Here is a 72,089-nt window from a genome sequence, read left to right as displayed (position 1 = left end):
GTCTCAAAGCCATGAGTGCAGCCATCTCAGTAGCAGGTCTGACAATATTCAAAGAAGTCTCTAGTGATGTAGAAAATTGTTGGACTTGAGTTCTATCCACGCAAGGACAAAAGGTCTCTGCTTCTATAACCAGACTTGTGTGACTTTTGCAAGGAATGATCCTTTTGCAAGGAACCATGGTATGCTGTTTAGAAAATCAGGATCACATAAAACACATTAATATTGGGAGAAATTTAAGAGAGCCTCAGATTTCATTATCTGCCCAGCATTCCCATTGTTAGTGAACGGAATTTAGGAGGAGAAATAGATAGCTGCAGTTTTGGTTGACCCTTAGAGAAAGCTGCAGTATAATGACCCCACTAGCTTAGATTTGCATCCACTCCTCTTCCAAAGACCTGAAAGCGGACTTGAAAAGTCTAGTTTCCCAGTGCTGCACACAAGGTTGCCCCAAACAAATTCACTTTTGGCCAGAGCAACACCCTGATTGGCTGCCTATTAGAGGAACTTTTCAGAGACAGAATTCACATACATACTTAGAAACCCTCCTCCTGACATTGAGCATGTTGCAATATACAGTAATTTCCCCTTATGTATGGCGGATTTGTTCTAAGATCCCCAGTAGCTGCCTGAAACCATGGATAATATTGAATCCTACATATACTATGCTTTTTCCTATACTAAGGGATCGAATCAACACATATACAGCGTGGACCCTAGAAAAAGGGGTGATTCCCATCCTGGGAAGGACAAGAAGGATGACGTGCGATTTCACCATGATACTCAGAATGGCATGTGATTTAAAATTTCTGAATTGTTTATTTCTGGAATGTTCCATTTAATATTTTCAGATCGTGGTTAACTGCATGTAAACGAAACCACGGATCATGAAACTGTGGATGTGAGGGGTGGGGTACTGTATGTCAGTTTCAGGGGGAAAGGGGGACTTCTTGAGGACTGGTGAGCCTGAAGCACCCATTCTCTTGCTTAAGTTGCTGCAAGATGGAAGTCAATGACAGACTTCATTCACCCTCAAGAATCCATGCTAGTCCTCCAGAAACTGATGTTGTACACACATGGAAGAAAAAAAAGGCTCATGAGGCCTAATCTTCCTTCGCTTTATGGGACACCAAGCAGGAAGTCTAAGCAGGCAGATCCCCTCTCCTATGATTGGAAATCAGAGGCCCTGGTCTCAGCTCACGCTGAAGACAGGAATAAGGCAGGAAACACAACCTAAAGAGTCTACTACTTCCCTGGACATACTTAAAATTTTACAATACTCCCTGGTCCTAAGGATCTGAGCAAAGTTGGGATTTGTTTGGGAGGACAAGGAATTTTCCATATTAAAAACAGCCAGGCTGAACCAAGAGACAGTATTCGCAAAGGACTCTTTATAAAGGATGCTGTTTATCTGAACTATGGTGGGGAAAAGGCAGGATGAAGAAGAAAGAACTGTTACGTTGGCACAGGTTAAATTTTTCTTATCTTTCACTCTTCCCTTCTTAAAGAAAAAAAAAATTTCCATGTTAGATGTTAATGTGAGTTTTAGAACTTCCCAAAGTTGGAGTTAAAATTATTAGTCAATTTTCTTACAGTATAAATTCAAAATCATAAGTTTTCACAAACCATTAACTTATAAATAATGATATACATATATAAAACTAAATATTTTACATAAAATTCACTTTTTCGTGTTCTTTATTAAGTGGTTGACTAATATATTGAACATATTAAATTTCACTAAAGAATATAACCTCATTCTTTTAAACTCTTTCAGTTGTGTGTTAAAATGTATTTAATTTTTAAGCATTTTAAATGTGTGACTTGAAAAATCTTTCTAATATCATATCCCGTAATGCTAAAATATTGCCTCATATAAGATGAATTTTATTTCCTTAAACACTTAAATATGGTTTATAAACTTAATGTCTCCTATACTTGCAACATTAAATCCCACATCTGAAAATTCATTTACGTTTCAAATCTAAGTAACAAGGCTGTTCTTTCAGATGATCTCACATGCCAGATTCTCATAAAAATTAGACACTGGCACAATTCATATAATTTAGCAGAAAATAAATGGTGTCGGGGCTGATTATTATTGCATTAAATTTGAAACATTCCCATCTTATATTGGGTTAATGCGAAGCAAAGCCTGAGATGGGGATCCTTGTGGCAACACTTTGTTGAGGACCTGCCTCCCTGAGACAGCCGTGAGGCATGAAGGAAGCAGGACAGGGAAGGGAGAGTTGCTGAGCAGACGTGGTTTCAGCTGAAGTCTGGCCTCAGCCAGATCCTACAGAGCCACACTGCCCAGCCTGGTAGCCACCAGCCTTATGGAGCCAGTGAGCGTCTGAAATGTAGTCAGTCAAACCGACGTGCTCCACCGATGTAAAATACACACCAGAAATCAAAATCTTGAATGAACGAAACATTGTCCATTGTCCAGAGCTCATTAATTTTTTACAAATGTTACATACTGCGATGATGACATTTTGGATATTTGGGGATAAATATATATTATTAATTCCATTTCACCTGTTTTTCACTTATGTAGCCACTAGAAATTTTAAAGTACGTAAATGGCTCACAGTATATTTTGATTAGACGGTACTGCTAGAGTAGGAAAAATACAAAACGTTCCCAAGCAGTGGCCTTAGGAATGGACTTTTGTACCTTTTATCAGTTAATCAACGACTGGGGGCTGCCTCTGAGGGGAGAAAGTAAACTTGTAGGTTTTTCTAAGCAAGCCAGCTTACGCATCCCTGCCGAGCCACCCAAGGCCAAGGGCAAATCTCAGGAGAAGGGGTCAGCTCTGGGGAGCCAGCAGCCGTTGCTCCCTGAAGCTGGAGGAGGGGAGCATCTGCCTGCCGTGTTACAGAGTCATTGCTCACACCGGGCTCAGGGGCACTCTCCGGTGACTGAAGCTGCCGGGGGGAGATGCCAGCGCACACAGTCACTTACACTGCCCAGACTCCAGACAGAACATGGGATCCGAGCACCTCAGGTCGCATTTGCACAAACTGGTTCCATCACCCTATTGTTATGGTAATAGGGGACCCCGAGAACTCACAAGTCACCTAACATTGATTTCATATCACCGTTTCCTGATTTCTTCCCAATCTGAATTTGGGTGGACAGACTCTTCTACATGGCTTACAACAAATTTCCTTCACCACTTGAGTAGATTCAAGCAATCTCTTGATTACCTAATGGGCTCTGAATTGTTTTCCTCTTATTATTTCATTCATATTCCATAAGATGAATTCCATTCACACTTAAACCTAGGTAAAGAAAAGCTTGCTTGGGAGAGTAAGGGAGAGAAAGGAAATTCCTCAGAGGTCCGTTTGCTTGAGGGAAAGAGATAACGAGAGAAACACTACTTCTGAAAAAGGGGGAAACATATCTCAGGTGGGATGAAGAGACAGGCTACATACTAAACAGTCTTTAACAACTGTACATTTTTTATTTGCACAAATATCTGAACCGGTAATCTTCGTTGCCAACTGCAAAGCCTGTTTCCCAAGATCCAACAACTAGTGAGAGTTAGGGCCAGGTTCAAGCCCCGAGCCCTCTAGCTCCAGAACCTATGTTCTTAACTACTTCCCTGAACTGCCTTTTTAAGAAAAACAGTATGAAGTCTAGGAATTTTGAGATAATATGCCAATTTCCAGAATTCACTGTTGTTGTGGTATCTCCTCCCCTGAGATAAGGCCCCTGCAATTGACAAAAACTGACATTGTTAGGTGATTTGAGCTCATCCCTGCTATTGGTTTGAAAACGTTATTATGTATCAAAGCTCAAAGATTTTCCCAACTGAGGCCTTCTATCCAGGAAGTTGGGATTAAGTGTCAAAATGGACTCTGCACCTTCTGTCCAAGAAACCCATCACCCCAAGGTCCAAGAGATCTAGCTACACCCAGGCTGGAGGGCGCTGTGGTCACTGTCAGGTGTCAAACTAAACGCTTTCAAATCCTTCCCTCACCACTTGGGACCTTGGGTGAGTCTCTTAACGTCTCTGAGACCCTGCAGTTTCCTCTGTGTTTGAAATGCAGACACAGCCCAGTATGTCCTTAGCGCCATGGCGGGTATTCAGTACCACACTGTGGAAGCCTCTGTGACAGGCAGAGACATAAAAGTGCTCACAAAAAGCTGCTGCGGTTAGGTGGGGGAGGGAGTTGTTTTCCTTCTGCGCCTACTGTTCCCTTTGCATAGAAGGCTCCCTACTGAGATCTTCAAGTATCTCCCTCCCTCCCTTCCCTTTGGTCTTCCCTCAAATGTCATTTCTCATGTTTCATGTAATGCAAACTTTCTCCCCTGCTCTGCTCTCACCTCTGTTTCATTTCTTTCTCTCTTTTATTGAGGCATAGTTGATTTACAATATTGTAGAAGTTTCAGGTGTACAACAGAATGATTCATGGGTTTTAAAGGTTATACTCTATTTATAGTTATAAAATATTGGCTACATTCCGTGTGCTGTACAACATATCCTTATAGCTCATCATTCTGTACACAGTAGCTTGTACTATATAGTCTTTTCCATCACTGTAAACCCATAATCGTGAAATGACTGGGATAATTGGATTTTCAGTATAAGATGGTGAGAAATCCAAGCTTTCAGGCAAAACTTGCACAGGACCAACGTAGAAACAGTCAAGCAGATGAGGAAACAACAGATATATGAGTACTACTTTTTCATACATTTTATCACAAAGTCTTCAAAAGTCTCATAATATGTCCCTTTCTGATGAGTTTATTTGTGTTTCTTAGGAGAGATAAAAAATCCTGGTAAGAACATTCCCAAATCTCTGATCACTGGCATTCCCATGGTGGCCGCGGTTTACTTACTGGCTAACGTATCCTACCTGGCAGTTTTGACTCCCAAGGAAATCGTCTCTGCAGGTATGAATGTATCTAGACAAAGAGGAAATAGTCACTACTGTCTGTTCTGAATAAACAAGGACTCCCATACACTACTGATCTGTTCAGTACTCCCGTAAGAGCACAAATGCGATGGGTTCCTGCTTTGGTTTTTATGAGGAAAGGAAAAAGAGTCATCTAAAAATCTATAAAAGATGAGTACATGCTAAAAGACCAAAATCAAAGGCTGGAAGACTGTGAAACAGCAAGAAAGACTGTGAAACAGACAGAGAAAGAGGAGAAGGAGGCGGAAAAAGAGGAGTGGGACACAGAGGACAGAGGGGAAAGAGAAACAGAAGCCAGCAAGGCGAGAGGGCAAAGAGGCAACACTCTGTTCGGAGACGCTCCACTCTGTAGGGCGCACCCAGATAGCCACCCTCAGAACAGTCATTTGGAACAAGCAGTATCGTCTTCTTTTTTCAGATGAGGAAACTGCAGTGCCTGGGAGTTAAGCAATAAGCAAACTTAATAAGATTCAAAAGTAGGTTTCAGTCATACTCTTCTTATGATAAAAGATCGCTTCTTGTCCAGGTTATTGCTAGCAATGGGTTGTAAATCTGGACAGCAGTTTATAAGATTGGACCTTCAAAAAATGTATTCTTCCCAATTCTACCAAGTATGGTGTTCAAAGCTGCCCAGCTCGTAATTGAAACAGACAGACTCAAATCCATGTTAACTCCAAAACCTATGTTCTCAATCACCATACTAAAGTATGTCAGTATAAACATATGAAATCAAAGCAAAGCAAGCAATCGTATGAATACATATTAATATACATCAGGTGATAAATTTTATTAATACATATTATTTTATAACATATACATATAGACATGACTAAATGGAAATATAATAAAAAGTTAATAGTAAATGGTGCCATCTGAATGGTAAGATTATAAGAAATTTTTATTTCTTTTTTTATACTGTTCATATTTTCCACAATTAGCATCTTATACTTATGATCAGAAAAAAATCATTTTTCTAATACTAGATAATTATATTTCCACAGAATTAACTGATGATTTTTAATGACAACATTGGGTCTTTTTCCCAAAAAAATGTTAAATTATGTTCATTGTACTTTAAAAAGGCAGAGTAGTGTTTGAAATATATTGGAAAAATTCCCCCAAATTTTAATTTTTAAAAAATAGTTATTCCTGAAAGAAGTTTGGTTATCTAGAAAATTCACTTATTGAGAGTGACTAGCTCTTCAAGTATTCTGGATAAAGGCCAAATAACACATCAAAAAAAAACGTAGACTACAAAAATGCTGTACATACAGACAGGCACAGGGGCTTATGACCACGTGCGGTGTGTGTGGTCGTGGAGGGGCTGACGATGCCACTCCTGTGACCTGAATCCCCTGCCCTGGGTGTGCCCTCGAGGCAGAGGTCACAAAGGCTCAGTCTGCTGTCATCTGCGCTCAAAGCCTTCTCCAAAACCAGAAGCTTTGAAATTCATTTTTAAAAAAACAAAAGCTCTACGTGGCTCAAAAACACCAAAAGATGTATTTCTGCATCTTCTCTGAGACTAGTCTAAAAATGGTGTGTTGATTCTAAAAGAAAAAGAGAAATATAAATTTTTAAAAGTAAACAAAAACGTGCTCCTTGCCACAATTTGGTCTCACAGAAATACAGTAACACGCTGAAGAAGAATTTTTTTACTATTAAACTGAAGGGGAGAGCTATAATTTGCCTTTCACCCCACTTCCAAGCCAGGCTGCCAGTTCTGTGAAGACCCACCTCACTCACATCTCTTCAGGTGTTCTTTCCTCTTCCTTCCCAGGCCCCTGTTTTCCTTACTTCATTCGCAGCAACAACCTCCAAATTTCCACCCTCACCTCTAATTTTCTTCTTCTATCCAGCCTCCACTCAATCTCAAGAAATAATTCTATGAGGGGCTTCCCTCGTGGCTCAGACAGTGAAGAATCTGCTTGCAGTGCCGAAGACCTGGGTTCAATCCTGGGTTGGGAAGATCCCCCAGAGAAGGGAATGGCTACCCACTCCGGTACTCTTGCCTGGAGAATCCCATGGAGAGTGGAGCCTGGAGGGCTACAGTCCATGGGGCTGCAAAGAGTGGGGCTCTATAAAACACAAATATAATCCTGTCACCTCCCTGCCCAAGTGTTCCGCCATCTGTTTTCTTACGTCTCCTCCTAAGCGCACTCTCACTCCATCATCACCTTCCTTCAGACCAAGTGTCAGCTCCTCAGCTGACCGTGGCAGGTTCTCCAAGATCTAACTTAGGCCTAACTTTCCATTCTCACCTCCTGTCTCTGTGCAGACATACACTCTCACCACACAACAGCCTTTCTAAACAGCTTACTGTTTCCACAACAGATACTCTCTGCCTCCCCCACAATGTCATCTCACCCCCTTCAGCCTGATTGAGATGCCTATCTCCTGCCTGATGTCCCACTGATAAGATTGTTTCTAAGTTCAATACACTTGGGCTTCTCTGGTGTCTCAAATGGTAAAGAATCTGCCTGCAGTGCAGGAGACCTGGATTCAATCCCTGGGTTGGGAAGATCTCTTGGAGAAGGGAATGGCTACCCACTCCAGTATTCTTGCCTAGAGAATCTCATGGACAGAGGAGCCTGGCCAGCTACCATCCATTGGGTCACAGAGTCAGACACAACTGAGCGACTAACACTCACTTTACTTTCACTTCAACACACTTTGAGCCCTGAAAAGTCCTGAAAAGTGCCTCCCAAATCTTACGCACAAGCTAGTCTTAGAAAGTTTGAAATGCAGGGGCAAACTACCCCTTCCGATGTGCATTCTACTGGCCAAAACAGACCACAGGGTCAAACTGTATTCAAGAATAAGTAAAGAGACTCCCTTTCTTAGAATAAGCTACAAGATTTATTACAAAGGGTATAGATGCAGGAGGAAGTGAAGAATTGTTGCTATAATTTCAATCAAAGTCAAAATTGACTATTTTGAAACTTTTCTAAAATTTTTGTAGATGCCGTTGCTCTCACATGGACGGACAAAATAATCCCTTCTATGCAATGGGTCGTTTCTTTTGGAATTTCGACTTCAGTGTTTAGCACCATGTGCTGCACGGTGCTGTCAGCATCAAGGATGATCTACAGGGCAAGCCAAGAAGGACAACTGCCTTTCATCTTCTCCATGCTCAATAACCACTCCTGTCCAACCATGGCTGTTAGCCAGCTAATCATCTTAACTTCCATCGTTATTATAACCTCAGATTTAATCAATTTAATAAGATATTCAGGATTAGCATTATGGTTTTTAAGAGGGCTACATATGATAGGTTTACTTAAACTAAGGTACCAGGAACCCAATCTACCTAGACCTTACAAGGTAAATCAAGTCTAAAAACTTAATATTAAACTTCTATTCTCTTTTTAAGAATATAATTTTTATTCTATGTTAAGTGTTAGTCACTGAGTCGTGTCCGACTCTTTGCAACCACACAGACTGCAGTCTGCCAGGCTCTTCTGTCCGTGGGATTTCCCAGGCAAGAATACTGGAGTGGGTTGCCATTTCCTTCTCCAGGGGATCTTCGTAACCCAGGAATCGAACCCAGGTCTCCAGCAGTGCAGGTAGATTCTTTACCATCTGAGAGACCAGAGAAGCCTTTTTTTATTCTATATGGGATGCTTCTAACCAATCATGAGTCAAACTTTGAAACATCTGAACCAAACCTCCATTGCCCAGCTTACTATGCTGGGAAAGATTGAAGGCGGGAGGAGAAGGGGACGAGAGAAGATGAGATGGTTGGATGGCATCACCAACTCAATGAACATGAGTTTGAGTAAACTCCGGGAGTTGGTGATGGACAGGGAGGCCTGGCATGCTGAGATTCATGGGGTCACGAAGAGTCAGACACGACTGAGTAACTGAGCTGAACTGAATGTGTAATTGGCCGTATGGGGTGCAATTGGTTTGATTTTTTTAGAGTATAATGTCAAAACTGATACTCTATGAGGAAGATAAATGTTATCCTTTTCATCATCTTTCAGGAGTTAGGCAATAACACTTTTGGGGGAAGAATCCTGGCCCTGTTCAAAAGCATCCCCTCAGTCCATGACCCAATGTCAGCCCTTGTCGACCCATGACCCATGACATGGCATTCTCTTCTTGAATATGTCCTTGGAAGGTCTTCATTTTATCCAAGAAGATGATAATCTAAGCCTCAGTTTAGTTGATTCTAAAAATTTAGAACCTGAACTTAACTAACAAAATGGAACCACCATCCTCTAGGTAATGTCGGCAGGGCTACTGTAGGTTCCTAAAGTGTCTTTGTGCAAAAAGTAATAAAGCACCCCTGCTTCTAGGCAGACACAGCTCCATGTCCAGACACAGAGCCTGGTGAGCAGAGCACGAGCTAGAATCAGCTCCCTGTTGCCCCCTCAGAGGGGTATGCCTGGATGAGTAATGAACTACCTAAGCCACCATACGCTTCCCAGGTGGCACAGTGGTAAAGAGTCCGCCTGCCAATGCAGCAGATGTGGGTTAGATCCCTGGGTCAGGGAGATCCCTGGAGTAGGAAATGGCTACTCACCCCAGTATTCTTGGCTGGAGAATTCCACGGACAGAGAAGCCTGGCTGGTCACAAAGAGCTGGACACGACTGAGCGACTGAGCATGCATGCAAGCAACTATATGCAAAAGAAACAAAATCAAACTCTCATTTGAAAAAAAAGACCATTCTGACAATAGTGTAGGAGGTGTATTAGAAGGAGGCGTGAGCATGACCTATTCAGGTCAAACAACTGGCATAGATTTTCTTAGTTTTCCTCCACTTAACTTCAGGAAAATCGTGGAGCTCAGAGACTAGGTAAAATTACCCTAGTGGAAAGGATCAGGGATCAGGTTTAAACCACACATTGTAATTTCAGAAACCAAAATTTTGTTATATTTACTGAAAAGATAGTGATGAAATCTTTATTCTATAAAAGATCCACTGAGGAAATTTTCTCTGATTTTAGCATCAGGAACACTTGGGCCTCTTCTAAACAACGGTTTAGCCTATGCCTTTTGGTGGCCTGCTTCCAGAATCTATATGGGGCTACATGGCAAGAAAAAATTCCTTCTTTACCCATATTTATTTCCCTCATTTCTCTTTCTTATTTTCATTTATTTTGCCTTGGTATAAAATAAGCCATACCTTGCTATAATGTAAATCCTAAAAGGCACCAAACAGTCTTTGTAATATTTTGTTTTGTTTTGTTTTGTTTCTTGACTGTGCTGTGTCTTCATTGCCGTGCATGGGCTTTCTCTAGTTGCCACGTGCCGGCTTACATCCCCTGGCATGTGGGATCTTAATTCCCTGACCAGTGACCAAACCCACATGCCCTGCATTGGAAAGTGGATTCTTAACCACTGGACTGCCAGGGAGGCCCCCAAGTAGTCTCTGTCTTACTCTTTAATTGTGTTCTAATTATAATCCAGTGGTCAATATAGTTAAGATACTTCCTGGTTGTAGAGATTGTGTGGAAAATAAAATGATAGTCCCTTATGTCATGCCACTGACCGTAAAACCACTTGAGTATGTTTACTGAAATCCAAATTCCCAGACTCACTCCAGGGGTTCTAATTTACTAGATCTTAGTCAGGCCTTAGGAATCTGTGTATTTATCAATTATCTTGGGGATTCTTATGCAGAGAGGTTGACTGATCCTATTTTACGAAACACTAGTTTAGACAATCTTGACTTTCTTCTGCCCCAAAATGGATGCCTCTTGGCCACACTTCATGTGGAAAAGAGTGAACAATATCTTGGATTTCAGTCATCCATTTATTCAACAAATATGCAGTGACTACCTGCTGTGTTTCAGTTACTTTCCTAGGCAGTTCAGAAAAATAAAGATGAATCTTTTTGTTAAGAATCTTCTTAGTCCCATAGAAGAGTAAGAAGTGTATATAAATTATTTTTATAAGGTTAATTAAGAAATGCTATTTTGTTGAGCACATTCTACTGAAGTACACTGTATGCAGTTCTGACAAAGACTTTAGAAGACCAGAAAAAACTCATTTTGCAAATGGGTCTAAGAGCAACATTTTTTTTTTTTTGAAACTCAGACTTTAAATGGTGTGTGTTTAGTTACTCAGTCGTGTCTGACTCTACAACCTCATGGACTGTAGCCCACCAGCCTCCTCTGTCCATGGGATGTTTGAGGCAAGACTACTGGAGTAAGTTGCCATTTCCTTCTCCACACAAAACACACATATTTCACAAATATTTGATTGAAAACCCCGAACGTATTTATCCCTTAGCACCAGCTGACCCACCACATCCTTCTGTCAGGGGCTGGGGGTGCGTGGGGCCCTGAAGATCTCGCTATGCAGTGTTTGGGGTCTCCTTGGGGAGACCACCAAAGAGACTTGGGGAGCCACCTGCTGGCTTTCTCTGCAAATGGGCCTGAAGATCAGATTAAGTAGGTAGACCAGTTACACTGCTAGATTCTGGCACTGAGTTCCATGGAAAAGAATCTTCTTCATCCATTTTAAGTATCTCTGGAGAAGGAAATGGCAACCCACTCCAGTATTCTTGCCTGGGAAATGCCATAATGGACAGAGGGGCCCAGCGGGCTATAGCCCCATGAAGTTACAAAGAGTCAAACACAACTTAGCAACTAAACAACAATAACAATAATCCATAGCACAGCTTGTGCCATTTAGAATTTCAGTGAATACTTCTCAAAAGAATGAGCAATTAAAATACCAGAGGTTACATTTCTAACCAAACTTTTCTGATTCCAGCGTTCCTGCTATTTCTATTACTTGATGCTCCACTAAGAAAGACTGGCACATACCCCATTAAAGAAGCATTATAAACAAATATTACAGTTATGATTTGACTGGGTTTCCATATTCCCAAAAGTAGAAGTGCTTCAGTGACTAATACTGGGATGACACAGATAATTTTTATCTATGATGATGATGCCTAAATGTATTTTTTATATGCTTGAAAATAAAGCACTACTCTTAGAAAATAAATAACAATATCTTATGGCTAGGGTAGGCATTCTTGATAAGTACAAAATGAATAAAATTAAATAGTTTTACTTTTTTCCATTCAATCTGCCTTTGATTTACTTTTTACAATGTAATACTGACATTCTCCCTCTAAATATATTTGAAAATATATTTGTAGTTTTCTCTCTGGTGTTTGGAAACACTTGCTCCAAAAGAAAGAGATTTTTCTCATGTTGTTTATAGAAACTTTTAGACAATGTCATCACTAATCTTAATTTTTTGTTTGTTTTTTTAACTTTCAGGTGCCTTTGCCATTTATATTTGGATCCATAGCTATATCTTTGTTTCTGATTTTGACGCCGTTGATTAAAACTCCTAAAATGGAGCATGTCTATGGGCTTATCTTTATATTCAGTGGACTCCTGTGTTACTGGATTCATGTTCATCTTAATCAACATTCTGTGAGTTTTGTCAAAGTCACCTGTTATTTACAATTACTGTTTAATGTTTCACCACCTGAAGACCACAATGAAGGCAATTCAACAGAAAAAAGTGATCTTAAAGAAATATTTTTGTAAATAAGAAATTTTGCGATGTAAAATTTTTAGTGAATGAATACATTTTTAAAGGTAAACTCTGTTTTAAACTATGCATTCGTAAACACAAAGCCTTCTACCTCCTGCCCAGTTCCCAGCTACACATATCAGATTACCTCCCACTCAGTTATGTGCTCAGATTCTTTACAGTTCAAATTATTTCCATTGTAATTGAAGCTTTAGCTCCCTAGTGTCCGATATGTTTCTCACCACTTTTTTCCTGGTCAGAAATTTTAAATGAATGCATGCACACACAAACACACACAAAGTTAAAAGGGCATACTATGACTTAATCACTTAATTACTGCCTATTTCCATGTGTAGAAAATATTATAATGCTGTATGCCTGAAATATTATCAAATTGTATACCTGAAACTAATAAAAATTGTATGTCAATTATATATCAATAAAATAAATTAACAAATAAGCAAGCAAAATAAAAACAAAAAGAATCATTGCCAGAAAGAGAAGTTCGCTGGTGAACAGTACTTAGTATATAGCAGCCAGTTAGTATCTGTTGAATGAATATAAGGTGTATCTGCAAAACTAACAGAAAATATTGTAAATCTGAAATTTATATTAATAAATACTATTGCTTCCTACTCACTGGTCTAAACTCTTCACAGTGATACCAATTAAAAGAAAATATTTTAAATTTAGGCCTCTGTGTTTAGCCTTTGTAAAGCAGGAAATGCTAAATTGTGGCCCTCAAAAATATGTCCATGTCAATTAAGTTCATAACTAGTAAGAGAAGTTTGTCAAAATGTTTCCCAAATTCTGTGGGATCCTAAAATCAATGCATTAAGTGGCATTGAAAGGGGAAGAAAAGACCATAACAACACTAAAGCTTCTCAAGTCCAATAATACTGAATTGACTTTATCTTATTCTATTTCTAGTGTAAACAAAAATAAAACATTATTTTTTTTTAAACGGGGACAGTGACACGAAAACTTGTCAAAGACTTTGAAATTGGGATGAGGGGAGGATTACTGGATATCCGGTAAAGTGCACCTTTCTGAGTTGCTTGCACCTTTTATTGTCTTTGAGCTATTTTTCAACATTGTTAAGTTGTAGAATGGGCGTCCCCGGTGGCGAGTGGTAAAGAGTCCGCCTGCCGACGCCTGCAGCCTAGCACACACAAGCCTTACTGGGGCAATACTCTGCTTCGCAAAACACTTTCCAGAGGCCACGGCAGGTCAAATCCAGGCGGACGGCAAAGCAAGAAAAATCCTGGGAGGAAGGAGAATCCGACAGGGGGCTTGCCAGTCTAGAAGGCGTCACTCAGCAGCACAGCAGGCAGTCTCTGGGTCAAAGAGCCCCCAGGGGCAGCAGTGATGGGGGGTCTTTATTGCCCTGAGCTTATCTTACTTGTGGCTAAGAGGAGCTGGGCAGTTTCAAGGGCATGCAAAGGAGGCAAGTCCTAAATGGTTAAACACGTCCTTTCTTGGGCTTTGTGTTAAGCATTCGAATGTTTAAAAACTTGAGTTTGGTGCTTGCTGGCTTTAGGGCTCATGGGTCTCAGCCTGCTGTGAGGAACCAAACAACCTGGAGTCCAGCACGCAGGGGTCACCTTTGGCTTCTTCATATAACATGGGTGAAATGGACAAAACGTCAGTACACCTTAATTTCTCTATGGCTGATCCTGCCACCGAACGAGGGCAGGAATAAATGTTTGAATTAATGAATAAATACACATTGGCTAAATTTACACATATGTATTAGGGGAAGAGTAGTAGCCCTACATAAATTTTATACTAGACTGGTTTGCATATATCTTCAGGGCCAATAAAGATATTCTAATTAATCCTAACTGTGGAGTAATTATCTCTAATAAGTGAGGAAATCAGTGGGTATGTCACACATATTATCTCATTCAATACTATGGAGCTGATCCTACAATATTAAAGTGTTATCCTCATTTCATGGATGATGAAATGTGGATTCTGAAAAAAACAAAAAAAAACACCAATTGCTGAAAACCATGCTGCAGGTAAGTGGCAGAGTGGAATTCAAACCTCTGCTGACTTGAATGCAAAGCTTACATTCTTTCCTTTAAACTACAACTTCTTCCCTAGATACTCATCTACAAAGGACTATTTCAGAGTTAAATAATATCATTGCTACACCTCCGGAGCAGACGTCTTCACTCAGAACTTTTGAAACCTCCTTTCTTAATTAGCCGTGACTAACTTTTTCAGTGGCCTAAGTCTTTTAAAAAATAATAATAATTAACATGAGAAACATTTTAACTCTGGCCTTCAAAGAGGTCACAACATCCTATAACAATTAGCAAGTCAATCATTTTTTAAACAAACTCAGTCATTCAGTTCAGTCACTCAGTCGTGTCCGACTCTTTGCAACCCCATCAACTGCAGCAGGCCAGGCCTCTCTGTCTGTCACCAACTCCCAGAGTCCACCCAAACTCATGTCCATCGAGTCGTCGATGCCATCCAACCATCTCATCCTCTGTCATCCCCTTCTCCTCCTGCCCTCAATCTTTCCCAGCATCAGGGTCTTTTCAAATGAGTCAGCTCTTCACATCAGGTGGCCAAAGTATTGGAGTTTCAGCTTCAACATCAGTCCTTCCAATGAACACCCAGGACTGATCTTTAGGATGGACTGGTTAGATCCCCTTGCAGTGGGGACTCTCAAGCATCTTCTCCAACATCACAGTTCAAAAGCATCAATTCTTCGGCGCTCAGTTTATAGTCCAACTCTCACATCCATACATGACCACTGGAAAAACCATAGCCTTGACTAGACGGACCTTTGTTTGTAAAGTAATGTCTCTGCTTTTTAACATGCTATCTAGGTTGGTCATAATTTTCCTTCTAAGGAGTAAACGTCTTTTAATTTCATGGCTACAATCACTATCCGCAGTGATTTTGGAGCCCAGAAAAATAAAGTCTGACACTGTTTTCACTGTTTCCCGATTATTTGCCATGAAGTAAGGTTTAGTAATAAAATGCTTGCAGAAGGATAAGATGATGAAATTAAGGGAATGTTGCTGTTTGGGGTGCCTTCCAGGAATATGAAAGGAAAATGTAAAAACACAGTAATTCACACAAAATTTTTAAATTACTTTTCAGGATTTAAAAAAGGAGGGGGTTGCAAAAGGTAAAAGCACGCAACTCCTGAAGGCAATAGGATTCCTCCTTGGAAGCATTCTAGTGTTGAGTGCAGCAACAGGAGCAGGAATCTTTGTGTCTTCCAAACGTGTATATGCCTTGCTGACTCAGCTCCGTGCTCTATGTCATGCTAGAGGGGTGGGTTGGAGGTGTGAATGCGAGGGAGACTTAAAGAAAGGGGATATATGTATACTTGTAGCTGATTCACATTGTTGCACAGCAGAAATCAGCACAGCATTGTGAAGCAATTAACTCCCACTTAAAAAATTTTAAATGGGGCTTCCCTCGTGGCTCAGTGGTAAAGAATCCACCTGCCAAAGCAGAAGACACAAGACTGATCCCTGATCTGGGAAGATCTCACATGCCATGTGGGAGTAATGAAGCCCAGGCGCCACAACTATAGAGCCTGTGCTCTGGAGCCCCGAAACCTCAACAAGAGAAGTCACCAGAGTGAGAACTCCACACACCGAGGGGAGGAGTCCACACACCACGGGGAGGAGTCCACACACCACAGGGGGAAGTCCACACACTGCGGGGAGAAGTCCCCACACCGCGGGGAGGAGTCCACACACCACGGGGAGGAGTCCACACACCACGGGGAGGAGTCCACACACCGTGGGGAGGAGTCCACACTCCGCCGGGAGGAGTCCACACACCGGGGGGGGGGGGGGGGGGGGGGGGGAGGAGTCCACACACCGCGGGGAGGAGTCCACACACCGCGGGGAGGAGTCCACACACCGCGGGGAGGAGTCCACACTCCGCCGGGAGGAGTCCACACACCGCGGGGAGGAGTCCACACTCCGCCGGGAGGAGTCCACACACCGCGGGGAGGAGTCCACACTCCGCCGGGAGGAGTCCACACACCGCGGGGAGGAGTCCACACTCCGCCGGGAGGAGTCCACACACCACAGGGAGGAGTCCACACACCGGGGGGGGGGGGGGGGGGGAGGAGTCCACACACCGCGGGAAGGAGTCCACACACCAGGGGGGGGAGAAGTCCACACACCGTGGGGAGGAGTCCACACTCCGCCGGGAGGAGTCCACACACCGCGGGGAGGAGTCCACACACCAGGGGGGGGAGAAGTCCACACACCGTGGGGAGGAGTCCACACTCCGCCGGGAGGAGTCCACACACCGCGGGGAGGAGTCCACACACCGCGGGGAGGAGTCCACACTCCGCCGGGAGGAGTCCACACACTGCGGGGAGGAGTCCACACACCGCGGGGAGGAGTCCACACACCACGGGGAGGAGGGAGGAGTCCACACACCGTGGGGAGGAGTCCACACTCCGCCGGGAGGAGTCCACACACCGCGGGGAGGAGTCCACAGTCCGCCGGGAGGAGTCCACACACCGTGGGGAGGAGTCCACACACCGCGGGGAGGAGTCCACACACCGCGGGGAGGAGTCCACACACCACTGGGAGGAGTCCACACACCACTGGGAGGAGTCCACACACCGCAGGGAGGAGTCCACACACCGCGGGGAGGAGTCCACACTCCGCCGGAAGGAGTCCACACACCGCAGGGAGGAGTCCACACTCTGCAGGAAGGAGTCCACACACCGTGGGGAGGAGTCCACACTCCACCAGGAGGAGTCCACACACCGTGGGGAGGAGTCCACACTCCGCTGGGAGGAGTCCACACACCACTGGGAGGAGTCCACACACCGCAGGGAGGAGTCCACACACCAGGGGGAGGAGTCCACACACCTTGTGGAGCAGTCCATCCACCACGGGGAGACGTCCACACACCGTGGGGAGACGTGCACACACTGCAGGGAGAAGTCTACACACTGTGGTAGGGAGTCCACACACCTCGGGGGGAGGAGTCCACACAGCGCAGTGAGAAGTCCACACACCACAACTAAAAAGTAGGCAGCACTCACCACAACGAGAGAAAAGCCCAAATAGCAATGAAGACCCAGCACAAAGTTAAATAAATTAATTAATTAAAAATAAATAAAATTTAAATTAAATAAATAAATTTTTTTTTAATTTTTTTTAAAAAGAAAGGAAAGTGGAAGAGGAAGGGAAGCAAAACCATTTTTTTCTTTAGTGTACAGGTCTCCTATTCCTATGCCTGTGTGTGGGCTCAGTCGCTTCAGTCGTGTCTCTTTGTGATGCTTTGGATTGTAGCCCACCAGGCTCCTCTCTCCATGGGTATTCTTCAGGCAAGAATACTGGAGTGGGTTGCCAGGCCCTCCTCCAGGGGACCTTCCCAATCCAGGATTGAACTCGCATCTCCTGTACTGCAGGCAGATTCTTTACCCACTTAACCACCTGGGGAGCCCTCTATTCCTATAGGAACATAAAATACCCTTTTGTTATAGGTGAAAAGTGAAAGTGAAGTCACTCAGTTGCCATTTCCTTCTCCAGGAGATCTTCCCAACCCAGGGATCAAACACGGGTCTCCCACATTATAGGCAGATGCTTTACCATATGAGTCACCAGGGAAGTAAACTGCATTAAATCCAGGTTTCCCAACTAGGAAAAAAAAAAAAAAAAACTTAGTGAAGGTAGCTATCTTCCTGCTTATGTAGTGTGACTTTGATCTCCAGTCTCAGCCATGCAGATCTGGGGATGGCTTGCCCTAGAAGTGGAACACAGTATCATTCCCTCAAAAGATCTTTTGGATCCTCTGTTACTTTCCTTGGTCATCGATCAAACTTTTGTTTAGCCCATAAGAATGGCTGCTCAAACCTTATTACTATCTGCCTATGTACTCCAGTGTCTGTGACAGGTTCTAGGTGTCCATGGAGCACAGGTAGGGAAGCAGTGAAATGTATAGCAATGGAAGATGGGGAAAAAAATAATTTTGTAAAGTTATTTTATTGTTTCCTCATGTGAGCAATGTTTCTCATTGATGGTCACCATTAAGAACTTGAAGAGATTACCATTAAACGTTTTTGAACTAAAATGTTAAGTGTGTGTGCTTTGTTGCTCACTTCCGTCCAACTCTTTGAGATCCTTTGGACTGTAGCCCACCAGGCTCCTCTCATGGGACTTCCCAGGCAAGAACACTGGGGTGGGTTGCCATTTCCTTCTCCAGGGGATCTTCCAGACCCAGGGATCGAACCCACATCTCCTGTGTCTCCTGTATTGCAAGCAGATTCTTTGCCTGCTCATTTTCAATATGAAAATTCTTTTAGCTTCAAAATTAATTTTTGAAACCATGTCAGTTCAGTTCAGTTCAGTCACTCAGTCGTGTCCGACTCTTTGCGACCCCATGGACTGCAGTACGCTAGGCTTCCCTGTCCATCATCAACTCCCAGAGTTTACTTAAATTCATGTCCATCGAGTTGATGATGCCATCCAACCATCTGATCCTCTGTCATCCCCTTCTCCTCCCACCTTCAATCCTTCCCAGCATCAGGGTCTTTTCAAATGAGTCAGTTCTTCTCATCAGGTGGCCAAAGTATTGGAGTTTCCACTTCAGCATCAGTCCTTCCAATGAACATTCAGGACTGATGGTTCCTTCAGGATTGACTGGTTGGATCTCCTTGCAATCCCAGGGACTCTCAAGAATCTTATCCAATGCTGCAATTCAAAAGCATCAATTCTTCGGTGCTCAGCTGTCTTTATAGTCCAACTCATAACTACTGGAAAAACCATAAGTTTGACTAGACGGACCTTTGTCAGCAAAGTAAGGTCTTTGCTTTTTAATAGACTGTCTAGGTTTGGAGAAGGCGATGGCACCCCACTCCAGTACTCTTGCCTGGAAAGTCCCATGGATGGAGGAGCCTTGTGGGCTGCAGTCCACTGGGTCTCGAAGAGTCAGACACGACTGAGCGACTTCACTTTCCCTTTCACTTTCATGCATTGGAGAAGGAAATGGCAACCCACTCCAGTGTTCTTGCCTGGAGAATCCCAGGGACAGGGGAGCCTGGTGGGCTGCCGTCTATGGGGTCGCACAGAGTGGGACACGACTGAAGCGACTTAGCAGCAGCAGCTTAGCAGCTAGGTTGGTCATAGTGTTTCTTCTAAGGAGCAAGTGTCTTTTAATTTCATGGCTGCAGTCACCATCTGTAGTGATTTTGGAGCCCAAAAAAATAGTCTGTCACTGTTTCCACTGTTTCCCCATCTATTTTCCATGAAGTGATGGGACCAGATGCCATGATCTTAGTTTTCTGAATGTTGAGTTTTAAGCCAGTTTTTTTCACTCCCCTCTTCCACTTTCATCAAGAGGCTCTTTAGTTGAAACCATATGCATTTTAGAATAATTTTGTCGAATTCCATAAAAGATTCAGCTGGGACTCTCATAATGGAATTTCATTTGAAGTGTATTTAGGGAAAATTGACACCTTTATAGTAATGATTAAAGGTTTCTCTTGATTAAACTTTTTGAGGGAGCAGGGGGAAGCTTTTCTCTAAGCTTCAATTTCTTACACAAAACTTTGCATACTTCCTGTTACTTATTTTACAGCTTACAATTTTAGTTGCTATGTTGATTTAGAAAATCCAAGAAAATTATATCTTATGCAAATAAAAGAAGCTTATCTCTTATTTTTAAATTCTTAAAACATATTTTTTTCTTACAGCATAAGTTCTAGTTCATTTCAAAAGAAAAACAGGAATCCTGAATTTGCTCACGACTTCAATGAAAATATTTCTAATGTTACATATTAAGCATGATATTTGCTATAGGTGTTTAGAAAATGCTGTTTAGTTATCTATACCATTGTCTACTCTTCACTTGCTAAGATTCTAATTATGAAAAAAATATTGAATCTACTAAACAACCCTTGGCTTCCTTAAGATAACTATGGTTTCTTCTTAATCAACTAATGTAGGATACATTTTGCTCATTTTTGGCTTAATGAGTCTTCCCTCTTTTTTTCTGTTACTCCAACAGTTTCTCCATTTTATCTTAAAAAAAAACACAAAACCCCTCTGTTTTGTAGAGTTTTCCTACAGATTTTCTAGTCTCTAGCTCTCTTTCTTCAGGAGCCCATAGTCTCTTACTCCCTCTGGTGTACAACCTCTGTACTAACAGCCAGGATGGGAAGGCAGTTCCACAGTCCTTACTTTCCTGTAAGAAGCCTCAAGTCCGGGCTTTCTCAACCTAGCAGAATTGTGCCTGGATGCTCAACAAGCCTCTGGTCTCTTTTCTTTTGTTCTTAGCTCCCCACCCCATCCCCACCGCCCTGCAAAGAATGCCAAAGCCAGCCCCTCTAGCACTCCGTCAAAGGCCAGGATGTTCTGGCATGCTCTGTCCATTGTTTGGAGGGGTGATGTACACAACTAAGTATAACTGGAATTCATGAGTGATGCAGATTTTTTCAAGGCCACAAGTTACAAAGGAGACTGATCTTCTGTGCCCATGTCATTGACCTGGTGTTCTGTACTGGGATCTGAAAGTATCACATCATCATAACGTTTTGAAAGCTTTGGGTTTTATTTTGCAAAAAGCTTGTACACATTTTATGTGGTTAAAAAGAAAAATGGTTTTGTACCTTGTCTGAAAAAATTGTCATAAAAGTGCCAGTATAGTCTAACAGAAAAAGATAAATGTAAATTGCAGGATGTGTAATGCCATTACATTTTGGTCTCAGGTATGGGTAAAACACAAGAGGATATTTAAAAAGTATCAAAATGAAGAAAAAGTCAACAACTATAGTTATCTTACACCCTGCATCCAAATCAGTCAACAAAGCTTGTAACATCTCAGGTATTTTTCTTTCCCGTCAGTCCCACACCTAGTGCCTTCGTCCAGGTTTTCATTTTTCTCACCCGGTTTATGCAACTTATCTTACTTTATGCACCCACCACCAATATTTTCCCTCCAATCCAGCCTCCACTCAGTTTCTATACATATTATAAAACACAAATCGAATCCTGTCACCTTCCTGCTTAAATATTCCGCCTTTTCATTTTCTTGCATCTTCTTCCTACCTCACTCTCACAACTGTGCGACCAGCACAGCATCACCTCATCATCACCTTTCTTCAGACCAAATATCAACTCCTAAGCTGACAATGGTAGGTTCTCCAAGATCTGATTCAAGCCTAACTTTCTACCTTTCTGCCTCATCTCTTGCCTTTTCTTGCATGCACACACACACACAGACACACCCTCACCACACACCAGCCTTTCTACACAACTTACCATTTACAGAATAGATTCTATTATCTCTACCTCCTCAACAATACCAGCTCATCAACCTGACTGTCTATCTCATGCTTGATTACACATTGATAAGAATGCTTCCAAATATATTGCCCTTTTTGCAACCACAAATACTTCATAGATATCATGTAAAGCAAGTCAAAGGCAGACTGAAGTGCAATTCAAAACTGTAAAATACAGGGACTTCCCTGGTGGTACAGTGGACGGGAATTGGACTGCCAGTGGGGGAAATGTGGATGCAATCCCTGGTCCAAGAGGATCCCACAAGCAGTGCAGCACGCACAGCCAAGCGCCACAACTACTGAGCAGTGCTTTAGAGGCGGCAGCTGCAACTACCGAGCCCACAAGCCGCAGCTGCCGAGCCTGCGTGCCGCAACTGCTGCAGCCTGTGCTCCACAGCGAGAGAAACCAGCTCGATGAGCAGCCGCTGCACCGAGACCAGGAGCGGCCCCAACTCGCCACACCTGGACAAAGCCCATGCACAGCAACCATGACCTAGCAGAGCCAAAAGTAAACAAATAAATAAACTTTTCCTAAAAGGAATTTTTTTTTCAATGTAAAATACAAAATAAAATTGTGGTGTCATTGCTGAAAGGGGTTGATTACAGATTATTTAGCATGATATATTTTTTTTTTATTTTAGAGCTGAGATCTTCTATAGAAACTACTTTAACAATCCTTTTTACAGATAATTAGAAGCAAAACTTCAGGTTTCTAAGCATTAGTGATTTTAACAGCCAAATAATAGAAATATAATTCACCAAATTATCATTCTGAAAAAAACAATCTTTCAGTACTGAGGCAATTCAGATACAATCTACAAGTTTTAAATTTGACTAACTATAATAAATATTTTGATTAATTTAATGAATCCCAAAGAAAGGCAATGCCAAAGAATGCTCAAACTACCGCACAATTGCACTCATCTCACGCGCTAGTCAAGTAATGCTCAAAATTCTCCAAGCCAGGCTTCAGCAATATTTGAACTGTGAACTTCCTGATGTTCAAGCTGGTTTTAGAAAAGGCAGAGGAACCAGAGATCAAATTGCCAACATCCGCTGGATCATAGAAAAAGCAAGAGAGTTCCAGAAAAACATATATTTCTGCTTTATTGACTATGCCAAAGCCTTTGACTGTGTGGATCGCAATAAACTGTGGAAAATTCTGAAAGAGATGGGAATACCAGACCACCTGACCTGCCTCTTGAGAAATTTGTATGCAGGTCAGGAAGCAACAGTTAGAACTGGACATGGAACAACAGACTGGTTCCAAATAGGAAAAGGAGTTCGTCAAGACTGTATATTGTCATCCTGTTTATTTAACTTCTATGCAGAGTACATCATGAGAAATGCTGGACTGGAAGAAACACAAGCTGGAATCAAGATTGCCGGGAGAAATATCAATAACCTCAGATATGCAGATGACACCACCCTTATGGCAGAAAGTGAAGAGGAACTCAAAAGCCTCTTGATGAAAGTGAAAGTGGAGAGTGAAAAAGTTGGCTTAAAGCTCAACATTCAGAAAACAAAGATCATGGCATCCAGTCCCACCACTTCATGGGAAATAGATGAGGAAACAGTGGAAACAGTGTCAGACTTTATTTTTCTGGGCTCCAAAATCACTACAGATGGTGACTGCAGCCATGAGATTAAAAGACACTCCTTGGAAGGAAGGTTATGACCAACCTAAATAGCATATTCAAAAGCAGAGACATTACTTTGCCAACAAAGGTTCGTCTAGTCAAGGCTATGGTTTTTCCTGTGGTCATGTATGGATGTGAGAGTTGGACTGTGAAGAAGGCTGAACACTGAAGAATTGATGCTTTTGAACTGTGGTGTTGGAGAAGACTCTTGAGAGTCCCTTGGACTGCAAGGAGATCCAACCAGTCCATTCTGAAGGACATCAGCCCTGGGATTTCTTTGGAAGGAATGATGCTAAAGCTGCAACTCCAGTACTTTGGCCACCTCATGCGAAGAGTTGACTCATTGGAAAAGACTCTGATGCTGGGACGGATTGGGGGCAAGAGGAGAAGGGGACGACAGAGGATGAGATGGCTGGATGGCATCACTGACTCGATGGATGTGAGTCTCAGTGAACTCTGGGAGTTGGTGATGGACAGGGAGACCTGGCGTGCTGCGATTCATGGGGTCGCAAAGAGTTGGACACGACTGAGTGACTAATCTGATCTGATCTGAATGCAGTTAATTTTGGAGGAAAGATCTGGTACATTTAAAATCAAATGACTTATTTCTTATATCAGTTGTTTAAGGTTAGATTATAATACTTATCCCAATTGAAAAAAATCTCTATTTTAATTAACATTCAGTTATCGTATAAGTGACTTACCTGTCATCTAATCCTATCTTCTCCATAATTTACTGACCTAAAACAAAACTGTTTATTTAGCTTCTATTTCTGTTATTTGGCAATTTGCACTTGTTCAACTAAGTGCTTCCAGACTCATGCATGCATCTGTCTGTGCTTAGCTGGGGTGACTTATTTCTGCTCCATGTAGCCTGCTCAAATAGCAGCTCAGGCAGTCTTCCAAGAGACAGAGCAGAAGCATGCAAGACATCTTGAGGCCCAGCACTACAATTTCAATGAATTCTACTGACCAAAACAAAAAGTCACATATAAACCCAGAATCAAGGAGCTAGTAAAGAGTTCATACCTCCACCTTTTGTTAAAAGGAGCTGCAGACACATGGTAAAGCATGTAACTGTAAGAAACAGTGAATTGTGGCTACAAGCTTTAGAATATAATAGGTATATCTATACAGCATGTGACTAATGACAGTTAAGTTTGTAAATATTTTCCATTTTATTTTAATTTATTTTTTACGGGACGCCCTCACGCCCTTTGCGCAGGCGCGGAGCGCGTCTAGCCCCCCGCCCCCTCCCGTCGCGCCCTTTGCGCAGGCGCGAAATGCCTCTAGATCCCGCCCTGCGCGGCGGTGTCCTGCCGGTTCTCTAGGCACCTGCGGGAAGCGGCCATATTTTCCATTTTAGATTAGAAAGTTGGGCCTTTATTTAGATGGCCAATGTTGACACTGTTAATCAATAAACCATCTATAATAAGAATAGGAAAGAGCTTTATTCCAACCAAACTAAGGATTATAGCTCAGTAGGCACAGATTCAAGAAGAACTTAAATAATGTTCTGCTGGGCTGCAAAATGGGGAAAGTCTATATAGGCAAAAACAGCAAAATTATATAAATTGCTTGTCCAGAATTAGGATTGGAGCTGGTAAGAAGTATGGATGCTTATTAAACAAGGATTCGTTGGGGTCTGAAATGGTTGCATAGTTACAAGGGGAGGTTTGTGACCATAATGTTGCAGCTGGTGGCCACTAGCAGATACTGTTTTGAAAACAGCTGGTGGTATCCTAGAGTTTGACAGAGCATAGAAAATTCAAATTCTCAAAGATGCAGAAATGTGTTTGAAACCACATCCACAATGGCCACTCAGCTCCATTTTGAATGCCTGAATCAGTTAATCCATTTTGATTTTTAAATGCACTCTCTCATTTAATGGTGAAAGCAGATGTACTCTGCATGTTTGACATAACATAGAAGTTCTAGTTAGCATAAATACAAATCATATAAAAGCCAGAATGACTTCTGCATGACTTAATATATGAAAATTTCTTCCATCACTAATGAGAAACCACTGAAGATTTTAGTTCAGGACAGTGGCAGGTCCAGGGTTGAGCTACAACTTTTGTCTCCATTTAAAGATACTCCCAGTGGCCTTTCCAGGTGGCACGGTGGTAAAGAATCTGCCTGCCAAGGTAGGAGATGCAAGAGATGCCGGTTCAATCCCTGAGTTGGAAAGATGCCCTGGAAAAGGGAATTACACCCCACTCCAGTATTCTTGCCTAAAGAATCCCATGAACAGAGGAACCTGGTGGGCTTCAGTCCATGGGGTCGCAGAATTGGACAAAACTGAAGCAGCTAGGCACACAGATCAACTGAAGTGAACTGAACTGAATCTCATGGTTATTTTAGCCACACTATGGTTGTGTAGGGCTTCCCAGGTGGCACAGCGGTAAAGAATCTGCCTGCCAATGCAGGAGACATGAGATGCAGGTTTCATCCCTGGGTTGGGAAGATACCCTGGAGGAGGGCATGGCAATACACTCCAATATTTTTGCCTGAGAATCCCATGGACAGAGGAGTCTGGAGGGCTATAGTCCATGGGGTCACAAAGAGTTGGACATGACTGAGTGACTGAACACAACACAACACAACAAAAATTTTCCCATGCTACAGAGAATAATCTAACCAGGAGTGTTCTTTGACCTTATCTGGGCCCTGTTTGCTTACCTGGAATGATATTCTACACAGAACACACTGTAACCTAGTAAGATCCTGCTCGGGCATCTATTGATGACCTCATTTTAGAAACTTTCCCCACTCCCCACAGGAACTGTGCAGTTGGCCATAAATGCTATTGTGCTATTCCAAGTAACAGCATCGCTGCACAGTGGTTCTTCATTTCCGCTACTGAACGATGAATGCTTCCAGGAACGAAAATGGGCTTCATCTTATTCCTTATCACAAGGTGAAGTCCCTGGCACAAGTAAGGCATCTCACAAATGTCTGTGGAATCAACAGGAGAGCCAATAGCCCCCCGGAGGAGGGCGGGGGGCGGGGAACAACTTAAAGATACGGAAGCCTATGCTTTGGCCAAAGAACTGACTCATTGGAAAAGACCCTGATGCTGGGGAAGATTGAAGGCGAGAGGAGAAGGGGACGAAAGAGGATGAGATGGTTGGATGGCATCACCGACTGAATGGACATGAGTTTGAGCAAACTCCCGGAGTTGGTGATGAACAGGGAGACCTGGCGTGCTGCAGGCCATGGGGTCGCAAAGAGTCGGACGCGACTGAACTGACTGAACTGAAGTGAAAGTCTATACATCTGTAAGAACAGCTGCTGTGAAATCCCCTTCAGAAGTCAGTCGCCCACAATGCAAAAACCATACAGAAGAGCCACACAGGAAAGACCTATTCATTCCCCAAAAACCCAAGGGCCCGCAAGATGTCTCGCTTTACGGCAAGTCCCGAGCGTTCGCCATAGATGCCGTAAAAGGGAAGGACGCCCTCTGTGGAGAATCTCCGGCTTCCGGCTTCGCGACGCCGTCCGGGCGGGAAAGGGCCCTCCGTCGGTTGGAGGGGGGGGTTTTCGCCCCGCCCTGTCGGGCCGGGCTTCCGCCGACCCGGGAGGCGTGTTCCGGGCTCTCAGGCCCTGCGCTGGGCGCCGGTTACGACCCCGCTCCCCGTCTCCGGTGCCATGGAGGCACCGGGGGAGGCGGAAGTCGAGAATGAGGACGGCGACAGCAACTGCGGGGATTTGTGCTTCATGGACAAAGGCCTGCGGAGGTAAAGGGCGCTCCCGCCGCCGGGAGCGGCCCGCGCAGCCCCGGGCGGGGGTCGTGGGCCTCGGGCGGCCTCGGGGGAGAGCGGAGGTGCGGAGCGGCTTCTCCGAGCCCGCGCCCAAAGGCGTCTCGCTTCGGCCGCCGCTCCGCGCCACAGCCGCGCTGCTGAGGGGCCAGCCCCGTGTCCAGCGGGCCGCCCGCCCTCCGCTCCCGGGACTGCCCGCGTGCCTGCCGGCCTTTGCTGGTCCTTTCTTCACCGCTGCTGTTCGTTTCCTCGCTCTGTTGTTCCTGGTCCTCCCGGGTTCTGTCCTCTCTGCTCCTTCCTTGTGACGGAAAGTGGCAGCGGAGTGTCTCTGGCAGCTGTGAAGTAAGACTTGGTTTTGCCTCGGCTCTTCATTGGTTTTGCCTCGGTTCTCTTTGCTCCCATTCTGATTTCTCCTTTGCAGAGCGCTGTGATACGTGTATTGTTCACGTTTTTTGAAAATGCTACCGATTTCTTTCATGCAGCCCAAATGTGTGCACGATGCGTTGCTGATTGGCCCCTGTGTGCTTTTTTTGTCTCACCCCTCTCCCTTTTTCCAGATGACACCCTGTGATTAGGCACCCTAAAGCCTCAGGCAGGCAGTTCTGTACCGCAGTAGGCTTGTCTTTGCCTTTCCCCATACGTGGTTTCTTTGTTGCCTGCACTCTGTGCACACCCTGCTGATGATCAAAGCAGCTTGTTCTGGATCTCGATCTAAAATTTGCCAGAAAATTCCACGAAGATGTTTTTTCAAAGGAATATTTACATTTATATTTAATAATAGCTGCCACGTTGAATGCCATCTATGTGTGTGACTGTATTATCATCAGTCCTCAGAATTGTGCAAGGTAGTAATGTTACAGGGGACATATCTGAGACTCAGAAGATCTTTATAACTTTCCAAGCTTCATGAAGCTGGTGGACTAAGTTTGAATTCAAAATCATTTCTGTCAAATTTCACAGTCTGCTTTTTCAGACAGTTAACTATACTACGATATCTGCACAATATTAATTTCTGGAAACAATGTTTCAGAAAATAAATGGCTGTCATTAAGAGGGTGTGTTACTAGCATAAGGTCTGGCACTAAATAATAGCTCATCCTGGGTCTCCTGCATTGTAGGCAGATTCTTTACTGTCTGAACCACCAGGGAGGCCCCAATAAATGGCAAGCTAGATAATTGGAAAATATTAGAAATAATCACATTCAGAGAGTGCTAGTGTGAAATTTCGGAGAAGACAATGGCACCCCACTCCAGTACTCTTGCCTGGAAAATCCCATGAACTGAGGAGCCTGGTGGGCTGCAGTCCATGGGGTCGCTAAGAGTTGGACAGGACTGAGCGACTTCACTTTCACTTTTCACTTTCATGCATTGGAGAAGGAAATGGCAACCCACCCCAGTGTTCTTGCCTGGAGAATCCCAGGGATGGGGGAGCCTGGTGGGCTGCGGTCTATGGGATCACACAGAGTCGGACACGACTGAAGCAACTTAGCAGCAGCAGCAGCATGAAATTTAGAAAGGCATAACCTTTTTCTTCAAGGGGTTCTCATGAGCTTCGGTCTGAAGAGTAAAGTGTAAACTGAATTATACAACATATTCAAACTTTATGCGTTTCAATTTTAAATTTGAGATTCTTAATACTAATTTGGAAGCAAACCTGAATTCCTTGTTTTCCCTTTTTACTCCTTGACTGCTAACTCATTTTCCTGCTGTGAGATTTCCTACAGCTTTACTGTAACTGCTATAAAACATGGAAGAGATGCCCCTAATTTTATGTGTCCCAGTTCCAGCATATCTAAATTATGTACACTGTAGCTTACATTCCTGGAACTCCTATCTTCCGAAGAGACTCTAGTTTAAAATAGCAGCAATTCAGAGAATGAAAAGATGAGTTCCATCTAGAGGAGATGCAGTCCAAATTTCAGCAAGGGAGGACAGAGACTGTTTCACTACAAATGGCAAGAGTTAGTGGCTTATTTTGAAATCAGCTACATTCTGAGTTAAACAGACATTGTAGACAGTGATGAGAGTAAGATTGTAAACTCAAGTGTCAGATCCATATTTATCCTGGCTCTATTAGGTGATTTGTACAAGAACTTGGACAAGTTACCTACTTTCTGTAAATCGTATCCTTAAATACCTACTGCTTGGAGTTGTGAGGATTAAATGAGCAGGGGGAAACAGGTTTAGAGAGACTAATTCATTTACTCAAATAACATAGCAAAAAAAGTGCAGATTTGAACTTTTATAAATATTGCTTTTGCTTTATACTGATGACTGTTTGCATATAAAACCAAGAAATGCCCAGCATCCCTTTCCTTTCTTGACTGAGTTACTTATTTATATAAATGGTACCAAATGCAGGCTGGTTGTAAGAAACATTGCACCTTATGAGACATTTCAAAGCTAGCATAAGTACGAAGAATTTTATTATAGAATGAATAGAGTACCTGCATACTATCTACATGCTCTTTGGTTAATTTTAGTTTTTTTGGTCATGATTTTTAAGAACATTTTTTACTTGTTTTTAATAATATATATTTTCCTTTGTAGCATTTCAGAGTTATCTTTAGATTCAGCTCTTCATGCCATCAATCTTCATTGCAATAACATCTCGAAGATCACATCCATTGATCACGTTTGGAATTTACAACATTTAGATCTGTCATCTAATCAAATAAGTCAAATTGAAGGACTAAACACACTGACAAAACTATGCACTTTAAATTTGTCCTGCAATTTGATCACAAGAATAGAAGGTTTGTAAGTGCGTTTCATGTATTACTTTGGGTAAGGGAGATGATAAATATTCATAAATTTTTCAAAGCTGACTCTAAAAGTCATTATATAAAAAGTTTTTTTCTAAAAAAGTTACCAGTTTTTTAAAAAATTATTTTGCAAAATATCAATAAAATTGATTTCATTGTTATCAGATTATAGATGTGCTTCAAAGCAATCTGAAATAGTATTGTAATAGTATATAACCCTAATTAGTTGATTATTTGAATCTTATAATGACTTTATTTTATTTTAGGTCTTGAAGCACTAAGTAATCTGACTAGACTGAATTTATCTTACAACCACATAAATGATCTTAGTGGTAAGTAGATAAGCTTCTGTTTTCTATAAAGCTGAGTACTGGTCACATGTAATGAGTGATATAGCTCTGCATGTTGTAGAACTGAATAATCCAATTTTTGACTTAAAATCTCATCTAGAGTGTTTCTCAGTCATATTTTTTTGCTGGAGCTAAAGCTATAGCTGAATAAAAACTCAGGAGTGAAAACAAGAGTAACAAGTTACAGGAAAAATTTGGTTAGGAAGGATGTACTTTGGGAGAGACGTACTTTTAATCTTAGAGAATTGATGAGTTATCTGTTATCAATGTATAGAGAGGAATAGTTCCAATAGAGCTTTTCACAGTGATGAGAATACTCTGTGTGTGTGCTGTCTGGTATGGCAACTAATAGACGGATGTGCCTTTGAGCTCTTGAAATGTGACTAGTACACTGAGGAACTGAATTTGTAATTTTAGTTAATTTTAATTAAATTTTTATTTCAATTTAAAAAGCCACATGTGGCTAGCGCTACCACGCTGGATGTAGCATAGGTGTGTAGCATTCCAAAGGCTATAGCAAATTGACTATCACAAAAGGTTTTTTCTTTTTGACGTTTCCATGTCTAAGAACATTAAAAACTGTTAATCTTTTAATGACTTACAGTGATACACTAACAGTGAGCAAAATTTTATGATTATTCTTAAAATAATACTTCAGAACCAGGGAAATTCTGTAACTATCTTCATACTGCTGCTTGTCTGTCAGTCAGTCAGTCTCGTCCAGCTCTTTGCAAACCTAGTCTCTGCCAACCTCCTCTGTCCGTGGGACTCTCCAGGCAAGAACACTGGAGTGGGTTGCCATTCCCTCCTCCAGGGGATCTTCCTGACCCAGGGATCGAACCTCTGTCTCTTGCATCTCATGTATTGGCAGGTGGATTCTTTACCATGGAGCTATCTGGGAAGCCCCTAATTATCTTCATCAGATCAGATCAGATCAGATCAGTCGCTCAGTTGTGTCCAACTCTTTGCGACCCCATGAATCACAGCACGCCAGGCCTCCCTGTCCATCACCAACTCCCGGAGTTCACTGAGACTCACGTCCATTGAGTCAGTGATGCCATCCAGCCATCTCATCCTCTGTCGTCCCCTTCTCCTCTTGCCCCCAATCCCTCCCAGCATCAGAGTCTTTTCCAATGAGTCAACTCTTCGCATGAGGTGGCCAAAGGACTGGAGTTGCAGCTTTAGCATCATTCCTTCCAAAGAAATCCCAGGGCTGATCTCCTTCAGAATGGACTGGTTGGATCTCCTTGCAGTCCAAGGGACTCTCAAGACTCTTCTCCAACACCATAGTTCAAAAGCATCAATTCTTTGGCGCTCAGCCTTCTTCACAGTCCAACTCTCACATCCATACATGACCACAGGAAAAACCATAGCCTTGACTAGACGAACCTTTTGTTGGCAAAGTAATGTCTCTGTTTTTGAATATGCTATCTAGGTTGGTCATAACTTTCCTTCCAAGGAGTAAACGTCATTATCTTCATAATCCTTATCAATACCGTATTTGAATCAGTCTTATTTCATTTGTTAGCTTTTCTCCCCTGCTAGGAACATACTATCCTATGCCAGGAATTTAGTACACAAAAAATAAAATACAGTGACCTAGTCCCTACCCTAAACCAAAGTAGCAACCGTATTTTAATTTGTAAAAACATTTTTTCCCCAAAAATGTAAAAGTGTTAGAATTGAGTATTAACCATAGCTCTGTCTCTGCTGTATGATGTTGGGCAAAGTATATTGTTCTTTGGATGCAGCTTCCTTAACTGAAAAATGTGAATCTTGGATAAGATAGTTTTACTCAACAGATATTTATTGAAGATCATTCTATCAAGCACTATTCAATAGTGATGAAAAAATATTATAATGGATAGATAAGTTTCTTGTCACAGGGCTTACATTGTAGTGGGGAAATAAAACAAATGAGATCATGTCAGCTCCCTAAAAAAAATAAGCAAAAGATTTGAGCAGACTCTTCTCCAGAGGCTATCCAAATGACAAGCACCAGAAAAAAAGTTTTGCATCCTTAATAATTAAGGAAATGCAACTTAAAATCACAGTGAGATCCATTTCATACCTCTAGACCAGATATAGTTTAAAAAACTTGCAATACAAAATGTTCATGAGATAGATTACAGCTTTCATACATTACTAGTAGAATTCAAAATGGTAAAACTACTTTGGAAAATAGTTTGAAGGTAAGCATATAATCATGCATTTCTACTCCTACGTGTTTACCTAGCAGAAATGAAAACATGTCTAATCAAAGACTTCTATATGAATGGTAAAACGATTATATTTCTTTTTAAAATTATCATGTTTATATGGGTATTCATAATCTCCAAAATTAGAAAACACCCATATGTCTATCACCTGGTAAATAGATAAACAAATTGTGTTACATCCGTAGGATGGGTTATTACTTGGCAATAAAAAGGAATGAACTATGGAGTCTTCCCTGGCAGTCCAGTGGTTAAGACTCCATGTTTCCAATGCAGGGGATATGGGTTGGAGCCCTGATCAAGAATCTAAAACCCCATTTGTACAGCCAAAAAAAAAAAAGAGAGTGAACTATTGATATATGCAGCAACATAGATAAATCTAAAAATGTTATAGTAAGTTATGCTAAGTGAGGACTTCCCTGGTAGCTCAGTTGGTAAAGAATCTGCCTGCAACGCAGGAGACCCCAGTTCAATCCCTGAGTCAGGAAGATCCACTGGAGAAGGGGTAGGCTACCCACTCCAGTATTCTTGAGCTTCCCTGGTCACTCAGCTGGTAAAGAATCCACCTGCAATGAGGGAGACTTGGGTTGGCTTAAAACTCAACTTTCAAAAAATGAAGATCATGGCATCTGGTCCCATCACTTCACGGCAAATTGGGAAACAATGGAAACAGTGGTGGACTTTATTTTCTTGGGCTCCAAAATCACTGCAGCCATGAAATTCAAAGATGCTCCTTGGAAGAAAAGCTATGACCAACCTAGACAGCATATTAGAAAGCAGAGATATTACTTTGCCAACAAAGGTCCATCCTGTCAAAGCTATGGTTTTTCCAGTAGTCACGTGTGGATGTGAGAGTTAGACCATAAAGAAAGCTGAGCACCGAAGAATTGATGCTTTTGATCTGTGGTGTTGGAGAAGACTCTTTAGAATCCCTTGGACAGCATGGAAATCAAACCAGTCAATCCTAAATCAGTCCTGAATACTCATTGGAAGGATTGATGCTGAAGCTGAAACTCCAGTACTTTGGCCATTTGATGCGAAGAACGACTCATTGGAAAAGACCCTGATGCTGCAAAAGATTGTAGACAAGAGAAGCAGGGGATGACAGAGGATGAGATGATTGGATGGCATCACCAACTCGATGAGTTTGAGTAAGCTCCAGTAGTCCGCAGGGTTGCAAAGAGTCGGACACAACTGAGGGACTGAACTGAACTTAGGCTAAGTGAAGGGAGCAAATCACAGAAAATTATATTGTGTGATCCTGTTTGTGTGATATTCTGACAAAGGCAGAGATACAAAGGCAGAAATGAGATAATTAGTTACCAGGGACTGAAGACGAGAGAAGACTGATTTACATAGGGACACAGTGATTTGAGTGATGAAAATGTTCTTCATCTCCATTGTAAGGGTAACATAACCATATATGTTTGTTAAAGCACATCAAATTCTATGTATATATTTTCTATACAGAAAATATATAATTTTGTTGTTGTTCAGTCACTCAGTCATATCCAACTCTTTGTGACCCCATGGACTGCAGCATATCGGGCTTCCCTGTCCTTCACCATCTCCCAGAGCTTGCTCAAACTCATGTCCATCAAGTCAGTGATGCCATCCAATCATCTCATCCTGTCGTCCCCTTCTGCTCCAGCCTTCAATCTTTCCTAGCAGCAGGGTCTTTTCTAATGAGTCGGCTCTTCACATCAGGTGGCCACAATATTGGAGCTTTAGCTTCAACATCATTTCTTCCAGTGAATATTCAGGATTGATTTCCTTTAAGTTGACTGATTTGATCTGTCTGCAGTCCAAAGGAAAATATAATAAAACTGTAAGTTTTAATAGATAATTCTTGTAATGACATTTTATCTGTTTAAAAACACTTCAGTAGGTAATGATAGTTTATATTATTAAGCACATGCAGAGACTTGAAGGTGTGATCAAGCTTGCCAGGATAAGGAACAGGAAGAAGGCTCCTGCAACTAGAGCGTAGCAAATGATGGATTGATGTGCTAAGAAAAGAGGTGGGAAAGTAGGCAAAGTCAGATCACATAGAGCTTCATAAGCAGGGTGAGAAATTGGCATATTATTCTAAGAACAGTAGGAGGCCATTGAAAGGCTTTAAACCAGTAAGTACTTAATCTAATCCATCTGCTTAAAGAATCACTCTGGCTGCTGAGTGGGTGAAAAAGAATGAAGTTTAGTAGGACAGGAGTGAAAGGCCAGTGGCTAGTTAGAAAGCTCTTTCCGTGGTCTGGGTGTGAGGTTACAGGGCCTTGGACTAGTATGAAAATAGTGTAGAGGGGTAAATACATAGAGTTTACATGTGGAGTTCATAGAATTTGCCGATAGACTGAGATGAGGAAGTGAAGGCAAGAGGAATCAAAAGGCATTTTAAGAGTTTTCTTTCTAATAATGAGTGGATGATGGTGCTATTTCCTGACATGGGAAAGATTGGAGCAGGGATAAGAATTGTGGATTCTCAAATTTGAGAACCTCGTAAGGTATATGTGTGTGTGTGTATGTGTAGGGGTAAGAATTAAGGATTCTGTCTTAAATTTGAAAACCTCATTGGAGGGGGTTGTGTGTGTGATCAGCAGTTTTGGGGTAGGGCATCACAGTGGGTGTTGTAGATTCAGGACTTCAGTGGTGTTTGTTGCCATGACTCTGGGAGATTCTGAGAGTCTGTGGCTAGAGAAGGAGGACCTGCAATGAGCCCCCAGGGGCACTTTAAAATTGAAACATAAAAGGGACATGAAGTTGCAACTTAAGAGAAATAACGGGTAACAGGGAACTGGAACTCGGAAATGTGATGGTGAATTGAGAAGAAATGTTGAGTATGCATAAGAATACATGACAGGCAATCTGATCTTGTAGTGAGTGGTCAAAGAAGACTTCTGAGGGTGTGACAGATGAACAGAAGTTAGTGATAAAGCCTATGAAGAAAATAAAAGAGGCAGCTCTGTAAAAAAGATAAGTAGAAGTTAGCAAGAAACAAAGATCATTGAGGAGAAAATAGTATTCCAGTCAGGTTGAAGAAATGGAAGGAAAAAAAGAAAGGTGAGTCCTCTTACGTTATTATCAATAGTGTTAGTATAGTACTATAATGGTCTTCCAGAATCCCCTGCAATGCGGAAGACCTGGGTTCGATCCCTGGGTTGGGAAGATTCCCCTGGAGGAGGGCATGGCAACTTCTCCAGGATTCTTGCCTGGAGAATCCCATGGACAGAGGAACCTGGTAGGCTACAGTCCATGGGCTCACAAAGAGTTGAACACAACTGAGCAATTAAGCATGGTACTATATTGTGTACTTATCCTTTTATTATTATGTTAGGGCAGTTTTTGTATTAATTTTTATATTTTTTCTTCCTATTTGTGTTAATGTTTTCAAATAACTAGAAATTTGTGTATTTATGAATGGAGAGTACTAAGCCAGGCAAAATTTGAAAACTAAGACCTTCAGTGGAGCAGAGTAGAGAGGTCCTTTTGAAAGAATGGCCCTTCTGAAAGAAGGGAGGCTAGGACCTGCCGCCATGGGTGATTCTCCTTTCATTGAGGGGTACTCCTGGAGGTTTTGACTGCCTCACTGCTGCTGCTACTGCTGCTAAGTTGCTCCAGTTGTGTCCAACTCCGTGCGACCCCATAGACAGCAGCCGGCCAGGCTCCGCCATCCCTGGGATTCTCCAGGCAAGAACACTGGAGCGGGCTGCCATTTCCTTCTCCAATGCATGAAAGTGAAAAGTGAAAGTGAAGTCGCTCAGTCCTGTCCAACTCTTAGCGACCCCATGGACTGCAGCCCACCAGGCTCCTCCATCCATGGGATTTTCCAGGCAAGAGTACTGGAGTGGGGTGCCATTGCCTTCTCCGTGACTGCCTCACACTCTTGGGTTAAACCTTGCTCAGCACACTCGGTTTTGAGTAAAACTCTGACCCCTGTGCACCGCAGCTGAAGTGCAGGCCGGCCAGGAGCTGTGCCGGCGCCAGAAGCCTCTACTGCGAACCTAGTTTCTGATGTCACCTTGCTCTAGATGAGTTTATGTGAGAAATGTTACCAGGGAACTAAATCAAAGGGATGTTATTGGTGTTTATTTTATACTCAACCCAATAAAATTGGAGTATTAGCTTATGTCTGATAATTTAAAAAGGTGTGTTGGTTGAGAACTTGGAAGCCATTGCCTTATTCTTATTCTCATAAAAGTGCATGGGCCTGGGGAGGCCCATTTTTTTGTTGGAGGAGAACCAGAGCCTAGGTACCCCGAGCTCTGGCCTCAAGAGATGCCAAACCCTCGTTTCTTCAAAACAACAGCTCACTTTGCTGATAGCCTTTTCGCTGGCTAGCTCTTTGCAGCAGAGTCTTATTGATGCAGCTCCTTTGCCTCTTTAAATAAAAAGAATATGAAAGTTATTTTTAATTAGCTGTTAGAAAAATGACTGCTGTGACATCACAAGAGCGTTGCTTGTGTTGCAGGGTTGATGCCTCTTCATGGAATTAAACATAAACTTAGATACATTGACCTGCACAGTAACTGCATCGACAGTATCCATCACCTACTTCAGTGTACGGTAGGATTACACTTCTTGACTAATCTTATTTTGGAAAAAAATGGAGAGGATAATCCTGTCTGTCATTTACCAGGTATGATTCACTTAATACTTTTTATAACAGTGATATTAAAAGCTTCTTTATTTTCTGCATCTGCTATCTATGATCTCCTTGAATTTGTCTTAAACTTTGCAGCTTCATATTTTTGGAAGAATATAATTACAAATAAATTATTAAGACTAAATTACTGTTAAAAGAGGGATACAAGCTGAACAGATAAGATTGTATTTAGACAGTTTTATATTTAATAAATTATGCTTCAAAATTAAATTGTGTTAATGATATATTCTTATAGTATAATGCTGTTGCTGCTGCTGCTATGTTGCTTCAGTTGTGTCCGACTCTGTGCGACCCCAAAGATGGCAGCCCAAGGGATTTTCCAGGCAAGAGTACTGGAGTGGGGTGCCATTGCCTTCTCCAATAATATAATACTAAGCAACCATAAAAAAAAAAGAATATAGAATCTCTATAGCTATTGATAGTTATCTCCAAGATATACCACTGTTAAGAGAAAAAAAAGCAAGCAAGTTGCAAAGCAGTGTGTATAATAGACTACTATTTGTGTTCAGAGGATAACTGTGTGTGTTTGCTGACTATACATATAAAATAGCTAGAAGGATTCACAAAAAGCTGATAATAATAATTAGCTTCAGTATTTGGTGGGTAGGGATCAGGAAATATGCAAAAGGCAGCTGAAAATCAGGAAATGTTAGAAAAACTTTTTACTGTCTTCTGAATTTTACACCATGTGAATATCTTAAATTATTAATAAGTAATGATTTTTTTAAGAAGAAAGCTTAAACTTAATATCATGTATAGAAGATGCTACTGAAATGCCATTTGATCTAATTGGAAATCATTGAGATCCGTGAAGATAAAGCAGACGAGACTGCCATTTCTAGAACTCATTTATCTCAAATTGCTTAACCTAACATCTGCTGGATCATGGAAAAAGCAAGAGAGTTCCAGAAAAACATCTGTTTCTGCTTTATTGACTATGCCAAAGCCTTTGACTGTGTGGATCACAATAAACTGTGGAAAATTCTGAAAGAGATGGGAATACCAGACCACCTGACCTGCCTCTTGAGAAATCTGTATGCAGGTCAGGAAGCAACAGTTAGAACTGGACATGGAACAACAGACTGGTTCCAAATAGGAAAAGGAGTATGTCAAGGCTGTATATTGTCACCCTGCTTATTTAACTTATATGCAGAGTACATCATGAGAAACGCTGGACTGGAAGAAACACAAGCTGGAATCAAGATTGCCGGGAGAAATATCAATAACCTCAGATATGCAGATGACACCACCCTTATGGCAGAAAGTGAAGAGGAACTCAAAAGCCTCTTGATGAAAGTGAAAGTGAAAAAGTTGGCTTAAAGCTGAACATTCAGAAAACGAAGATCATGGCATCCAGTCCCACCACTTCATGGGAAATAGATGGGGAAACAGTGGAAACAGTGTCAGACTTTATTTTTTGGGACTCTAAAATCACTACAGATGGTGACTGCAGCCATGAAATTAAAAGACGCTTACTCCTTGGAAGGAGAGTTGTGACCAACCTAGATAGCATATTCAAAAACAGAGACATTACTTTGCCAACAAAGGTCCATCTAGTCAAGGCTATGGTTTTTACTGTGGTCATGCATAAATGTAAGAGTTGGACTGTGAAGAAGGCTGAGTGCCAAAGAATTGATACTTTTGAAGTGTGCTGTTGGAGAAGACTCTTGAGAGTCCCTTGGACTGCAAGGAGATCCAACCAGTCCATTCTGAAGGAGATCAGCCCTGGGATTTCTTTGGAAGGAATGATGCTAACACTGAAACTCGAGTACTTTGGCCACCTCATGGGAAGAGCTGACTCATTGGAAAAGACTCTGATGCTGGGAGGGATTGGGGGCAAGAGGAGAGGGGACGGCAGAGGATGAGATGGCTGGATGGCATCACTGACTCGATGGACGTGAGTCTGAGTGAACTCCAGGAGTTGGCAATGGACAGGGAGGCCTGGTGTGCTGCGATTCATGGGGTCGCAAAGAGTCAGACACGACTGAGCAACTGAACTGAACTGAACTGAACAATAAGATTCAAACGTAGAATATGAACATACATTCTTAAGATCTTTTTGGATAGAAGTTGGCTGAAGAGGCTCTAGTCTCATTAATATGCAGTTATAAGAATGCTTTTCCCAGAATGGAAACCTGTTTTGATAGTTTTACTTTGCAGAAGAATATGTTAGGTTTGAGATCACCTGTTTTCCTCAGCCCACATAATAATAGAATCTCCCTGAAAATCAGAACAGATTTCTGTTTGGGAGGGAAATCCTTTTCTTAGAAGAAAACCTTATCCCTAAGACAATTTATTTTCCTTTACTAACCCACAAGCTGGATTTATTTTTTCTAATAATCTCATCTCAAGAGCCTCTGGTTCCAATATTTTGAACCCTTGCTTTTCGCTTTCTTTCCTAGACAGGGTGTTTCTCTGAACACAGTTGCCCACTCCCCAGAGTTATTTTTTACTGAAATTACTTTTCTTTCCTTAAAATTTCTAACGTTAATTTGCTAGACTTCTTTCTTTTGGAGTTTTTTCCAACCACTTTACTTGCAGTTGAGCAAAATTAATTAAAGCATTTTTGTTAGCCTAAAAACCAAATTAATGTTCATTTGCCAGATTTCTCCTATTTAATCATACTTAAGGAAGATGATCATATTTTTAAATACTCGATAGATTGCCTATTTTCATCCTAGTTATATATAAGAGGAGAAAGTGGAAATGTTTAAGGTAGTTAATACTTATAGACTCACTAGCAAAATTTTCATCTCTGATTGTTACTCTTATCATCCTGATTTACATCTGTACTAGTTGTATTACAGATAAGGAAGAGGTATGTTTGGCCTCCTGTCTAGAGTACATTGCCACTTGTTTCATGCATTTATACCTTTAAGGCAGTTTTATGAACAATGCAGAAATGATATTAACTTTCTGATTTCATCAGGATGATTGGGAGGGATTTGGGCATAATGTTTTGTTTGTTCTGTATTTAATGATTGCGCACTGGAGAAGATGAGTAGATTTTGTTAGTTTATTAGTTCCATTCCAGGACTAATTTTATCATTCAGGTGATATATGTGGTAGCTGATAAGTTTACTTTATTCTAAACGTAATTAACCTTTTTTTTATGCTTGAGTTTTCATTTGAATGATTTGTTTCCAAGGATACAGAGCAGTTATGCTCCAGACTTTGCCACAGCTCAGAATCCTAGATTGTAAGAACATATTTGGTGAGCCAATAAATATGGCAGAAATAAACTCATCGCACCTACAGTGCTTCGAAGGTCTTTTGGATAATTTAGTTTCTTCTGAGTCTCCCCTAAATATAAGTGAAGATGAGGTATAGTACTGTTCCGTTTATTCTAATGTAAAGGGTGTTTTCAGATTTTAATAAATATAAAGGTAAAGGGCTCTGGTTTGCCTCCATGTCCCAGGTCACGGACGGGATGCCAGCGGCGCCCCGCGGCGGCGACGCGGCGCCCTTGGGCCGGCCTCCAGGCGCGCCGACTGACGCCGGCTTGACATCGCTCACATCTGTGTGTCCCTCTTCTGAGCCCGAGAAAGTGCATCACGAAAGTGATCTTCAGAATGAGGTGCAACTGCAGAAATTAGATGATCAAATTTTACAGCTTCTCAGTGAGGTAAGTATTTTTCCTGTTTTTCTAAGCAGTGTGTTTGTTGAAGAAAGAGATTAAGAAAATGGGCAATAAAATTGCATACAAGCTAACCAACCAGAAACAATCTATATTTCTGGCATTGGTGTGCATGTTTATCTTTTTCCTTTAAAATTGTATTGTCTTGTAGTACTAGTAGTAACACACTTTTTTCACTCATTTTCCTCAAGGATCTTCTTCAAATCTTATGTAATTCATTGGGTGTTCTGCTGTACTTCACATTGGTTCCATCCATCTACCTTTTACTTCAAATAAACAGAACTCTTTGGATTCAGTGCTTACTAACACAGAGGATGTCTGAGCAACTTCTGGCCTCTACTTTCTCTTCAGTTGTTTTTATAATCAAAACCACTTCTAGAATTTACAGCTAAGTGGCCAGTTAAAATTCCTGCTTCGATTCCTGAGAGCGGGTAATAGAAAATGCTTATATGATTATGGTTCACTGGTTTGTAATAATTCTGAACTCTTATCTTTAACACTAGCAATGCTTAATAAACATGAAGTCTACCTTAAGTGAGTACGTGTATAAGACTGTAAGGATCCCATGTGCCAGAAATCCCTGGAGGCTTCAGCTTGGGCCAAGAGGTAATTCAGAGGAAAGCTGGGAAGGGAGTGCTGGCAGATGCATTCCTTGGCATCACTGGTAACACCCTACCGAGCTGGTAGGACCTTCGTCTCCTCAGAGCTCATCTTCCATCTTTTCCAATGGCCAACTCTTCTGCCCGTGTCAGAGCTTAGATTTAAGCTTAACATCCTCATGCGAAGTGAACTTTTCAGCTTCTCTTAGGCCATCCTCATTTCATCCTCACGACATTTCAATCAACTAGATAAGGATTAATATATTGTTGTTAAATAGAATAGAAACTCAGTTTATTTGAGTCCTTTATTTTAGTGCGGCAGAGTTGAACTTCAAACACAAATGTCCTAAAATCCACTCTGGTATCCTTTCCGCAGTCATATGTCTCACTCAGTGATAATTCTTCCTACTTTATGACTGAGAATAGGAGTCTAGTTCGTGGGGGCGGGAGAGGATAATTTATTGCTATGCATATAAAAAATGTTTAAGAGAAGGACCTCTTTTGTGTAGTGCTGTGCTTAGTTGCTTAATAATGTCCGACTGTGTGACCCCATGGACTGTAGCCTGCAACGTTCCTCTATCCATGGGGATTCTCCAAGCAGTAATATCGGAGTGGGTTGCCATGCCCTCCAAGGGATCTTCCCAACCCAGGGATCGAGCCCAGGTCTCCCACATTACAGGTGGATTCTTGACTATCTGAGCCCCCAGGGAAGCCCAAAAATACTAGAGTGGGTAGCCTATCCCTTCTCCAGGGGAACTTCTGATCCAGGAATCAAACCCAGATCTCCTACCAGCTAAGCTGCCAGGGAAGCCCTTCTTTTTTACTACCTTACTGTAAAGGGTAAACATATAATTTGAATTTCAACTGATATATACACTTAAATTATAAGTAAAGTCATAAAGTTACTGAAAATGTGCTATAATATAGTGATAATTATTCTTCCTAATTATTGTACTTTAATTATTATACTAATTGTGAGAATTCTTTCTGTGAAAGACTGCTTTGTCTTTAGGTTTTCATTTTTCAACACCATTTTATTATGAATGTTTTAAAACTTAGAGCAATATAAGAGACTTTCTTAGTGAATACCAGTATATCCACCAATTAGATTCTACTATCAACGTTTTACTGTATTTATTTCATCATATGTCTATCCATTTATCAAACTATTATTTTATGACACATTTCAAAGTGAACTATACATGTCAGTATTCTTCCCACTGTAAATATTTAAGCCTGTGTTATCTATAGAGTTCAGTGTTTTTTTTAATTTACATTTACTTTTTTTTTTTTTTTTTACTTTTGATGTAAAATAGAGATGTTTGTATTCTCTGAATTGGCTCTACAATTCTCTAAATTGCCTGTTAACGCAATTAACAGGCAATCATTCTGATTTTGGTATTGACCATTTGGTGATTTCATATGTAGAGGTGTCTCTTGTGTTATTGGAAAAGGGTGTTTGCTCTGACCAGTGCGTTCTCTTGACAGAACTCCTGTTAGCCTTTGCCCTGCTTCATTTTGTACTCCAGGGACAAGCTTGTGTGTTACTCCAGGTATCTCTTGACTTCGTACTTTTCATTCCAATCCCCTGTGATGAAAAGGACATCTTTTATTAGTGTTAGTTCTAGAAGATCTTGTAGGTCTTCATAGAACAGATCAACTTCAGCTTCTTCAGCATTAGTGGTTGGGGCATAGACCTGGATTATTGTAATGTTGAATGTTTTGCCCTGGAAGTGAACCAAGATCATTCTGTTGTTTTTGAGATCACACCCAAGTACAGCATTTTGGACTCTTGTTGACTATGAGGACTACTCCATTTCTTCTAAGGAATTCTTGCCCATTCCCTTCCATTTTAGTTCCTAATTCCTAAGATGTTGAGATTCACTCTTGCCATCACTTGCTTGACTACGTCCAACTTAGTTTGGACCTAACGTGGACCTCAACATGGACCTAACATTCCAGGTTCCTACGAAATACCATTTTTTATAGCATCAGACTTCACTTTGACCCCCAGACACATGACTGAGCATCATTTCCCCTTGGCCCAGCCGCCTCATTCTTTCTGGAGCTGTTAGTAATTGCCCTCCACTCTTCCCAGTAGCGTATTGGACACCTTCCGCCTTGGAGGGGCTCATCATCCAGTGTCATATCTTTTTGGCTTTTCACAGTGCTTCATGGGATTCTCGTGTCAAGAAAACTGGAGTGGTTTGCCCTTCCCTCCTCCAGTGGACCACGCTTGTCAGAACTCTTCACTGTGACCCATCCAACTTGGGTGGCCCTGCGTGGCCCAGGGCTTCCTTGAGTTACACCAGGCCCTTTGCCACAGCAGGGCTGTGATCCAGGAAGGGAACTGAGCAGCAGCATTAACAATGCGTGTTGCCCAGACTTCCAGGGAGGTAAACACCACTGTCGTCTTAGAATGTTCCCTCGAGCTGCCGCTCACAGGCAGTCCTCTCCTGCCTTCCACCCCCATCCCCACCGCACAATCACTTTTCTCGTGTTTTTTACCATATGCTATTTAATACTTCTTCCAGAACCTAATGTACATGTAATTTTACAGTGTGCTAACACTTTTGTGTAAGGCCCCTTTCACTCAGCATAACCTTGGAATCAGTCTGTTATTATGTGTATCGGTAGTTTGTTTTTATTGCTATGTAGTATTCTGTTGTATGAGTATTCTAAAGTTTATTTTTCCGTTATCTCTATTGATATGCCACTGAATTCCTTCCAGGTTTGTGAATAAAACTGAACAATACAGTGCAAGTCTTTTTGTGAACTTATGTCTCCATTTCTCTTCAGTGAATAGCCTAGAACCAGACTTTCTAGATGACAGGGTAGGTGTTTGTTTAGTTAAATAAGATGCTGCCCATGCCTTCCCAAGGTGAGTGTTCATTTCACGCCCACCAGCAGTGTGTGACTGTCCAGTTGTTCCACGTACTCAGCAGGGTTTACTGTCAGCATTGATCTTATTTTATCCATTCTAGTGAGCTATACAGGTATTAATTGTAATTTTAATTTGGATTTCACTGATGAATGGTGATAAGCACTTTTTCGTGTGCTTATTGAATTTTTTGTGAAGTGTTCAAAAATCTTGCCCATATTTTTATTGAGTTGTTAGTCTATTACTGGGTTATAAGAATATTTTGTATCTTGAATGCTAATTTTTTGTCAGATACCTGTGAATTGCATGTTCATTTCCTTAATGGTCTATTGATAAGTAGCAATTTTAATTTTACTGATTTTTTTGGGTCTGTTTGTGGATTTGTCTATTTCCTGGCAATCTCTCAACATTTGCTTTTTATATTTTAAAGCTCTGTATTTCTAAGCACATATACATTTATGGCTACTTTTTTTTCCTAATAAACTGACCCCTTTTATCATTCTTAAATGTACATTTATGTCTTTCCTCAATTTTGGAATTTTTGGACATCATTGCTTCAAATATTTTCCTGTCCCATTCTCTTTCCTCTTTTTTCAAATTTCACTTAGGCCTTTTGATGTATCCCACGGTCCCCTGCGGCTCTGTACATTTTATTAAATTTTTCCTCTGTGTTCTTCATATTGAATAATTTCACTGAGCTATCTTCAAGTTTACATATTCTTTCTTTTATCATCTCATTCTCTGTAGTGTGGCAGTCAGTTTTTACTTCAGACATTGTATTTTTTCAGTTGTAAAATTTCCATTTTTTAAATAATTTTTACTTTTGTGCTGAATTTTCTTTTCATTCATGATAAACATTTTTTATATCATTGAGCATAGTTATGATCAGTATTGTAAAGTTCTTCTCTGTTTATTTTAACATTTAGGTCTCTGAGGTTAGGTCTCTGTTGATTGCCATTTCTCTTAAGAATAGGTCATATTTTCCTGGTTCTTCCTATTGTGAGTAATTTTGGATTTTGTCCTGGACAGAGTGAGTGTCATTTTGTGAAGACTTTAGATGCTGCTATAGGCCTCCAAAGAGTGTTAATAGTTTTGTTATAGCAAGCATTTAGTTTGCTTTGATTTAACTGCTGCTCTTTTGAATCCTTTACTGAACTTCCTATTCCATACTTTCTAATTCTTCAGACTCAAAAGTTTGTGGTTTTTCCACTTGAGTTTTAAGACTCCCTACATAATGCCAATTGTGGTATGTTCATAGGCTAAAAACCATAAGGCAGAAACAATTAATTCTGGTCATTTTTTCAAGGGTCAGCTCTTCTTTAGAATAAGCCTGCTGTTTTTCACTTTCCAAGATCTCTAAGTAGTTTTTGTTTTATTTGTATTTCTGCCCTGGTTTGTAACTGTGATCTTGAGAGAATCAAATCTCATGGGATCATACTTATCCATACTAGAAGCTGAATCCCTTGTCTTTAGTTGCAAACATACCTATTTTATAAATCCTTAAACTTGTAAAAAGTTTTAACATTTTAGAAAATGTCAAATTATATTCTTTTACCAAAGTGAACTTTTAAAATACTTTGTTGTTGTTGTTGTTTTATTCTAGACTTCTAATTCTATAATAGATAATGTTCCTGAGAAAGATCCCAGACCAAAAAGAGACACAGATGTGACTTCTGAAAGTGACTATGGAAACAGAAAAGAATGTAGTAAGAAAACTTCTCGAAGATCAAAAATCCCCTATTATTCCAAAACTATTCAGACTATTAAACACCACAGTAAAAACAGCAGTACTTTTATAAGGTACTTCTTTTTTTGTTCTAGAAATTCAGATAAGACACACAGACGTTTATACTCCCGACTCCTTCCTTAAAGCTGCCTCGTGGTCTTATTTTTTTTTACTTTCCTAATGTCAAAGATTTGACTTTTCAGCCTTGCCAGCTCAGGTTTGGTCAGTATATTCATATACATTTGTATAAAAGGATCTCTTTATGCTAGATTGTCATTACCTAAGTTGTAAAAATTTTAAGTGTCATACATTTCTTTGGGTTATTAACTGTGTTTTTTATTCGCAGTTGTAATCGTAAAATGAAACCACCTTTCCTTAAAGAATTATATATAAGTTCGTCTTTGCCAAACAATAGTACATTAGAAGAATCAGAAAACCAGAAGACTGAAATAATAAAAGTAAACAATGATGGTTCAGAAGATGCCACTTACCGGGTATGATTTAAGAGATTAAGAAAAATTGAATATGAATAATCTTAGTTTTAAATACAAGTTAGTCCCAGAAAAATAATGCGTGTTTTTTTTAGCACAAAATATTTTATTGAGGGGATGAAGTTGGGTTATTTTCCCCGTCCTGATTTCCAGATTTTGTGTAATGTCACTATTTTTATAATTTTTAAAGGAATGGAAATTACACATTTTAGATCAGATTTTAATGAAATCATTTTGTCATATGCTTCAGAAGGAGAAAATAGGTCTAAATTTTCAAATTCTTCCTAAAACAGTGATTCCTAACTTAGGAGTCTTAGAGTCTTTTAAGTATCTAAGGAAATCTATAGTCTTCTCAGAGAAACTTTCTTAGAGAAACTCATAAAGTATTTGAGTAATATTTTGAAAATAATTTCAGGGTTTTCATGGACTCTTTTGAAACCCAATTTTGGATGCATGGTTTCCAGATTTAGAGTCATTTAGGAATTTTTAGTACAGATTGACTTATTTTATAATTTTTACTTACTTTCCCTTATTTTACTTGTGAACAACTGGTTATACTTTTGATTGTAAAGTACACTTTACTTCCAATATTATGCTATTGGTTTTGCCCTTTTGTTCTCAGTTATAAAGGCCTTAGTATTTAGAAAATAGTAGTAGTCATTATGACAGTAATAACAGCAGTTAGTGTTTATTGAAGGCTTCCAGGTGGTGCTAGTGGTAAAGAACCTGCCTGCAAGTACAGGAGATGTAACAGATGCTGGTTCGATCCCTGGGTCAGGAAGATCCCCTGGAGGAGGGCATGGCAACCCACTCCAGTATTTCTTGCCTGGAGAATCCCAAGGAGAGGAGCCTAGCAGGTTATAGTCCATAGGGTCACAAAGAGTCAGACACGACTGAAGTGACTTAGCACACACTCACACATTTATTGAGTGGTTATTTTATGCCAGGCACTATTCTGCATGCTTTACTTTCATCTTTTGTTTAATTCTCACCGTAGCCCTTTGAGTTAGATACTTTTATCCCCATATTATAAATGAGAAAATTGAGGCAGTGAGAGGCCACGTAACTTTTCTGAGATCACATAACAAATATATTGGTGTATTTTTTAGGCACTTGTTGAGGAACTAGATGAAGAGAGAGAGAAGAGATGGAAAGCTGAACAAACTGAAAAGAAGCTTATGGATTATATTGATGAACTGCATAAACATGCGGATGAAAAAAAAGATATTCATAGCCAGGCTCTTCTTACTACAGACAGGTAAGGGAAAAGTCTGTACACCTAAGGTTATCTTAGTAGGAGAAAAAAGTGCTGAACTTGGAACTGGAATGCCTTCAATTAGCTGCAGTATGATCAAAAACTATGCATGTGGTTTTAGTTTGAATTGAACTAGTTTTATTTAAAGACTTTGGGCTTTATCAGCTTTTTATATAAACAAAGGATTCAGGATATTAATTTGAGCCCTCAAGGTGGGAGATGTCAGATAGATAAAGTATTACAAGTGAAAAACAGGAAAAGCGTAGAGCAGGGATTGGCAGACTTGTTCTGTAAGTGGCAGGGCTGGGCAGACTTTCTCTATAGGTTTTCTGGGTCATAATCAGTCTCTGTGTGCTATTCTCCACAATGGACTTTGGTATCAGATAACCCAAGTTTCTTAATTCTAATGTTTTTATGCAGTCTTACTTCATTTCCCATTTTATCTTTTTTTTTCTATATTGTATTATGTAATACAGGAATGTCTTATTCCAATATGTGAGAATACCACACAGTTTTTCTGAAATGACAATAACTTTTTTCTTTGGTTTCCTGTAGGCAATTATTTCTAAAGTTATGCTTTTTCTCAAAAGGTTAAAGGTTTTGTCCATGGAGTTCTTTTTGATTTTTATCTCTTCTTACCCTTGAACAAGCACTAGATTTCTAGACTTGGTATTTGCCAACAAATAGGCATTAGGAAGTTGCTCTTGGTTCCATTTCCTACCTATGTATACAGTAGATAATCCCCTATCTACAGTCTTCATTGATTAGTAAGTTTGTGTATATGGGCCACAGCCCAATTCCCAGATTCTGTTTATACATATACCTAGTAAAGTTTTGTGGTCCTGATGTGGTAGTTTCTAGCAGATTCTCTCATTCTTTGTACCTATGGAATATAAGGAAAATTGCAATACACACCATGTGTTCTATGAAAACCTCTGTAATTAGGCAAACTATGATGCTTTATGCTACTACTAGACAATCCACCACTTAGCCGTCAATTTCTTACCTTATATGTTGTGGAAGTTGCTATTCCTGATAGAATAGTAACAACAGAATGGGTAAGTAACAGTCCTATAACCACTTAGAAGAAACAGAACTTCTATTTGCAGGAGGTGCACAGGTAGCCAGCATAGTTTAATGATAGATACATACAGACTGTGTGACTTGATGAGCCACAATCAGACAATGAAAGAGAGGGATTTATCTTCCTTTTTTATTTAGTTCTCTTTGCTTATTATTGAAATTCCTCCCAGATTTTGGCATTGTGTTTTCTCTTGTTTAGAGTCGTTTGTAGATGCATCTTTGTTTTACTCTGCATTTTAAGTATTATCTGCTGCTGCTGCTATGTCATGTCAGTCATGTCTGACTCTGTGCTACCCCATAGACGGCAGCCCACCAGGCTCCTCTGCCCATGGGATTTCCCAGGCAAGAGTACTGGAGTGGGGTGCCATTGCCTTCGTGGAATATTAAAGGAAGCTGTGCCTGGGATTGCGAGCCAGATTCTGTTTTGATTGGAAAGCTTTGGACATGCCTCGTCTTTATCCTTCTTTAACCTCTCTGTTGTTGTGTCATGTTTCCCATGTTACATATTCATTGTTCTCTTGAAAACTTAGCTTCAGTCTGTTCTGATTCATCTATCCCCCAAAATGGGTTTTGGAGATCAGATCCTCACCAGTCTTCATATTCCTTTATGTGACTTGGTAGGGACTCTGTATTCTTCATACCTACCTATACAGGGTCTGACATCTAGGTACCAAGCTATTAGTACATATTATCTCAAAAACTGAGTCTTCTCTATTGTTTCAAGTCCCTAAGTTGTATCTGACTCTTTGTGACCCCGTGGACTATAGCCCATCAGGCTCCTCTGTCCATGTGATTTCCTAGGCAAGAATACTGGAGTGGGTTGCCATTTCCTTCTCCAGGGCATCTTCCCAACCCAAGGTCAATTCATGTCTCCTTCATTGGCAGGCGGATTCTTCACCACTGAGCCACCTGAGAGGCCAAATCTTTGATCTCTACTGTGCTTTTAATGGCAAGCCACTTCAGTATTCTTGCCTTGAGAATCCCATGAACAGTATGAAAAGGCAAAAAGATACGACACTGAAAGATTAACTCCCCAGGTCAGTAGGTGCCAATGTGCTACTGGAGATCAGTGGAGAAATAACTCCAGAAAGAATGAAGAGATGGACACAAAGTGAAAACAACACCCAGTTGTGGATGTGACTGGTGATGGAAGTAAAGTCCAGTGCTGTAAAGAGCAATATTGCATAGGAACCTGGAATGTTGGGTTCATGAATCTAGGCAAATTGGAAGTGGTCAAACAGGAGATGGCAAGAGTGAACATTGACATTTTAAGAATCAGTGAACTAAAATGGACTGAAAGGGAAAATTTAATTCAGATGACCCTTATATATCTACTACTGTGGGCAAGAATCCCTTAGAAGAAATGGAGTAGCCCTCATAGTCATCAAAAGACTCTGAAATGCAGTATTGGGTGTAATCTCAAGAATGACAGAATGATCTCTGTTCATTTCCAAGGCAGACCATTCAATATCACAGTAATCCAAGTCTGCCCCAGCCAGTAATGCTAAAGAAGCTAAAGTTGAACGGTTTTATGAAGACCTATAAAACCTAGAACTAACATGCAAAAAAGATGTCCTTTTCATCATAGGGGAATGGAATGCAAAAGTTGGAAGGCAAGAAACACCTGGAGTAAGAGGCAAATTTGACCTTGGAGTACAAAATGAAGCAGGGCAAAGGCTAACACAGTTTTCCCAAGAGAACGCACTGGTCATAGCAAACACCCACTTCCAACAACACAAGAGAAGACTCTACACGTGGACATTACCAGATGGTCGACACCAAAGTCAGATTGATTATATTCTTTGAAGCCAAAGATGGAGAAACTCTATACAGTCAGCAAAAACAAGACAGGGAGCTGATTGTGGCTCACATCATGAACTTCTTATTGTCAAATTCAGGCTTAAATTGAAGGAAGTAGTGAAAACCACTAGACCATTTCAGGTATGACCTAAATCAAATATCTTATGATTTTACAGTGGAAGGGACAAATAGATTCAAGGGATTAGATCTGATAGACAGAGTGCTTGAAGAACTATAGATGGAGGTTCATGACATTGTACAGGAGGCAGTGATCAAGTCCATCCCCAAGAAAAAGTAATTCAAAAAAGCAAAATGGTTGTCTGAGGGAGGCCTTACAAATAGCTGGAAAAAAAGAGAAGAAAAAGGAAAATGAGAAAAGGAAAGATATACCCATTTGAATGTAGAGTTCCAAAGAATAGCAAGGAGAGACAAGAAAGCCTTCCTCTGATCAATGCAAAGAAATAGAGGAAAGCAATAGAATGGGAAAGATTAGAGATCTCTTCAAGAAAATTAGAGATACCAAGGGAACATTTCATGCAAAGATGGGCTCAATAAAGGACAGAAATGGTATGGACCTAACTGAAGCAGAAGATATTAAGAAGAGGTGGCAAGAATACACAGAATAATTATACAAAAAAGATCTTCATGCCCCAGATAACATGATGGTGTGATCACTCACCCAGCACCAGACATCCTGGAATGCAAAGTCACATGGGCCTTAGGAAGCATCACTACGAACAAAGCTGGTGGAGGTGTTGGAATTCCAGCTGAGCTATTTCAAATCCTGAAAGATGATGCTGTGAAAGTGCTGCACTTAATATGCCAGTGAATTTGGAAAACTCAGCAGTGGCCACAGGACTGGAAAAGGTCAGTTTTCATTCCAATCCTTAAGAAAGGCAATTCCAAAGAATGTTCAAACTACTGCCCAATTGCACTCATCTCACACACTAGGAAAGTAATGCTCAAAATTCTCTAAGCCATGCTTCAACAGTATGTGAACCATGAACTTCCAGATGTTCAAGATGGATTTAGAAAAGGCAGAGGAACCAGAGATCAAGTTGCCAACCTCCATTGGATCATAGAAAACACAAGAGAATTCCAGATACCATCTGCTTCTGCTTTATTGTATAACCAAAGCCTTTGACTGTGTAGATCACAACAAACTGGAAAATTCTTAAAGGGATTGGAATACCAGGCCACCTGACCTGCCTCCTCAGAAACCTGTATGCAGGTCAAGAAGCAACAGTTAGAACCAGACATGGAACAACAGACTGGTTCCAAATCAGGAAAGGAGTATGTCAAGGCCATATATTGTCACCCTGCTTATTTAATTTATATGCAGAATATATCATGCGTAATGCTGGGCTGGATAAAGCACAAGCCAGAATTAAGATTGCCAAGAGACGTATCAGTAACGTCAGATATGCGATGACACCACCCTTATGGCAGAAATCAAAGAGGAACTAGAGAGCCTCTTGATGAAAGTGGAAGAGGAGAGTGAAAAAGTTGGCTTAAAACTCAACATATGGAAAACAAAGATCATAGCACCTTGCTCCATCACTTCATGGCAGATAGTTGGAAAAACAATGGAAACAGTGAGAGACTTTATTTTCTTGGGCTCCAAAATCACCGGAGATGGTGACTACAGCCATGAAATTAAAAGACACTTGCTTCGTGGAAGAAAAGCTATGACCAACCTAGACAACGTATTAAAAAGCAGAGGTATTACTTTACCAACAAAGGTCCATCTAGTCAAATCTTTGGTTTTTCCAGTAGTCATGTGTGGATGTGAGAGTTAGACCATAAAGAAAGCTACTGCTGCTAAGTTGCTTCAATCGTGTCCGACTCTGTGCAACCCCATAGACGGCAGCCCACCAGGCTCCGCCATCCCTGGGACTTTCCAGGCAAGAACACTGGAATGGGTTGCCATTTCTTTCTCCGGTGAATGAAAGTGAAAAGTGAAAGTGAAGTCACTCAGTTGTGTCTGACTCTTTGCGACCCCATGGATTGCAGCCTACCAGGCTCCTCCGTCCATGGGATTTTCCAGGCAAGAGTACTGGAGTGGGTTGCCACTGCCTTCTCTGAAAGAAAGCTGAGCGTGGAAGAATTGATACTTTTGAACTGTGGTGTTGGAGAAGACTCTTGTGAGTCCCTTGGATTGCAAGATCCAGCCAATCAATCCTCAAGGAAATTTAGGATTTCCAATGAATATTCATTGGAAGGACTGATGCTGAAGATGAAACTCCAATACTTTGGCCACCTGATGTGAAGAACTGACTCATCTGTAAAGACCCTGATGCTGGGAAAGATTGAAGGCAGAAGGAGAAGGGGACAACAGAGGATGATGTGGTTGGATGGCATCACTGACTCCTTGCACATGGGTTTGGGTGGACTCTGGGCATTGGTGATGGACAGGGAAGCCTGCCGTGCTACAGTCCATGGGTCACAAAGAGTTGGCCGCGACTGAGCAACTGAACTGACCTGATACCTTTAATACCTAATCTATAAACTTCCAAATCTCTTATCTATTATCCAGGCCTCCTTGATTAACAGATTGTACATCTAATCATCTACTAAAAATTCCTTGTCTACATTTCTTTAAGTTCCTAAGATTAACATATCGTTAGGTCAACTTTTCCTGCTCCCTTATTTTATATTCCTTGTTCTAATAATGATGTTTCATATCGTCAGCCACCAAAGCTAGAAATTTCAGAATCATTTTTTTGCTTCCTTCCTCTTTCTCAGACTTCATAACCAGTAGGTCTTGATACCCTGTTCATTCTACTTAAAAGGTGTTGAACCATCTTCTTTCTGTCCCCAAATTTTTGCATTAGTTTAGGCCCTTATCTTCTGCTTACAGGATTACTCTAATTCTTTTTATTTGTAGCTTTTCTGCCCCTTCCACCATATATTTCACAGACTAAAGTCTAATATTCTCTCATGTAACATACCAAACTGGAGTGGAAAGACCAGTTTGGAGACCACTCTCAAAGGCAAGAAGAGAGATATTAAGAACAAAAATTGGAGCAGTGACTCTCATGTAGGAGTTGATAGGTACAGGGATTTTTCTCAATTATAACTTAGAAATTACACATTGGAGTGGCTGCCTGGCTCAGAAATTCCTTCATGAGGCTCTGTCTTTGCTATTCATTGTCCCCTTTTTAAACACTCCGCTTCTGTCATGAACTGCCTCTCTGCCTATAATATTGGTCAAGAGAGGAACCCCTGACCACGGTGGGTAAAGGTAAACCTTAGCTATGGCCACAGTGACTGGTGCATGAAGCGGGCATATGAACCAAATTGGACTAACGGGCTTTTCCCAGAACTCAGTTCAAAGTTGAGGTAGAGAAAGGTAATCTCTTCTGCTTGGTTCTCACTGCTGTCAGAACATGAGTCTAGAGATGTTTGTAGCCTTCCCTATCTCCCCTGAGTGCATTCTAAAAAACCTGCCATGGGAAGAATTCAGACCAGCGTGTAGGGAATCAGAGAGACCTTATAGTGTTCATATCCTTGGTTTCAGTGGTCCCTCAGAACAGTGCCATCCCTGCCTCTGAATTGGTTAGTTACATGTTTGACTAAATTCTCCTTTCTTCCTAAAACTGAGAATTTTCAGTCAAAAGACTCTGAGTAACACCGAGCTGGTATAGTACTAGGCTGTGGTACTTAATGTCTGGGAAAGATGCAGGAAGGTCAGAGTTGATTTGCAGGCATCTGTTCAGAGTTACTTCTCTTCTGTAGCTTTATAAATGGATGCGTGTCCTCTGCCAGATGTTAAGCTCCTTGAAGGCTAGGCTGTATCTTAATTATCTTACTTGCTTTTAAGCCCACATCTGCACAATGCCTGAAACAAATAAGGTGTTTTTAAGTTTTGCTGTCAAATAGTAAAGTTCACAAAAGATAAAGATTCATTAATTTATGTAAAATGTTTTCCCTTTGACACAATGCTAGTTTCAGGGATCAGGGGGATGGCATACTGTTTTTCAGCTGTTTTTTAATCTAATGAGAATTTGGAAGATACTTCAAATCTTCCTCTCTTCTGTGTTCCTGCCTACGAATCTTCCTCTCGACTTCCTCTCTAAGCTTAGTATTTAGTACAGTTTTCATCTTTTTTATATGTATAGTATACTTACAATGTGATTTATGCTTTAGGCTAAAAGAAATTATTTTTAAAGAGAGAAATTCCAAGCTTCAGCTGGAAATTATGGTTCACAGACTTCAAAATGAAATTAAAAAACTAACTATTGAATTAATTAAAGCAAGAGACCAACAAGATGATCACATTAGACACCTGAGAACCCTGGAAAAAGCGCTGGAGAAAATGGAGAGGCAGAAGGGGCAGCAGCAAGCCGCACAGGTACGCTCTGCCATCTGTGCTTCCGCGGGTTACACGCTCATAGCGTCTCTCCTGAAACACGCTACATCATCATACGCAGACAGAGATGTTAGATTGGATGCAAAAATTACACGTGCCAGTCATTCATTACACGTGCGGAATTATTTCTTGAATTAAGGCCTCCAGCATTCACAAAGCAGTTATAAGAAGAGTTGGTGGATATACTGCTAGTTGCTAGGCTTGTGTTTTATTAGAGCCAGTTTTTAAATGACTCCTTGGGGGTGCTTGAAGGCTTTTAATTTTTGTGTTTTCTGAATAGAAATTTTTTTTAAGATTCATGGTGCAAATAAGATTTAGTCTAATATGTTTGATGCTTCTGCATGCATGCTGAGTCGCTTCAGTTGTGTCCAACTCTTTGTGATCCTGTGGAGTGTAGTCCACCAGGCTCCACTGTCCATAGGATTCTCCAGGCAAGAATACTGGAGTGGGCTGCCTTGCCCTTCTCTAGGGGGATCTTCCTGAGCCGGGGATCGAACCCGCGTCTCTTATGCCTCCTGCATTAGCAGGTGGGTTCCTTACCACTAGCACCACCTGGGAAGCCCTTGATGCTTCTAAGACTTAACTTTATGTAACCACACTGTTATTTAGTTAATTTTGGAAATCAGCTTAGTCACTAGGTCCTGTTACTTAGAGGACACTTTTCTTTGGGTAACTGAAATTAAAATAGAAGCAGAGGAGATTATCTAAATACTGTAATTGTGTGCATTTTACTCAGATGCGACTTATCCAAGAGGTGGAACTCAAAGCTGCTGCTGCTGATAGAGAAATAAACTTACTTAGGACTTCTCTTCATCAGGAAAAGGAACAGGTGCAACAACTTCATGAACTGCTTGCATTAAAAGAAAAAGAACACAGGTAAGTGAAATATGTAAATATCAGGAAAATACAGACGTTGAAAAACAGAAAAAGTCACTTGGTTCTCTCTGCCCCTCCCCCCAGAACTAGACAGTGATGCAGCAATGGTGAATTCTGACAGAATTAGCTCATGAAAAATAACATGTTTATGTATACTTTAGAATCAGTCTTATTGTAAGAACTTGTAACTTAGAAACAAATCAGTTACTTTGTTAAGGTTGAAGTATGGATTTAGAGCAGTGAAGCTCATTTTGCGTTTCTCTAAGCCCAACCAAAAGTTGATCATTATAAAATAGAGAAAACTGTTTAATTGACTTCCAAGTAACTACTTATTAAATTATCAGTATACTTTATTCCTTGGAAGCAGATTCAGCAGACTTTTTCCTGTGGAGGTCCAGATAGAAAATATTTCAGGCTTTTCAGGTCATGCCTAACTGTCTCTTTGTAGCCCAAAAGTAACCATAGACAGTGTGTAAGCAAATGGATGTGCTGTGTTCCAATAAAAATTTATTTCCCCACAAGAAGGGCACCAGGCCACATTTGGTCCAAGGGCTGTAGTTTTGCCCTGTAGACTGTGTTTACTGTATATTAAAGACTCAAGCAACATAGAAGATGCAGTGAAGCAGAACCTGACTCCTGTGAATACACCCAAAGGATATTAGAAACCATAAAATGACTGTGAACTATCTCAGTGAAGTTAAGACTTGGCATATCCCTGTCACCACTGAATGAACAGTCAAATAAACTTGTGTTCTTCCTGCATCTACCATCCTGTCCCTAGTTTTGTGTTTGAAAGTAAGGAGCCGATCTTTAACAATAGGAAATACAGAATATTTAGTACCTAAAGGCCTTTAAAGTTTTCTTTCCATGTAAACAGCATCCTTTGATTTTTGTTTTTCATTCCAGGAAAGACATTGAAACAAGGGAATTTTTTAGTGAAGCTGAGTTCCAGGAAGCCTTAGCTAAAGAAATTGCTAAAGAAGAGAGAAAGCATGAGCAAGTTATAAAAGAATATCAAGACAAAATTGATGCATTAAATCAACAGTATATGGATTTAGAAAATGAATTCCGTATTGCTTTAACTGTTGAAGCCAGAAGATTTAAAGACGTAAGAACTGGCATCTAGCTTTTTATTGAAAACAGAATCAGCAAGTTATGATTTGATAAGAGGACTACATTTTAGAATTCTAGCTCTATTTGCATGCTGCCTATAGGATCGTAAGCAAATTAGGTTCTTAGAGCCTTATTTCTTCACATAAATAATAGCTAATCTTCAGTGCTGTTGCCAAAGCTAAGTGACATTATAAATGGTCAAGTAAAGAGAGCACTCGAATAGGAATTAGGAAACCTGCATTGTCTATTATCTGTACTTTAGAGCAGGGATCGGCACACTAAAGTCTCTGGGCTATTTTTGGCCCACTACCTGTTTCTGTAAAGTTTTATGAGAACAGAGCCATGCTCACTTGTTTACACAGTGTCTGGCTGCTTTTGTGTCAAAATAGCAGGGTCCAGACCTTAAAACACATAAACACATATGGCCTGGCTGACCTGAGAAGCCAGTTACCTGTGAATTTCATGCTATTGCTAAAACTCAGATACTAAAAATGAAAAAAGTAAGCTATTTCCAAAATCAGATATTTTCTAAATATTCCGAGAACTGCTATTTATAATGCAATTTTAAAATATAGGTTAAAGATGGTTTTGAAAATGTTGCAACTGAATTAGCAAAAAGCAAGCATGCTCTCGTTTGGGCTCAACGAAAAGAAAATGAGTCATCTTCTTTAATTAAAGACCTAACCTGTATGGTGAAGGAACAAAAAACAAAACTTGCAGAAGTTTCTAAATTGAAACAGGAAACAGCAGCAAATTTACAGGTAAGACACTACCACTATATTTCCTTTTTAACTTCTTATGTCATTTTTTTCAAGTATATTGTGATCATTTTAGGAAGTATACAATTGTGAACTAGATAACACCAAGTATATTTTTATGTGTGTGAAGACTAATATAATTAGGAGATAAACCATGGCTACCCAGGTTGTACTACTTACACTAAAATCGTATTTAAATAAGTAAGTGAATTAATTTTAAGAAGCATACTAAGTAAATAGATACCAGTTTTACAGTGATACAGATGGTTGAAGTTTGGAAAATATCAAAGGAATTATTGATATTAATTTTGTGGTAGTGGACGTCTTTACATACTAATATACCTAACTATAATACTTTTTTAATTACTTTATTTCTGTTGTCTCAGTTTTAAATATTAGTGATATTTTGCTCAAAAGGACTCACTTTATATAAGTGACCATTAGACTGTTGATGGAAATCCTTGGTGAGAAATTTTGACTAATACATGTGTAGTTGCTCTTTTTAAAATATTAAATAAAATTCAGAGTTTTTACATAAATAGCCTCTTAAAATTTGACTTTTTATTTAATGACCTACATTTATTTTTAGTCAATAAAATTAAAACATTTTCTATGTAAAATTTAGGAACATTACTTTGCATTTGCTTAAATAACATTTTTTCTCACTATAAAATACAGAAAGAAAATAAAGAAGTACTTAAATATAATAATTACTTTGCATTCTTTTCAATGTTTTTTGGTGGTATACAGAATCAAATCAACACACTTGAAATTTTAATTGAAGATGACAAGCAGAAGAGTATTCAAATAGAACTTCTCAAGCAGGAAAAAATGCAGCTTATTTCCGAGCTAGCTGCCAAGGAATCGCTAATTTATGGTTTAAGGACAGAAAGAAAAGTATGGGGACATGAGTTGGCACTACAGGGTAAAATTCTCAATTTTTCAAAAAATAGCCCCTTCTGCTCATCCTGCAAACCAGTGTATTAGAAAAGGGAGGGTTAATTCTTCCTAGACATCCCAGGAAAGAAGGTGACGCTTTATACAGAAGGGTAACTGGTCATTGGTCAGTCAGACAGGAATGAAATTATACTAAGGAATTCAGAAGGAGTTTATCACACCCATTTTATAGTTATAGCTCTGATATTTTGCTGTCTCTGATTTTCTTCCCAGTGTAATTTGGTTATGTTTCTGAACAGGTATACCTTTATGATGCTACAGCTGAATAAGTTATTGAAAACAATTCTTTCTTATCTAGTGATTTTAAATTGTACATATGCAGCATTCATTTTTTTGCTAAGAAAATAAATGTTGCTAACATTTATCTTGTTACATGTGGAGAAATGTGAAATCAGTTATGAATAAAAGCCATTTTAGGTTCAGGTAAATTTATCCTTAGTCTCATTCCCTTTCCAGTCACCATAAAGCAAGAGATATACACTGTTTTAAGGCATTCATGGAGACTTTACAAATTATGACTAGTAGATGTTGGCCTAAATGGAACATTGCTTATTTGACCATTCCATGTAGGAATCTGTAATATGATTACAAATTAATTTTGTTTGTATGGACAGCATAACATGACCCATTAAATATTTTGTGTCTCAGTTAGTTGTTCACCGGAGAAGGCGATGGCACCCACTCCAGTACTCTTGCCTGGAAAATCCCATGGACACAGGGGCCTGGTAGGCTGTAGTCCATGGGGTCGCTAAGAGTCGGACACGACTGAGTGACTTCACTTTCACTGTTCACTTTCACGCATTGGAGAAGGAACTGGCACCCCACTCCAGTACTCTTGCCTGGAAAATCCCAGGGACGGAGGAGCCTGGTGGGCTGCCGTCCATGGGGTCGCGCAGAGTTGGACACGACTGAGCGACTTCCCTTTCACTTTCCCTTAGTTGTTCACAAAAGTAGCTGCTTGCATGGTTACTGTGGTTTTAGGTTCTCAAATACCCACAGTTTTTAAAAGGCCCCTTTCTTCTCTTTCCACTTCGTATTATGTTGTTACGTATTTTGTTTCTTTATTCAGCTTCTTTTATTCATTCTGTCATACACTATAAAATTAGATGCTCGTTAAAAACAAATCTCTAAGGTCTTCTTAAGGTTTTTACTGTGATGTTTGTTTCCTAGGGTCTTGTCTAGTCCAAAATCATGGGAGAGTAGAGGCTCAGCTTGAAAGTTTGTATAGGGAGAATGAATGTCTGCGAAAAGCAAGCGAGCGTGACAGTGACACAATAAGAATCAAATGTAAAATCATAGACGACCAAACCGAAACCATTGGAAAATTGAAAGAGGTGAGTTTGACATTTTATTTTAGGAACAGCTCATAGGGAAAGTTTGAAAATGTGTGGATCGAACTATCTAATAAATACTTGTCTCAGTGAATCCCAACTGTTGTGGAATTTAAGACATACTATCGTGTTTTTTTAATAACGTTTGCCACTTTGCTTTTAAAAGTTATATAATACATTTATTAACTTGAAATTACTTTTACCTCAAAATTTTATGGAGGGTGTTATTATGGCCCTCCAGAGTAATTGCAACTAGTGTCCATAATGGGTGGTGGTTGCTCTTCAGTTGCTGAGTCATGTCCAGCTCTCTGCGACCCCCTCTGTGCATGCAGCACACCAGGCTTCCCTGGGCTTGGCGGCCGGTGGAGTTATGCACACTCAGCGAGGACCAGCAGTGGGACGTGCAGGGCGCCAGCATGCTGTCTGGCCACGTGTGGCGGCAGCAGGGCCTGGCAAAGCATGGTCCACTGGAGGAGGACGTGGCAAGCCACCTCAGTGTTCTTGCCTTCAGAGCCCCGTAAAGGGTTAGGAACCAAAAAAAGGTAGCATTTTTATTTAAACTTTGTGTTGTTTAGTATCTTCCAGTTCTCAGTTCTCAGAATTCTCTGTGACGAAACCTTGTTGTTGTTCAGTCGCCCAGTGGTGTCCCACTCTTTGCAACCCCATGGACTTCAGCATGCCATGAACAGAATGTAAAAGATTCGTGCTTATTTCCAAGACACACTGTTTTTACCTTCTTCTTTAATATGGCCTGTCTTAGGGAAAACTAACAGCATCTCTTGTTTCAAAGTATATTACGTGAAAATTCCCAGAGAAATATTCTGAAAGTTAGCATGAACTCCAAAATTTGAATCATATTTGAACTCCAGAATTTTCTTCTGAAGATTATCTTCAAGGTGTTAAAAAAATAGCCCAAGAAACGGGATTTTAAGAAACTTCTAAATGGGATTATCACCCACAAAGTTAGGAACTCATTCTCTCTCTTTTTTATTTTATTTTTTTAAGGAACTCAGTCTTTAATTATAACTATCTAAGATTTGATTTTTCCCCCCTTAGTCATTTTTAAGAAACAGAACTTCATCAAGTACAGAAAATTAAGAAACATTATCACCATGTTGTTATATCCATAATTAGATTTAGACTATGAATGCTTGAACTGGGATTTTTGAACTGTATTTAGATAATATAATTACCCTAAACAATTACATCATTGTTTTTGCTTTTGGAAGAAACCAAAACTTCCATTATATCTGTCATACATGCCAAGCTACACTGAAAATTATTCAAAATTTTTAATCAGTAAGCATTTTTTCTATATTCAGCATAATACCATGTTTGACATAACGACTTCTGCAGTAAGACTACTGCTTATCAGTCTCTGAACAGAGTTTTGGGAGAAAATCACTAGTAATGAATAACACAGTGGAGCCAAAAAGGAAATTAGTTTTTAGATTTTTGGTTTTAAAAAAAAAAAGTTTTCAACTCATCATTTTTCTTTCTTTTCACAATTTAGTACATTTACTTTAAAGACCGTTGTATCAAGCTCAAAGATATGAGCATTAATGGTGCATCCCAGCTCATTACAGAACATACAGAGATAACTAGGTATAATTTCTTATAGTGATAAATTCACCGTGTGCTCAGTTGCTCAGTCGTGTCCAACTTTTTGCAACCCTATGCGCTGTAGCCCACCAGGCTCCTCTGTCCATGGGATTCTCCAATACTGGAGTGGGTTGCCATTTCCTCTTTCAGGGACCTTCCCAACCCAGGAATAAAACCTGTGTCTCCTGCATTGGCAGGAGGATTCTTTACCTCTGAGCCACCAGGGAAGCCCAAATAGTTCACCATAGCTAATAACTTAAAGGGATAATGAGCTAATTTGCAGAATTTGGAGTTCAATATTTTCAAATAAGTAGATTCTAAAACAGGATTTTTGAGGTTTGGTTTCCTCATATGTATTATTTTGGTACTTTTAAGTATGGGTCACAAGATTCTCTGATGCTACAATGTTATTTTTATTAGCAGGGTTATTTCATAAGAATCTTCTGTAGTTTTTATGAATTCCTAATAATAATAAGCTTTAAGCTCAACATTCAGAAAACAAAGATCATGGCATTTGGTCCCATCACTTCATGGGAAATAGATGGGGAAACAGTGGAAATAGTGTCAGACTTTATTTTGGGGGGCTCCAAAATCACTGCAGATGGTGACTGCAGCCATGAAATTAAAAGACGCTTACTCTTTGGAAGGAAAGTTATGACCAACCTAGATAGCATATTTAAAAGCAGAGACGTTCGTTACGTTGCCAACAAAGGTCTGTCTAGTCAAGGCTATGGTTTTTCCTGTGGTCATGTATGGATGTGAAAGTTGGACTGTGAAGAAGGCTGAGTGCCGAAGAATTGATGCTTTTGAACTGTGGTGTTGGAGAAGACTCTTGAGAGTCCCTTGGACTGCAAGGAGATCCAACCAGTCCATTCTGAAGGAGATCAGCCCTGGGATTTCTTTGGAAGGAATGATGCTAACGCTGAAACTCCAGTACTTTGGCCACCTCATGCGAAGAGTTGACTCATTGGAAAAGACTCTGATGCTGGGAGGGATTGGGGGCAGGAGGAGAAGGGGATGACAGAGGATGAGATGGCTGGATGGCATCACTGACTCGATGGACGTGAGTCTGGGTGAACTCCGGGAGTTGGTGATGGACAGGGAGGCCTGGCGTGCTGCGATTCATGGGGTCGCAAAGAGTCGGACATGACTGAGCGACTGAACTGAACTGAATAATATATTAAGACTGCTCTCCCCTAAGTACTTAAGTATGAGAGTTGTGGGGAGAAAATAAATTATGGAAATGTTGGTCAAGACTACCTGATACCATTGCTTAGAATTTTTAGATGTATAACACACTGAGGAATTGAACCACATTTTCTAAGATACTGATGAATTCATTCCTAAATAAGCCTCATTCAGTATTTGTTTGTTTGCCTCCATCATCTTCCCAAAAGGGAAAAAGGCAAGGTGGGACAGGGGAAACAGGATGAAAATAGGAACTACTAATTTCATTTTTTTCTTACTGGTAGAGACGGTTATCATTAGTTGATGTTACAGGGTTCCAGCATCCAGGCATGCACCTGTAAAGCAGATATGTTCATTGGCATAAATAAGTCAGATGAGGCCTAATACCTGCAAACACTTAACAAATCACTGCAGATGGTAATTGCAGCCATGAAATTAAAAGACGCTTACTCCTTGGGAAGAAAGTTATGACCAATCTAGATCGCATATTCAAAAGCAGAGACATTACTTTGCCAACAAAGGTCCATCTAGTCAAGGCTATGGTTTTTCCAGTAGTCATGTATGGGTGTTAGAGCTGGACTATCAAGAAAGCTGAGACCAAAGAATTGATGCTTTTGAACTGTGGTGTTGGAGAAGACTCTTGAGAGTCCCTTGAACTGCAAGGAGATCCAACCAGTCCATTCTGAAGGAGATCAGCCCTGGGATTTCTTTGGAAGGAATGATGCTAACGCTGAAACTCCAGTACTTTGGCCACCTCGTGCGAAGAGTTGACTCATTGGAAAAGACTCTGATGCTGGGAGGGATTGGGGGCAGGAGGAGAAGGGGATGACAGAGGATGAGATGGCTGGATGGCATCACTGACTCGATGGACGTGAGTCTGGGTGAACTCCGGGAGTTGGTGATGGACAGGGAGGCCTGGTGTGCTGCGATTCATGGGGTCGCAAAGAGTCGGACATGACTGAGCGACTGAACTGAACTGAACTGAACAAGGTAGTTTTGATCTTTCATTAATCCTCTGATGTGTAGTATGCAAATAAGAGGATACAGTTGGCCTCACAGGACAGAAGATGAAAGGAAGTTTGGGGGAATGTAGAATCTATTTTCATGGGACATTTCAATAGTGATGAAATTATACTTTAAAGTATTTGTTCACTCTAATGCAGAAGACACTTGTTTAGCAGAGTAGAAATCGTACTTTGTGTCATACATGCATCGTGAATATCAATCTTTGCTATATTCCATGTTAAATAAAATTGTCATTATACTGTTTTTCTTCCCGTGTACTCCTTTTGTGTGGTTGGTAGTAACCTAATGAAATAAAAAGTGTACATAGTGTATCATTCTTAATGGCATTTAAAACAAAGTAATGGTGCTATTCCTTATTGATTGTGATTTTTTAAATGTTCTGTAGAAATCTTTTCTAAAACATTCCCTGAACATTCAATTTATTTTTTAATCTTTAGTTTTTATAGTAATTTTAAACCATATTGAATTTGGAAATAAGACATTTAAGATTAAGAAAAATAATTGTTTTTTTAATAATGATTTATTTTCTGTAAAAATGAAGTGTTTACAGGAAAGAGAGGAACAAATCAAAATATTACATGAAAAGATCACTGAAATACAAAAATGTACTCAGGAACAACTTGAAGAAAAATCTTCACAACTGGATGAAATAGTTGAGAAACTAGAAAGACACAATGAAAGGAAAGAGAAACTAAAACAGCAGCTGAAAGTGAAGGAATTAGAACTTGATGAAATCAGAAAAGCTTACAGGTATTATACAGTATTTCCCATTGAGTAATAACATGTGGCTTAATAATTTCATGTAACCGGTTTTTTTTTAATTATTTTTTTTCATATTAGTACACTTAATCAGAAGTGGCATGATAAAGGAGAACTTCTATGTCATCTTGAAATGCAAGTAAAAGAAGTGAAAGAAAACTTTGAAAACAAAGAAAGAAAACTTAAAGCGGAAAGAGACAAAAGTATCGAACTACAAAAGTAAGCATTAAGTCCTAAAGTATGTGGGATATCTTTAAAGAAAACCAAGTACTCTTGCCTGGAAAATCGCATGGGCGGAGGAGCCTGGTAGGCTTCAGTCCATGGGGTCGCTAAGAGTCGGACACAACTGAGCGACTTCATTTTCACTTTTCACTTTCATGCATTGGAGAAGGAAATGGCAACCCACTCCAGTGTTCTTGCCTGGAGAATCCCAGGGACAGGGGAGCCTGGTGGGCTGCCATCTATGGGGTCGCACAGAGTCGGACACGACTGAAGTGACTTAGCAGTAGCAGTAGCAGGCATGAGGAAGGTAAAAACATTTTGGACATGGTTATTTGCCAAGCACTTAATTTCCATTCCATCTATAAAATGATTATAATAGTTCCTCCCTTAATATTTGATGGAAGTTTAAACTTTGTGTATGTGTGTATTTATGTATGTATATGATTTGTATGGGCTGTTTAGCATTTAAATAGTGCTTGATGCATAGTAATTGCTGTGTATTTAGTTTTTATTACTAGAATTACTGTTTTCAAATTCTGTTTGAATGGAAAATCACTGACTACCAGGGACAGAGAGCTTCTGAAGAATCTAAAACAGATGTCGGTAGCAGTTAGCCTGCACCAACTGAGGATGAGAGCTGATTTTAAATAAGGAAGAAATCTGTACGCATATGCCATTGTTATATGGATTTTATAAAATACTCTAGAGGAAATGAGGGTTTTACCTTATAAACTATATGACTAGACTTGTTAAAATAATTTAAAGTTAACTGACCTAAAAAATAGGTAGATGGTTTAGTGACCAGTTCTCATGTCAAAATATAGAATGGTGTAGATAATGTGGCATGTAGGTAGCCCCAAAATTTCATATAGAGGTAGGTTCCCCATTATATCAAATCTAATAGAACCTCGAAATTTGATTTTTCATATTTTAACTCAATGTAAATGAAAAGGTGAAAGGTGTTATTATACACCCCAGAAGTTTTAATTGATAATACAGTCCATTGTCTGCTAATGGACCCTGTTATACTTTGCTTTACAACCAAACATTAATGCAATGAAACATTGACTTAGAGCCTGTTTTCTTTCCTGCTGGTCATAGCTTTGCAGTATGAAGTCCTTTTGATCCTAAAAGACACAATCATTTCATATAACTAGAAGTTCCTAAACTTAATAAAAACCATAAAGCCTGACAATTTTTAGAATCTCTTATATTGTTTATTGTGTTTTTAAGAGCAAAACAATAAAAAGGCCTGATTTTTACCTTAATGTTCTTATGACTGAGATTGGTAGGTATGATTTTTAATTTAATAGAACTTTAATAAAATCATTGTTCATAAGAAAGATTTTATTTGCATAGGTTTCTATAACATATAAGTTGATTATTTTCTTATATCTTATTTTGAACCCAGCAGTAATTTTGTGAGATTAGCCAAACAGGCAGGATTATCGTGTTATAGTTGACAGACTTTAAATCCAGAGGTTGTGAACTTGCCCTTGGTCACATAGCTACCAAATGTTGCAACAGGAATAAAAGAAAGACTTTTGATTCATGATCCTAATGCTGAAAGTTCAGTCTCCCTGCACCTGTGCCCAACGAAGTGTCAGAGACAAGAGTTTTGGGTGATGTAGAAAAGGATCACTCTGTTGCTTTGCCAGACAAAAGGGGACGCAATAGGCTTGTGCCTCAAAACCTGTGTCCCAGCATGGGAGGGTTTGGCAGGTTTATTGCAGTGGTTCAGGGGTGGAGTTGCTGTAAAGAGTAGGGTATGTGCAGGGCCTGTGCTCTGTGGATCGGGCCTAAGGTGGTCTTCTACCTAATCTCTGCATCCCTTCCCTTCCCTGGTAAGTGACTGTTCAAATGTACCTGTTGAAACTCAGGGAAAGTCTTGGAGGCTGGAATCTATTCCCTGCAAACAAGAAATGGGGGACACAGAATGGTTTCCGTGCCCAGGAGCACAGTTTCGGTCCTAATGTTCAGTCCACTGTTGCAGTGGTCTTTGCCAAAACCAGGAAGCTTGTTCATTATGAGCTTAACGTTTTTAATAAAATTATTCATATTTAATATTAAGAAATGGGTATTTTGCTTATAAGAAACATTTAGCACTGAAATTTTGTAAATACTGTTTATAATATGTTTATTAACATAGGGTTTTATCTGATAAGCATAAACATAGGAAAATCAGACATACGTGCTTATAAACTTGAACCTGCCTATAGTATAGACACTGTAAATTATTATCATACTGCTAATACATGGAGGAAAAAAAATTGAAAGCATCTGTGAAGATGCTTATCAAGCATATCCTTAGACTCCCAAGTGAGAACCAATGTATCCTAACTTTCAGAGGATAATGTAACAAACTTCCACTTATGTTACCCTGCTCTAAACTGTTACTAACAGATTCTGTTGGATGATGAACTAATAACTTTAGTTACCCAAGATAGTCTTTTGATATTCAGTGGAGTTAAGCTCCCATTAAAACATGAATATGAGTGCTTCCATGTTAAAAAAAAAATCCTAATTTTTATACATCCAGGTAGATATGTGGTTTTGTTTTGTTTTTAAGGGATGCAATGGAAAAGCTTCAAAGTATGGATGATGCCTTTAAGAAACAAGTTGATGCAATTGTTGAAGCTCATCAAAATGAAATAATACAACTGGCAAATGAAAAACAGAAATGTATTGATTCTGCAAATTTAAAGGTACTGTAAGTAAAATTCACTTTGATAATCAGTATTAAATTGTTATAGCTAAGTAAATTGTATCTTCAACAGTGATAAGGAGAAAAGGCAGCATGATTTAACAACCAAATAGATACGAAGAATGTTACTAATACAGTCATGAAGCCAGACCTACATGTTGATAATACTTAGATTAGTTGTAGAATAGAATTTTAATGAAACCAAGATTATAAATTTGATCCTGAAATGCACCTGCTCCATGAGCTCTGGATAACAATTTTTATATCCTTCACCAATTTGAGCTGGAAGCCCTTTTGGTTACACATAGGCAAGGTGAGAATGTGAATGTATTAAGTACAATCCATTACTGCCTTGGACAAGTTCTCAAGGATTGTTTTATTATGAATTAGGGTTCAAACTGTCAAGTTTCTCATTGACAAAGGAATGGGTATAGGATTATACTGAATGACAGGGAAACATCAGAATTAACTTATGAAGCTTTAATAATACTTATGTATGAGCTTTCCCCTCATACTTTGATCCACTAAGACTAGGTTCAAACCTGGATATTTTTAAAACTCAACAGGTGATTCTCATGTGACTTCACTGTTAAGATCCACTAAATGAGACAGTTATGAACTTTCATTTTTCCCAGATTTTGAAGTGTTAATAAGAAACACATATCTTTAAGACTGGAAATTCAGAAATCAGCAACTAGAAAAGGAAAAGAGTTAATAGAAAAGGAAAGGTATACTAAATATTTTATAATCAAGGTTGTGTAGTTAAATGACATTAAAGGAGCCTGTATAACCAGAAAGAGGGAATTAGGTCTTTGAAAATAATCACAATTAATAAAGAAATACAGTTTGTTCAAAATTTAGTTATTTCAGTGCAGTGGCTGTTTCATATATTTAAAATCTACTGAGTGTTGAACAAGAGTACACTAGGTATTATTAAATAAGGTATGATATTAGGCCTTTAACTCAAAGCAAAATACTGTGTTTGATTTTGGACATCTTGCCAGTATGATGTAGTATCATAGGGAGGTGTTTGTTAGGGAATTAGAAAAATGGCACCAAAGTTTAAATGTGGTAAGACTGAAAAAAGGCATTACATACAGGTGATCATTTAAGTTAGGAGAAATGTTAATTTTTAGAAGGAAAAAAATTAGGAAGTCTATATTAGAGATTAGGAAGAGGGAAGTAGACAGATAGGGATGACTATATTGGTATTACCCTCAGGAATGTTGTATAATAGGAGAGAGAGTTTCAAGCAGAAATTAATAGTATCAAATACACTGAATCCTAGGAGAATAAATATGAGTTAACAGTAAATCATAAAATTATCTCTCAAAAAGATGATAATGTATAACCACCAGCAGCAGTTTTAGAAATGCAGTGTTTAAAGAGTTTCTTTGGGAAGGGAGGTGATTTCAGTTTTGAAAGTTTGTAAGGATAAGTCAAGAGTCATGATTTGACATTCATAAGCATCATAGGACTGCTTAGGAATGAGAAAGCAGTTGAGTCAGAAGATTAAGTCAGAAGACTGGGTTTCATCCAGATATGCTACTGAGAAGTACCACTACCTTGAACAAGTTTTCTGAACTATAAAATAGAGTTAAATTATCATGTGTTCATTACAAGAGCCTATGAGAAATAAATGGATAGTACACATGTGAATATTTTGTATACAGTATGACACTGTTTTCCATATTAGTATTTGAATAGGTTAACATTTTATTAACCTCTTGCTTTAAATGAACATCAACATCACAAATTATAAAATATATACAAATCTTTTACTGTCTGCATTTTTAAAAATGCATTTTCACTGAGAAATTTAAAATGTTATAAAATGTACATATTGATTTAGGTCCATCGAGTTGAAGAAGAAATGCGTGGACTTCTGGAAGAAACATGCAAGAACAAAAAAGCAATGGAAACAAAAATTAAGCAACTTGCTTTTGCTCTAAGTCAAATTCAGCAAGAAATTTGATGGTTCTGAGAACAAATTTAATTGAAATGGATCGGCAGGCCTATTGTAAAAATGATTAAATATTGTAATAGTAGTAACTGCTGTGACTTTGAAATGTCTCTTTCTACACATTTCATTCTGATTATATTTTAAAAGACTGTTGATCAAGTATTAATTGTATATGTAGGTTTTTTTATAATAAATTGTTGACAATTATGTGTATTAGAAAAACCTATCAAAATAACTAGACTTAAAACACTTTTTCTTGTTTCTGTGCTATATACATTGTGTGATCATTACACATTTGCCTATAAGTATGTTAATGGAAATTTAGTATTTTGACTACATGAGGGAAACTATTTTAATACTGTTAACCTTACTGTGTTGATGAACTAATTATATTTATTGGTTGTCCTTCAGTTGAGGTAGCTCCATTCTTTTAAAATGCTCATAAGTGTAGCCAAAAAATATTTTAAATCTGTATAAGAGTTGTGGTATTTTTAAGAATGCATATATATGTCTCCACATCACTCATAATGACTCCTTTTTAGTTAGTTTATGAGGAGAATTCTTACTTTACAACTTAAAACACTTTTATTCCATTTCATATCAGTTCATTTATTCCTATTTCAATTTTGTTATCTCTTATGTTCCTGTGTATGCAGAACAAAGATCTGAATACTATTCTCCTTACTATTTCTGAAAGAAAGAGACTATAATACCAAACTCTAACTAATAGCCAGTGAACTATGTTTTTTAAAATTAAATGCAATCAGAAAAAAATGTAAAGAGAGGGCCCCATTTATTACAGGCAAGGTTTATACTGAAATCTGTGGGACATCAAGCATATCAGCACGTAATGGGAGCCTATAGGGAGATGGGAGGACATAAGAAATATTGGGTAAAATAATAGCTGGAACCTTCCTTAATTTGATGAAAATGATGAATCTACATGTTCAAGAACTTCAGTAAAACCCAGGATAAATAAACACAAAGAAAACCACACCTAGACACTTCACAGTCTAACTGTTGGGGGAAATCTTGAAAGTAGCAAGAAAATATGATTTAATGTAAAGGAATAATTAACAGTTGAGAAATTTCTCATGAGAAATAATGGAGACTAGAAGGCAGTGAAGGACATATTTTAGGTACAGGAAATAACAATAAGTTGAGAATTCTACATCCAACAAAATTATCCTTCAAAATAAAATGCAAAACACACTAGATGCAGTGGGCTGACAAAGTTTTCAACAACAACAAAAAAATCAGCTAAGAATTCTATATCCAGCAAAACTGTCTTTCAAATGAAGCCAAAATAAAGTCATTCTCAGGTAACAGCTGGGAAATATGTTCCTACCAGACCCACTTAACGAAAAAGGCTGAAGGAAGTTCTTACTTCAAATCCTTTCAGAATGTGACCCTAGAGTAATTTGAATACACATGAGAAGAAGAAAGAAACACTCATAAAGTGAAATATACAATTATACAAAAATATAAATACATATTTTCCCTTCATCCCTTAACTGATTAAAAAATCAAAAAATATAAAATAATGTATATAATTGTATTATTGGGAGTAAAACAAAATGTAACATTTCTCCATATCAGCACACAGGTGGATGGAAGCAAAGCTGGATTGGGAAGTAAGGAAATAGGAGATAGTAACTTGAAACCCATAGGAACAAGTGACAATAATGAGTTGTAAATACGAAAATTAACTGAATATATATTTGCTGTCCTACTTGGACTTTATATGAAACAAACAGTTTCATAACAAAAAGTGGAAGAAAATAGAACTAAATAGAAACATTTCTACATTTCACTGAAATTGGGTTAGTATAAATCTGTTTTATATATAAACTTGTGAAGTCATTAAGGATGTAACTCAAAATGTATAACCAAAAAATAGTCAAAGTGAATTAAAATGTTACACTAGAAAATATTTGTGTAATACAAAAGTAGGAAAAAGCAATAAAGTATTAAGCAATTTTTAAATGCAGTAAAGAAAACAAGATAGGAAACAGTAAAATGGCAAAGGTAAAATTTAAAATTTGCATAATTTAACTATATCAATAATTACATTAAGTGTGACTGGATTAAATGATCCAATCAAAAGAATAGGAAAACAAGATCCAACTACATAACACTTTCAAATATGCAAATAGATTGGAAATATCAGTAAAAGGATAGAAAAATAACGTAAACAGTGACCATAAGAAAGATGGAGTGACTATACTAATATCAGACAAAATAGACTAAAAAATTGTACTAGAAGAAAAGAGATGAAACTATGTCAATTCATCAGGGATAATAAGTATACACATGGATACACCTAACAACATGTTCCCCAAATTCATGAAGAAAAACTGACAAAAGACTTGAAGGCAGGGGGTGGGGTGGGGGACAAGATTATTCAATAGGAACACAGACCCTCCCTGGTGGTCCAGTGGTAAAGAATCGACCTGCCAACGCAGGGAGCACAGATTTGATCCCTGGACCAGGAAGATCCCATGTGCCATAGTCACCTAAGCCCACGCACCAGAGTTACCGGGCCTTGCTCGAGTTGGTGAACCACAGCTACTTCAGCCCAAGTGCTGCAGCCGCTAAGCCTGTGCACTTTGAGCCCAAGGTCTGCAACAAGAGAAGC

General features: G+C 39.8%; 2 protein-coding genes across 4 annotated transcripts in view; both read left to right on the top strand.

The window, feature by feature from the left end:
* The window catches only part of LOC129627352 (solute carrier family 7 member 13-like), a 15,963-nt gene extending 2,946 nt beyond the window's left edge, over nucleotides 1–13,017 (top strand). The window contains exons 2-4 of the mRNA XM_055546903.1: nucleotides 4,768–4,899; nucleotides 7,882–8,243; nucleotides 12,166–13,017. Of these exons, the coding sequence (XP_055402878.1) occupies nucleotides 4,768–4,899; nucleotides 7,882–8,243; nucleotides 12,166–12,441 (770 nt within the window). The 3' untranslated portion in view covers nucleotides 12,442–13,017. The remainder of the gene's footprint in view (nucleotides 1–4,767; nucleotides 4,900–7,881; nucleotides 8,244–12,165) is intronic.
* Nucleotides 13,018–26,874: 13,857 nt separating this feature from the next.
* LRRCC1 (leucine rich repeat and coiled-coil centrosomal protein 1) lies at nucleotides 26,875–70,140 on the top strand. Of its 3 annotated transcripts, XM_055546749.1 has the most exons (19): nucleotides 26,875–27,096; nucleotides 29,668–29,873; nucleotides 30,149–30,214; nucleotides 36,914–37,081; nucleotides 40,257–40,432; nucleotides 40,527–40,733; nucleotides 45,829–46,025; nucleotides 46,298–46,445; nucleotides 47,552–47,700; nucleotides 54,730–54,934; nucleotides 55,689–55,828; nucleotides 56,735–56,936; nucleotides 57,517–57,702; nucleotides 58,450–58,624; nucleotides 59,827–59,990; nucleotides 64,345–64,553; nucleotides 64,644–64,781; nucleotides 67,354–67,489; nucleotides 69,341–70,140. In XM_055546749.1, the coding sequence occupies exons 1-19, from the start codon at nucleotides 27,008–27,010 to the stop codon at nucleotides 69,461–69,463; spliced, it is 3,084 nt and encodes a 1,027-aa protein (XP_055402724.1). In that variant the 5' UTR covers nucleotides 26,875–27,007; the 3' UTR covers nucleotides 69,464–70,140. The 3 variants fall into 3 exon arrangements, with proteins under 3 accessions (XP_055402724.1, XP_055402725.1, XP_055402726.1); XM_055546750.1 differs by lacking the exon at nucleotides 40,257–40,432 and having other exon boundaries at nucleotides 36,914–37,008; XM_055546751.1 differs by lacking the exons at nucleotides 26,875–27,096; nucleotides 29,668–29,873; nucleotides 30,149–30,214; nucleotides 40,257–40,432 and having other exon boundaries at nucleotides 36,918–37,081.
* The last annotated feature ends 1,949 nt before the right edge of the window (nucleotides 70,141–72,089 follow it).

Source organism: Bubalus kerabau, chromosome 14 (genome assembly GCF_029407905.1).
Source record: "Bubalus kerabau isolate K-KA32 ecotype Philippines breed swamp buffalo chromosome 14, PCC_UOA_SB_1v2, whole genome shotgun sequence".
In the NCBI taxonomy this organism is placed as follows: domain Eukaryota; kingdom Metazoa; phylum Chordata; class Mammalia; order Artiodactyla; family Bovidae; genus Bubalus; species Bubalus kerabau.
This window is presented reverse-complemented; position numbering and strand designations above follow the sequence as displayed.

Coding starts and splice junctions, on each gene's coding strand:
- LRRCC1 (XM_055546749.1), top strand. CDS start 27,008: ATGGAGGCACCGGGGGAGGCGGAAGTCGAGAATGAGGACGGCGACAGC. Junction 37,082..40,256: donor TCCTGTCTGTCATTTACCAG/GTATGATTCACT, acceptor TTTGTTTCCAAG/GATACAGAGCAGTTATGCTC. Junction 54,935..55,688: donor GGCAGCAGCAAGCCGCACAG/GTACGCTCTGCC, acceptor CATTTTACTCAG/ATGCGACTTATCCAAGAGGT.